The 72,089-nt window shown below is 43.3% G+C and overlaps 1 protein-coding gene across 1 annotated transcript; it reads left to right on the top strand.

Moving 5' to 3' along the window:
* Positions 1-13,784: 13,784 nt before the first annotated feature.
* On the top strand, positions 13,785-51,911 carry CD83 (CD83 molecule; the record flags this gene model as incomplete). Its single annotated transcript, XM_084260639.1, has 5 exons — positions 13,785-14,037; positions 39,710-39,840; positions 49,542-49,755; positions 49,870-49,973; positions 51,753-51,911. 5 exons carry the CDS (start codon positions 13,785-13,787, stop codon positions 51,909-51,911), a joined length of 861 nt encoding a protein of 286 aa, XP_084116765.1.
* Between the last annotated feature and the right edge of the window lie 20,178 nt (positions 51,912-72,089).

Below are 72,089 nucleotides of genomic sequence, written 5' to 3'. Positions count from 1 at the left end.
GAGCAAGGAGAGTGATGCTGGGTAGAGATACATTCACAACATTTATTCCCTGAGTTGTCAGACCACCAACTTGACAAATGGCTTGGTTCTTTTAACAGGAAATTCTATTAAGGGTAGAGGCTGTACAAGGAGTGGATGATCTTCTAGTGTTTTTTAAAGAAACAGTATTTTCTCAGGCAACAAGCAAACCAACAAGCACACCTCCTGGTCTGCAGCAGAGCTGAGAGACATGCATGATTTTGAGTAACACGCCCTCATTCTATATATATAAAGCAACATTACAGCAGAGACAAATAAAGAGAGATTATTCCAGGCTCCTACAGTCAGCTCAGCACTGACAAGATGAGGTCTGCAAATGGTGGAGTTCAGTCTGGGCACCGTATTTTCTTTTAAGTGTATATATAATCCTCATTGTTTGTGATTGATCTTGTCTCAGTTGACAACTGAGATGACATTTCAATCCCAGCTCCCTGAAGCTCAGAGGTTTACAGCCTTCTGATTAAAAAGATCCACAGAATGGAATTTTTTGCAAGTGCAAGTTTATTTAGCAGATGGTCAAAATAACCTCTATTGGGAATATGAAACTAACTTTTATGCTCTGAAAACGCTGCTCTTCTTTGTTTGGTTTGGTTTTTTTTTTTTCTTTTGTACCTGCATGGCTCAAATCCATTTTTTAAAAAGAATACTACAAAGTTAATTCTCACCTGTGAGGACACAGGTAGTTGGAAAAATGAAGACAAAAAAAGTAGTATTTAAGAGAGGAAAAAAATTATACCTGATCTTACCTCCTGTGCAGTGGAGACCATGAAACACAGTCCACCAATTCCTGCATGAAGGTGACAGAATCACAGAATAATTAATTTAAGAGACTGGAAGGAACCTCTGGAGGCCATTGGTTTCAAACCTCACTTCCTGAAAAGTCTATAAAACAATATTGCAACACTGTACCAACAGCTGAGTAAAACTTAATGTAAAATTTTACAGAATGGAAGGGTGTTTATCTCAGCCCAACCACAAGCACCAAGGCAGATGTAACCAAATAGCCTGTCCAGCATTCGTAATGGAGGTAGATTCTTTGCAATGACATGGTGGACAAGGGATGCCAGCTATCCAGTCCTCATCCTGACTTCTGTTTTTAGGCTGGCAACAACATACTTCTGCTAGACGTGCCTTTCTGTTTGCTTGCTTTTGGTGCCTAAAGACATCACTTCATCCTGTCCCACCTCTATGAGTCATCAGCATTTACTCACTGACCTACCTCCTGATGTGGGTGTCTGGAGAAGCTGCATGCAGATGTGTGATATTATCGAGATGACCTCCTAATCAACAACAACCATTCTTAAAATCCTCCCATTATTACTTTTGTGCTTCCACACCCATATAATCCCATTCACACCAATCAAGGTTCACACTGCAATTCTCAACAAAAGCAGAAACAGTTGTATTTGCTCAGGACCTTGTCCGTTTTAGTTCTGAATGTCTCCAGCAATGATGGAGACTCCACAACCCCCCTGGGCACCTGTTTCAAAGCCTAACTCACAGTGGAGAATTCAGTTACATCCCCCTCTTGGCCCTTTCACCAATTCTGAGCACAGATCCAAGGCAACCTCTCATACCACACACATTGATACCCCACACACAGAGCAACCACAGGATGATGAGGAGGGTCATCACAGCCACAAAAGGGACAGTAAGCAGAGTAAAACAAAACTGAGGTTTGACATTGACATCCACGCCCTGTGGTCAGTACAGACCACTGCTGCTCTGGAGAGTCAAAGCAACCTTAATATCCCTTTGACTTCCACAAGACCATAAGAGTATACCTGCTTGGAAATGTTGGCTACTGCTATAGGATTTATTAAATTCTCCTGAGTCTGTTTTTGGCATGATGACATTTCCCCCTTACCTATATGGATCTGCCAGCTGGCTCACAGCTTGGGGTTTAGTTATCCCTGAGGGTGGCAGTCTCCTCTCTACCTCTACCATGAGGTTAGCCATTAAAGGAGCGTCCTCTGTCTCAGAGAAGGCGCTTAACACAATTTCTGCATGCCTGTCTTCATCCTGGGGCTTCAATTCTTTCCACATTCACAGCGCTATGAACAAACGTGAAAAGAAACATTCAAGACTGGCCATTAATTCCTTTTATGGTAGTAGATAACAGTAAATGATGGATAGCAAGTGATATTCAATGGGGTTTCATCTGGCTGGCAGCCAGTAACTAGTGGGGTTCCCCAGGGTTCCATTTTAGGTCCAGTTCTTTTTAACATTTTCATAAACAACTTGGACACAGGACTAAAGGGTGTCTTAAGCAAATTTGCAGATGACACCAAATTGGGAGGAGCTGTTGACTGTGTTGACGGTAGAGAAGCCTTACAGAGGGACCTGGACACATTAGAGAGCTGGGCAATCACCAACGATATGAAGTTTAACAAAGGCAAGTGCCAGATTCTGCACCTGGGAAGGGGCAACTCTAGCTGCACATACAGACTGGGGAATGAGATGCTGGAGACCAGCCACACTGAGAGGGATTTGGGGTTCTTGGTCAACAGCAAGTTAAACATGAGCTAGCCCAGGCAGCCAGGAGGGTCAATTGTATCCTGGGGTGTATCAAGCATGGCACTGCCAGACGGAGGGGTTTATCCCGCTCCACGCTGTGCTGGTGTGGCCTCACCTCCAGTACTGGGTGCAGTTTCGGGTGCCACAGTACAAGAGGGACACAAAAGTATTCAAGAGTGCCCAGAGGAAGGCAATGAGGATGGTGAAGGGTCCGCAGGAGAAGTCTTACGAGGAGAGGCTGAAATCCCTTGGTTTGTTCAGCCTGGAGAAGAAGAGGCTGAGGGGAGACCTACGGCTTCCTGACAAGGGGGAACAAAGGGGCCAGGAGCCACCTCCTCTTTGGTGATCAGCAACAGAACCTGTGGGAACAGCATGAAGCTGTGACAGGGGAGGTTTAGGTTGGATATTATGAAGAGGTTCTTTACTGAAAGGGTGGTCAGGCACTGGAACTGGCTCCCCAGGGAAGGGGTCACAGCACCCAGCTTGGCTGAGTTCCAGAAGCATTGGGAGGACGCACTCAGTCCCATGCTTTGACTTGGCTGGCCCTGTGTGGAGCCAGGAGTTGAACTCAATGATCCCTACAGGTCCCTTCCAACTCAGGATCTTCTATGATTCTATGATCGTATGAATCATACATGAACTGCACTACCAAATAAAGATAAATTTTATACGTATATATTTTTACATGAATGGTCATATTTTCAGATAATTTTCTCTGTAGCACATTGGGGTTTTTTGATTGTTCTGATTTTCAATTGCAGGTCTAATATACAGTGCATTTTCCACAAAGGGTTACTAGAGGAGGGAGTGTGTTGCCTCACACACTGTGATTCCATGCTTCAGAATACATTGCTGTATATATTGAGGAAAATACAGATACATATGATATTTCAGGATAAAAGCTGAAATTGCAATTTTCACTTTGAAAATTAGCACTATTATCTCCTCATAAAAGAAACCACATCAGGTAGAATACTGTTGCTAGTGACTGTCATTCAACTGAAAGAGACACTGCTGCTGGAAATGCTCACTGTACTTCTTTCCACACTACACTGGTAAATTAATGTTTTAATCTACAAGTAGCATCTGTACAATAATATTTAGCTAGATATCTTTATCTGATGTTTCAAGAAAAACTTCAGGCATAGCTGTGCTCCACAACCAGTATTCTAAAGGGATATTGGACAGAGGGAGAAAGGGTAACACACACACACATAAATACAGGCATCCCCCAGCTCTAAAAGCCCATTTCAGCTAGAGGACATAAACTGTCTCTATTTAAATGCTGATTTAAGACTGAAGAAAGATTTAATGGAATTATCCGGGAGTTACTTCAATAAAAGAGAAGCTCAGTTTAAACAATTTAAAGCTGGGACACAATGCCATTATCATAACACCTCATATTAATTATTATATTTGCTCTCTCCAGCTTGTCATAATGATGGAACAATAACAATTACACAATGTGAGATATTCACCATTTAGCTAATTCATTCAGTCTAGGCAGGGGATCAAAGATGTCTTTACACTCTGCTATTCCTTAACAGTGGCCGTTTTTGGTTCAAAAATGTAACTAAGAAAAACTCTAGAACTGGTGTGACTTGTGCACATCTGTCTGCCACATCCCAGCACCTAAAAACCAGCTGCAGGAACTCAAGGGCCACAACTGCTAACCTCAGCCTTTCCAGGGCAGCTGGCACTGTGGAGAGGCAGAACAGTGCTATATTACAGAATCACAGAATTGTAGGGGTTGGAAGGGACCTCAAGACATTGAGTCCATCCCCCTGCCAAAGCAGGTTCCCTAGGACAGGTCGCACAGGTAGGCATCCAGACGGGTCTATATCACCTCAGCTCCTTTCCTGTAAGGCCTCCAGGAGATCAAGGACCATCTCTGGTGTGGCACTGGCATTCTTCGCTTGTGTGCAAGAAAAATTGAGGGGAGAAAAAAGTTTCATGGACATCTGGAGCTCTACACAGGAAGTGATCTTTGCCAGTGTCTTCACTGGAACCAGCGGGTCTAACAGAACAGATCCCCAATCCCTGCCCATTTCCTACCAACACAATTAATTCCCTGTAGTTTCCCCATTATAACTTTGCTCATCAGTGCTTGGTGCTTGCTGCCTGACACACTGCATTTCTTTCTGCAGATGGGTGAATAACCATTCACATATCTGACTAGAGTCTTTCTTTTGCTAGAAATATGCAACTGGATTTGTGTGGGGCAGCTGCTTGGTATTTGTGTGCCAATCTGAGTGGCCTAGTATGTCAGGGTGGACAAATGACGTCACTTCTGGAGCAGGCTTCACAGGAGCTCTGTGGCTGCTTAGTGCTATGAACGCTGATGAAATTGCTTTCCTAAGATTTGTTCTTTTCTCAAAACAATATGATCTTGCACTATATGGATTCAGTTTGATTATTTTTCCTACAAGTCTTTCAGACTTTGGCTGTTATCTGAGCGCTCTACATTCCTTCAGTGTATTCCCTAGAAAATTTGATCCAAACACTGCAATATCCTGGTAGTGCAAAGTTAGACATATTAACAAGCATACTGCCAGGACAGAAATTCATTCTCATCCACATGCCAGTCTAGAAATCCTACTCCTAATTCATACTTTTTCCCCCAAAGACCCATATCTTCCATCTTTCCTGCCATAAAAGAACCAAACCAAACAAAACCCCAGACAAAACCTAGCAATCCATTCCAATCCATTTCAACTAAAACTGATGCCAAATACTATTAATCTCCTCTGGAATTTTCTGACATACCCCAAATTCTGTACAGCAAAGGTTGCATTACATCTTTTCTGTCAAAGATATTGCCAACATTTTAACAACAATTAATGAATCTAATCCATCAGCTATGTGCACTACTATAACACACACACCCTTGCACACTTGAATTTTAATTTTACGCATACACAAACATCAAAGCAAATGTTGATTGAAGCCACTCCCTGCCCATTCTCCATATGTCCCAAGACCAAAAGTGCCAAGACAAGTGTAACTCTTCAAACATGATCAAAAAAGGCTCTGGGCCAGACAGAAGTAGCGGGATGACATTCACCTTACTTCTCAATACAGACAGTTATGTGCTGATCGCTGTATTTGTTTGTTTGTTTGTTTGTGTCCCAGGTGTTGTTATTATTGTTGTCCTAGCATTATTTCATGCTTCTTTTTATCAGTGCTTGGGTTAACACTGCTGCTGTGTGAGCAGCAAAATAAAACATCTAGGATAACGCTCTGAAACTCCTTTCAAAAAAATACCTGTCTTCCAATGGGTTTGGCTTTTCTGTACTTACACAGACAGGATCGTAAATGAAAAGAGGTGTGACAAAACTAAGTATAAAGACAGAACACTGCTGCTGAAAGATGTGCAGAGAGAAGCAGTAAAAAGGAGGACACATCAAATATGCAGCAGGATTGGATTACTGCTTGCTACAAGTTACTATTTTACAGTCAGTGGGTAAAGGCATGTTTTTTTGTTTTGGACACCTGCATAGAATTATGTCCACAGCTGCTCTTTACTGATCATACTGTGTGAAATTGTTTCTCTTCCCCCAGCAACAGGCAAACAAAAGGTGACAGGGATGAACTTGTTTGTACAGTAATTTACAGCACTGTATGTAGCCAATTTCCACACATCTATCTGCAATGTCAATTTACACCCCTGTTCTATCCAGCAAACATAAATATACATGTGTGGATATTTGCATAACTGAAAACATTACGTCTCTCTTGAGAGGGTGGGATAAATGTGTGCGTGTGTGTGGACTGGAGCCAGAGAAAGCTCCAGTCACAGGGTAATGACTGTTACCCTCTCAAGAGGCCTACAGGATTTCACATACAGACACACGCTGTATGAGCTATCTGTATACATGACAGTGAGTCAAGCATCAAGTATTACCGTTATTAAAACTGGAAACAAATTACAAGGCCGGCACTACTGACATTTCTTTTTATGAATAATCTTACTTCACTGAAACGTAAAAATAGGCAGACAATTTTTAACAGGGAACAAAGTTCAAAAGGCTGTTAAACTTATTCACAGCCACATCTGAATGTGAAGACTGCATGGAAAAGAACCCTGGAAAGTTTCTTTCTACGTGTTACTGTGACATGCCTTCCTCCTCCTCATCCCAAAGCCAATCAGAATTCATATTTTAATAAGACTATGTCGCTATGCATTACTGAAGCCTCATCTTTACACTGATGAACACACTGGACTTATCCTCAGTACCTAAAAACTACATTTCAGCATGAAGCAGATGCCATGGCCATGTTATAATAAATTCATTAAAAAAGCAGCTCCATCATGCATATGTTGCCAGATCCATAAGGGCAGCACACTACAGGGGAACAAGCTATCTTGAGAGATATACCAGGGGAAGGTAAGGTCTCCTCACCATTGCACTGTTTCTCCATTCCAGGGTTGTGAAGTGCTATAACTTGCCCGTCAGATGGCATAGATCAGCAAAGCACTCACATAAGATTTAATTTACTTTTAAGAGACAGATGACATAAAAGTTTTGCTAGAAACTTAGTTTATTTGGGATTTTTGTAGGATCCAACGATATGCAATATTATTACTTTGGTTTTACATCACCTGCACACCATTAATTTTCAGCTCTGCTTCACTCTAAGTTGTTTCTCTATTTTCCTATTCAAGAAAGTATCTCTCTTCAGGTCCCTACTTGAGCACATGTACAAGCATGTACATGCTTAAGTTCCACTGAACGTAGATGTATGCTTGAGTGTGATCCTACTGCCTTAAGAAGGTACCTTTTATTGTAGGATATGATTTGCAAAATACAACATGTAAAATAGAGATGTGATGCTTGAGCTTCCAGGGACTTACCTGCCAGCTGCCAAGCTGGCTTACATCTCTGGGCTCGATACATTCATCCATCCATCACCAAAAAGTGTGTGAATGACTGATAACAAAAACAGATGATTCATCGTTGGTATGTTCTCTGTTGTCTCTCTGTCCTGTCAGAGACATGGTATTTGACAATTAAAGTGTTAATATTTCAGGCTAAGAGAAACAGTATAAAGAGGGCAGTTTTCATCTTACTGGATAGATACTTGTTCCTCGTTTTTAAAAGGCAGAGAGGGACTGAAATGAAATTTTTCACTGTTACCGGATTGATTTGTTACCTAAATGAGCACATACCCATGCCTATCCTCAAGTGTAAAATACCACCTAATGACCAATGAAGAATAACGCAAGCTACCCAGTCAGAAGGCACTCTTCTCTTTTGGTCTTTTCAGACAGACCTGACTAGTAAAACCATATTTCATTTCCAATTACTCAACAATCATTATTCAAGGTGTCGACCTTGATATGAATAGCACAAACATCAAGGACTTCTCTCACAGACCTATGGGGAGGATAAGACAACTTCAGGTCAGCCATGGAGGGAACAGAAAGGAGATACACATCAGAATAAAATGCAGACAGTGCTTCCACCTAACAAGTTTTCTCAAGTGATACCAAAAAAATGAGGAATTTACAAAATAAAACAGCATTTCTCTTTAATGTTAAAGTACTTTATAGTTGCACTGTCATTATATCAGATTACAATAGAGAAAGGTATTATGAATGAACTGTGAATGAAGCATGTAGTTTAAAAATTCGCAGACATTTATCCACCCTACCAGAAGGGATCATCGAATAGGCACGTTTTAAAGGGGGCAGGGGGCCTGAGGACTAGGCTAATGAGTGTTTTCACCAGTGGACTTGAAGGAAATTTAAAATAACTCCTGATAAAATTTTATGGAATGCACAAAAATTTGGCAGAACAGTAAATAAAGAGGGTGGGATACTTTGGCAAACCAGGCTCATTCAAACAAAATGCACCTGAATACAACGACAGTCTGCATTCATCAAACTTCCCCTTGAGAATGGGGAACTATCTAATGGAAAGGAAACAATCTGATAAATCACAGAATAACAGAATAGTTTGGGTTATATGGACCTTTACAGGTCATCCAGTCCAAGCCCCCTGCAATGAGCAGGGACATAGAGAAGTCACTGCATATGAGATTGTAGCAACATGGATTTAACCATGTGGGATGGGTGAGGAGGGAAGCATCTGCTTTTTACCTCCAGATGCCATTACCACTTATGATCTGGTGAGAGTCAAACTAAGATATTTTGCACAGTTCTGATGTTCACATTTTATCAAGGATACTGAATGATTATAGACAGTTTCTCACAGAAACAGAGAGAGCAGTCACCAAAAAAAATATTCAGGAGCTGAATAAAACTCCTTCAAGTGAAGGCTTTAAAGAGCTCAATCTGTTTATCTTATCAGAGAATGAGAGGCAACATGATTAGAGGAATAAAGCATCAGGTACAGAAGTGCTCTTTGATTTACTGGACACAGTAAAATGTTTGTAATATACTGAGAGCAAAGCCAAGTACTAGACTGCTACAAAACATCAGCTTTCTGTTGAATATATGTATTACAATACAGTTTTAGTCATACAATCACACATCATTTTCTTCCACAGGAAGCTTCTTTGTGCGAGCGGGATAGTCGGCAGTTATTTAGTGAATGCTTTGTTTTATTCTCATTGTTTAATTTGTGGCCCCACAGCCTACTCATTGTACACCATTTAAACCTAGCACCAAATCCAGCACTGCTTCTCTCTTGGACTTTCATTTGGCTGTCACTTTAACAGCATAGGAGTGTAATTCAGTGAACTGAAAAAGATACAGGAAGATAAAAGCCCTCATTACACACACGTTATACAAGACTCCACCTGGTCAAAGGGTGATTCAAACACCACCCAAAATTTCTGCTTAAGGCGTTAGTAAAATTCTAGTGAAATAAGCTCTGTATCTTCAATAGGGGTAGAGCACTGGTGAGCCTTTCTGAGGGTTACTTGTAGGTATTGTTCAAAGAGCAAAAGGTCAGTATCATGTTGAGGTCTGAGTGGGTTTGTTTCCACCATGGACTACTACTGTGGAGATACCCCAGACCTTCCCATCACGTTTTAAGAGGCAAATGGCTTCTGCAGGTTCTTGGTAAACACCTGCAGGGTAGCTCCTCAGGGGTCACACCATACTTTCACATAAAGCTATTCCACAGTAGAAGCTTCAAGGTCAGATGCTTTTTCATGCAGACTCTGATCAGATCACTGCTTGTGAGTCACCAAGGGGCTGAGTATTTCCTTTCTGTTCACAGGAGCACATCTCCTGCCTGAGATTTACAGGCTGGTTATCCATCTATCATCTGAAACAGTTTTCTTTCTTTGCCATGAACTGCCTGCCAAGATGAGTTCCCCTGCCGCAGCACCACCTGCCCTGAAACTATTATGGAAAGGTTTTGGTTTCCTGACCAACACCTTTTTGCCACAGGCATGGCTGATGAAGCCTTGAAGGCTTACAAAAGGGGGCCTAAAAGAAGCACTCAGCCCCAGACCGGGCTATCCTCTGGGAGGAACCAGAGCACACAGTCTAATACTTCTATGGATTTTCCTGTCCAAGTTTCACTCCTGACTGACTCCTCATACCACTCCCAGATAGCTCTGCCCCACCATGCCTCTTGATCCCAGGGCTATGTCTCCACGACAGGCTGCACATCAAACCCCACCCTGGCCTCACTGCAGTCCCATACACCTTCAGGTTTTTTCAGGTTTCCCTATAGCTATTCTCAAGATCAGGCTGTCACATCCCTTCCTTTCTACCCGGCTGCCATTTCTCCTAAAAATTTGTGCAATTCCTAATTGGAAAGCTGAGAGATAAGACAGTCCATCCCCACACTTCCCCCAGCTTTCTGAACATTGCAGCACCATCTTTCTAGATGCTACTTTCATGACACATGAACCTGAGGCTTTCAGAGAATCACAACTTCGTTACACTTTGGATAAATTTCCTGGAAACAGTGTGAGACATCAGGCAAATCCTTAATGAATTTCAAGTCTGCTTAACACCTTGAAGATGCTAGAGCATCTCAGGCTTCCACACTGAACTAAACTTAAATTGTTGCTGTGTAATTTAAGCTTTTACTGAATCTTTGTGTAGATTTTGTCCAGAGAATTAATAAAGGCTTCTGCCTGGAGAGTTAATAAAGACTTCTACCTGTTTGGAAATTTACCAAAGTTAAGCCCTCACATGAACATACCCTCGTTTCAAAATAATGGAGCTGTAAGCCAACATCGGATCTGAAAAATTGGATTCATCTGTTAATGGTGAAGATGATAAAATGGAAAAAGGAAAGTTATGCTTGATTATGGCATTTATTATGCCTAAAATGCTGTACTGCATCATTTCTGCTGGAAAACCAAGCTGAATGAAACGATAGAGGATTGTCTTTAAAAACTTGGAGAGCTGTAGTAGGTTAAAAGCTGCACATCTACTACTTTATGTGTCTTTGCAAGTGAATTAGAAACCTAAGGTACATTTTTAGGAGGCCTGAGCTATTTGCAGCTTACTAGAGCACTCTCACACATGCAAATATTTTCTTTATACTAGAAAGTCACAATTGTCATATCTTACACTACTCTGAGGTACACATCTGCCTGTACCATATTCCTGTCAGAACAGGAATTTATATTGGATAGGAAGTGCCTCGGCACACAGCACAGGCAAAGGCCACGGGAGAATTTCCCCAGGTTTGCTCTCTGAGGATCCCTAATACTCCTTAGCAACCTTGCTGGAAGGACTGAAATCTCAACCTCTAGACAGCAGGTGATAAGTGTCCCTGTCTACTTGAAAGAGCCGCTGGCTACAGCAAGCACACATGCATCTCCAGAAAGACACTTAACAGAGAGAGTCATCAAACCTAGGATAGAGACAAACATGTTAAACTCAGCCCGATTACAAAGCAAGAGGAATACTGGTGAGCAGACTCCTGCAGTGGCCTTCTATCGCCGTACAGAGTGCACGGCTTTAGAAGATGCTTTCATGACAAGTGGAGAACGAGAACAAGCTTCTGTAAACCTAGTCTGGACTGAGGAGCATCAGAAAGGTGTGAAATGACAGTCTGAGAGACTGTGACCAGAGTGCTAGAACCGTTTAGATCATTAGACATCCTTACACATGTCAGACTATATTATGGGACATATCTGCAGTGAGCTATCTCACTCTTGCCTGGTACTGCCCCAACGACTACATTGGTTTTTGTCCCCCTCTGATAAACTTCATCAAGTGGAGTTTGCAGTTGTGCCAATGGAACAATTTCGGGACTAAAATGTCATGTGGCAGCATAACCATAAATATTTTGCCTATCCATTCAGTTTTTGTTTTGAGTTTTGATGTTTTCTCATTCTCTGCCAGGCAGCTAAGGGAATAGAAGTCCCCAGGTCTTTATTATACACAGCTGACCTCTTATTTCCTGCTAGGTGCATTCAATTTCAGATAGCCCACAGTATGGTCTTGAAATGCTATTTTCCATCATGCCAAACTAATCTGAGGTCTCAATTTTTACACATTTAATCAACTCAAGAGTTTGATTTTCAGTGTTGCTTGAAAAACAGAGGTCATTCAGAAGGTTGTAACTTTTTCAACAAAACAACTGTGGTGACACTTCTGAAAGAAGCAAAGGACAAACACTTACATAAACACTGGGCAAAACACCACAATCAACACAATGAAGAAATTTAACCTTTAAAAAAACAAAAAATCTGATTTCCACTGTAGCTATTGCTATATTTCTCATTTGGATTTTATATAGAGAAATGTTTAACCTTGATTAACCCTCACTTAAAACTTCATTTCAGTTATACATCTCTTTTAAGAGAAGCCTGTCTCCATTTTATACACTACTTGTGTTCATGATTGCTAAAGAGAGCTGCATCTTCTTTTTCCAATCTAGAAACTATTTTCACGTCATTTAGTTAAATAGTATTGGTAGCTCCGCTTTTCATATACACCTCAAACTCCTTCTAGTCAAAACTTAACCTTTGGGTTCTGATACCGCATTATGTAGAGTGTTTTAAATCTCAAATAATCTGATACTTAAATTCTTAAATTACTTAAAATTTGAATTCTTGTCCACCTACTCAGTAACTATGATAGCCACACTCTCTTCATCTCACAATTTCCCCACCCTTTTTTTTTTGTTTTTCTTGTTCACATCCAAGAAGATTCCTATCTAGGGCATCCTGCTGGCTGCATACCTGTCACAGTACAGTTCTGCCCATCAACCAGTTGATTTCTTCAATCACCCAACAATGAGCCATAATGGCTGCTCCTTAGGACCTCATCATGCAAGGTCAGCCGGTCTCTTATCGCCGGGGAGTTGCCCTGAATTTTAAACTTCTGCTGAAACACATGGCTATTCATACGGCCACTGCCCTTCAGACGTTACTCGCACAAGCCCCTACAAGCATTCCCGAAACAACCGTCCAGCTAACGACCTTCCTGTTCACCCTCTGGCGTTATTATCTGAGAGCTAAGGGTGGCTAGTCCTCGACCCCGAGATAAGGAAGCGGTTGCCACCTCTACCATCTTAGCTTAGCTCTGACTCCTAATGAGCTGAGCTGACTCGGAAAGCTACAGACTCATTTATTTCACGGAAAACCTTTCGGTACACTTAACTCCCCAAAACAAGCAGTGATTCCTTGGTTACTCTCCAACACCAGCCCTCAGTGATGCGTTATTTAAAATAAGCAGCGCATTTTGAAGCTATCATCCTAGTCAACATTACTTTAGAAAGCTGAGCAAATCAAACTTCGCGACCCCCAAATTTCCAGGGGGAGAGGAACATATTTGTAGAACAAACAACAATTTTTTATTACCAAGGGTAATCTTCATTGAGGAGGGGCAGCGCCGTCCCCGGCGGAGGAGGCAAACCAAGCCCCACCGGTTGCAGCCCAGGGCGCGGAGCCTGCCCCTACCCTTCCCCCGCCAGGAGCGTGAGCTGGGCTGGGCTGGGCTGAGCTGACCCGCCGGGCCCACCCCGCCGGGCGGCGGTTCTCCAGGAGCTCAACCGCCCCTGTGCCCCTGGCCCTGCCGAGGCAAAGTCGGAAAGGGGCCGCCTCGGGCGTACCTGCGGCACCCCTCCCCGCATCCCATCAGTTACCACAGACGCGGACAGAGGGACGGACGGGTGTCCCTCTCCCCCTCGGCCACCCGCCGCCGCCCCTCAGGCGACGCTCGCCGCACCTCAGCCGCCCCGAGTCGCGCCTCAGGCGACGCCCGCCGCCGCCTGGCCCGCGGGGGAGCTTCTCCTGCAGCAGGTCCCCGAGCCCCGCCGCCTGGCTGGGGGCGCCGGGTCCGCATGGCGATCACCCAGCCGCGGCGGGGCGCGGGCGGAGACCCCCCGGGAAGCCCCTCATTCCGTACCTGTCGCCAGGCGGGCGGGATGTCTTCGGGAGAAGGAGCCTCGTCCCCCCTCAGCCCCGGCGCGGCAGCGGGCAGCCGGCTTTGTTACTACTCGGAAGAGCCGCGGATCAGCGCCGTCGCTATAGAAACTGGCTGCGCCTCGAAGCGACACCGGCGAGTGGCGGGAGGGAGGCGGGAGCCAGGCGGAGGTGTGGGGTGAGCCGTTCATTCAGGAATATCCTGGCCTCTTCCTCCTCCTTCTCCTCCGCCTGCAGCCAGCCTCCGGCACCGCCCAACCCGACCCGGGGGTGGGAAGGCGCTTCGCCGCCTTCACCTCAACTTGCCTCACCGTGTCGGGAAGAACCCCCTCCCTCCGCCCAGGCACCTCCTGCCCCATTGCCGCCGCCTATTCAAGGAGGTTTTCCCCCCAAAACACGCACAGGGATGTACTCACACTCATTCATTCCCCTGCACGCCCGCTTCGAGAGCAGACCCCACGACCGCGGGGATCCGGGGAGCACCCGCACCAGGAAATGGCGGGGATTGGCCTGGATTCCCGCGCCTACCCCCTGGCCTTTGCAGCCCAGTTGGTCCCAGACCATTCCCACCAAAATCGCCACAAACCCAGGAGCAAACTTTTTTACCAACAGCGTTCCATTTTTTCAAGCGATTTAGCTCCACGTCTTGTGTCTGTGAAGAGCTGCTTTTGTGTGGGAATTTGCTGATGGGACCCCTTTGGATGGCAGCTCGTGGTTCCTGAAGCGAGACCCAAGGCTGTGGTGGGGGTTTTCACTGGTGCACATTTCATTTCATGCAGCGGGCCCTAAGGGATGGGGAGTACTACGGACTGTCATCCCCGGTGCTGTGCCAGTAGCAAATAAAGGGAAGCACAGGTGGTTGGAAGGAAGAGGAGGGAAAGGCTGACATGGATTAGGGTAAAGTGGCCAGGTGGGTGGGAGATACAATTGCACCCTGACACGAGTTTCAGGGTCTCCTTTATGCTATCCCAAGTCTGGAGAATGTGTTGTTTTCCTACAGCAACAGCCTGTGGTGTGTCATGGATGCCCTTCTTCATGTCCTTTCCATCTCCCTGCTTGGCATGACAAAAGCTGAGGCAGTCCATCCACTGAAGGCTCAGTGGTATCGGTTTGTTGAATCTATTCTAATTTCTCTCCCTGAAATGTTCTTATTCTCTCAGCAGTAGTAAAGTTGATGAAGCATTCTTCAGAGTGCAAGATGGATCTCTCCTTTTCTCTTTCCTTGGTTTGTATTCATGAAATTGGCCTTCCAAGTTTGCTGAACAGAAGAAACCCAAAGTGCAAGGTGCAATTCAGAGGATGCGTTATCCATTGCAGCTATTGCCACTGCTAAGCTACTGGGGATGACTATTAAGTATCAGCACTGCAAGTCACTGTGAGCTGACGAATCTGTGCCAAGAGCTGCTGGCACACCACAGAATATGCACTTTAGGAAGAGTTTGCCAAAGACAAGAAAGACCCCCCACAGGAGCTCTTCACAGAACAACATAGCGTACAGCAGAACTGCTGGCGGACCCTAACACAGCCAAATGACAATGATGGCAAAAATGAGGGAGACAGAAGTTTGAGTATGAGAGACAGGGGGTCACCATGTATTTATCTATCTGATTTGCATGCTAAATACTAATTATAGTGTTAAAAAAAAAAAAAAGAGAGAAATCCAGTCAGAGCATAGCAGAGCTGAATTCATTTTTTTTTTGTTTGTAAATAGTGAATTTGCTTGCTCTGAGGTGGCAAGAGTAACCCTAGGGAAGTGAAACATCTACCACATGCTGAATCTTATAGCATAAGAGAAATTCTGCTCATTTTTCCTGTAGACAAAGGAATACTTTCATCCTTTTAATCAAATGGAGTAGCAATATTCATAATAAATACAGTTCTTTAAAGAAACCTGAAAGCTGGAAAGCAATTCATATTCTAAAACCATTTGGAAGAGTAAGGATGCATTTTAACTTAAGGTGTATTTCAAAGAGAGAGAGTTTAGGGACAGAAATGTTGCTAGAAGAAATGGGTTATTGTTTTGACAGCAAGAAGCACAATGCTAAACGCTGTTGCTATGATGCCTATTCATTCTTCTTACAAAAGAATTTCATAGCACTTTCTCCTAGGTGGAAGCCCAGAAAGGGCTAGAAAACTGATAGGAAAGATTTATTTACTATCCAGTCTTCATTGAAACAAAGCACCTGAGTAGTGATATGATTTTGTGTGTTCCTCGGGCACCAAATCTTCACTGCGATTTTACACACAGACTTCTAAACATGTTTCTCCCCCTAAGCTGGAGGTAAAGGATAACATTTCCAGAAGGTGCAATTGAGACAGTTGGGTGGTATCTTAAAAGACTCGCAGGCAGGCACGGTTGGATGTGTCTTAGCATTGTGCATATATCAGTGTCTTGTAGATTACTTTTCCTGTTGAGGTTACAATGATATTTTACTGACAGAGATGAGACAGTTGTGCAGGTGGATCACCTCTATCTTTGGGACAGGGCCTTAGGCAGTGCACTGTTCTAGTGCTTGTAAAGTTTATTACTGGTTTTGTTGGTTGCTCAGGGTTTTTCTTGTTTGCTTGTTTGTTTTTTAAATTCTGCTTGAAATGCTTGCAATGTATTTACTTTTAACTACCTTGGTGCCCTTTGGATCTTAACTTTTGTAATAGCTTTTACAAAATGGGGCACTAACTGCACATGTGCCAAGTTGATGCTTGGGCTGTTTGTGACCGCAAACATTATTTCTATCGTTATAGTGAGGGGAGCAAAACATAAAATGTATTACACTCTTCCATTGTAGCAACAAATCGGCGTTAAATCAACATGGCATTTTGTACCATTTTAACACTAAGCTATCCTGCCTTTGTGCTTTGACATTTTGTCCCAATGTCTCCCAGTTTGGGTTAAGGACAATACTTTTAAAATCTACAACTGAAATGCCTTCTGACAACACTTTTTAAGAAACATGTACTTCCTTGGGGGAGGGTGACCAAAAAAATAAATAAAAAAGAACGTTAAAAAAAAATAATCTGTGCTGATATGACCATCGCCAGCTTCTGACTCAGCAGTGACATGTGCTTCTTTCTCAGTGGGGAGGATTTTTTCCAGTAACACAGTGTACTGAAGGAATTCATCGTGGAACAGTGAACAAGCGTTAACATTCACGTGGAACCCGGGAACAGCTTTTGATGGTGTCCGCTCTCTTTTGCCGGTTGTCCTAGGTCCAAACACCATTCATCCCACCAAGCACTTATTCCCTCAGACAATTTGTTCCCTGTAGGCCGGGCAAAGTATCCTTAGTACAGCACTGAAACATCAAATAAAGATGGAACAAAACACATTCTTAGCACAGCATATTAAAACAAAAGAGGGGGATACACTGTAATAAAATTGGAGTGAGACTATTTAATACTAATATTATCATTACTGCTATTAATTTTAGGATTGTGGTGTGGCCTTGAGGCTCCTCCAGTGGCAGGCACTGTATTCCCACAGGTCAAAAATGTAGGTAATATCTACCCTGAGTTTACCTTAGAATTAAATGTTTTTCCTGAGGGCCTGTAATGCCATTTGGGTAGTGGCAAGCTCAATGGGGCCTAGTTGAATTGCAGCCTTTTAGAGATATGTAATATAAATTTTAAATAACGTAACAATTGTAATAATAATTCTGTCAGGAGGCAGTGCAAAACCACTTTTCTGTGTCTGCAGGCTAGCAGTCCTTTTGGAAATTGGAGACTTGGGAACCTGGAAAATGAGTTGAAATGGCAATTGAAGGAAGCAATAGAACATGAATATGCCAAAATGGGGGATGAACTCCTAGGTTCTGCCTGTAGGAAGGAGAATATGCATTCTCCAGGGCTATATTTCAATTATGTTTCCTCAGACTTATCCTTTCCCCCCCACCCCTTTGGCAGAAATGTGTTTTTTACACCTTTGCTTGAGATTCCTGGATGTCCTGCAGAGATGAAGCTACAGCAGTACCAAAGGGAGCCAAGTGCCAGACAGAAGCAGGCCCTCTCCACCCAGCTCTGCCGGCTGCTGCGTCTCTGAGCTGCTTCTCACAGGTGCCTTTGGCTGGGTAGAGCCACAGCAGCAGTAGCTGCAAGTGGATGTGAGGGCTGAGGGACACAAAAAGGTTGTTGAGGGGAAAAGGGCTTAAGAAGGAGTACTGTAGTTCCCAGATCCATGGTATCTGGGGTACACACTTGGATTGTCAGCCTTTCTACAATATTTTTTTGTTGTTTTATACCATACCGGGGAGACACTGGCATAAGGAAAATCAAATATGTGTAAATATATTCAGTCTCACAGCTGATCATTAACAAAATAAGAGGTTTATAAAGGCTCCTATCCAAACTTGTGATGAGAAGGGAAAGTACCATCGCAGATTCAAAACCATCGGACTATTACTATGATCTGGTTGACTTTCAACATGACCAAGCTCTTGCCTGCCCTTCACCACATAGAGCCGTGGTGAGATATAACAGCTGCTCAAAACAAGGCAGTGAAGTAGCCTGCTGAGAAACAGGCAGTGTATGAGTTGAAGTGTGGTGCTATACCGGTATAGACATGCTTGACTGAGTTGGTAGTCTTTGTGTGGGTCTGCATAGATAGATCCCAAGTCTGCACACTTACAGGCCTCCTGTGTGGTATCCCAAGGAAACATGAGTTAAAAGGGCACGTTAAAAATATTGATCTGGAAAGGACTAAAATGATTTTCCAACATACAGAAGGCATAGCGTTATTTAATTTTGCTTACTGTAGAAGAGCCTCAGAGGTAGTGAAGCCTAGCCTAAGTAGCTGAATAAACGCCACAGTGGCCAAAGGGATTAATGCTAGGAACACATAGCTCTGGATGGCGTTTTTTGTGCTATTCACACAGCCTACTGGGATCTTAGTTGAGTTCAACTGCTTAGAAAAAAAGATCCTGGCATTAGTGTGGAACGCTCAGTGGACAGCAGTGTTGAACAAAATGCTAGTGGGAAAGAAAAAAATCAGACTGGAAACACTGCAATTCCTCCAGACCAGTTATTTGCTACATCTTGAATACTTCCTTCAGTTCTGGGAACTTGCCTGCAAAATGGATATAGCAGATATTGAGAACATCTGGAGACAAGCAATGAAAATGATTAGAGGCTGAGAAGGAAGATTTTGTATCTGGAGAAATGGAAAAGATTTGACCTGTTTAGGCACAGCATGAAGAAAGGACATGATAGAGCTTTACAAAAAAGAATGAATGGCACAAAGATGATAAATCTTACATTTCTAGTTGCCTTTTTTTTTTTAAATTTAAGAACAAGAGCTCATCCAATGGAATTATAAAGATACCAATTTGAAAGTGATGAAAGGAAATATTAGCTATTAGAGTGAAAGCACTCACTGTTGCATGAGATAAAATTAAAAGAAAGGATTAGATTGTCTAAAACATGTGTAAAGGGATTAAAACCTTTATATTGCAGTGCATAAGCTTGTCATTAAGCCAGAGAGATAGAATGAGCAAGAGGGAAAGGAGCATTAACAGAAACTCCTTTTTGGGCAAATTATTGAATTTCTTGAAACATCTTCTGAAGCGTCTCCTGCTGGTGATTAGGGGGAGAAGAAATGACAACAGATTATATTGGTTCTCACCTGCTATGTAGATTCACTTTCAGCTGATTCCTGTCTGAAAGCTGCTCAACTACAGTATTGTGCTGGAGCTAGTAACCAGCTAGATGTTTTGTAGTTAACCCAGCTCCAGGTAGGTTGAACATGTTTCTTCAAATAGATAGGAACTTACTAGGTGAAACCCAACAGAAGTTGGGTACTTTGGCAGCAGGCTATTTCTATTTTTTTAATATGTCACAACCCCCACTCAATGACTCACTTTTGAAATTTTCACCTCAAACCTTCCAGTCATTAGTGATATGAACCTCCAAAATCTTAAAGGAGATGTTAGAATTTATTTTTTTTAATAAATATTATTACTATTACTTTTAGCCATAATAAATTAGCCTAACCCATTTTACATATACATTTTTCATGTAGTAGGAATTCAGTGCAATGATATGCTAAATGTGCCTGGCAAAAAAAGTAGGGACATCATATGTCTTGCGAAAGATAATAATGTGACAAGACTACATATATCCCAAGATCTTCAGCCAACTGAAAACTACTTATACCTCTCACAGCCATTACTTATATATAAACTTGAATCATGCTTAAATTTGATAGTGAATTAAGATGCCAATACTGCAGAGCATTGCTACATCTATTACCATCTTACTTTCTTACAACCCACATCATCCAAACAAGCCCTCAGGCTGAAGCTATCTGTTCAGTACACTGGAGGTGCCATTTTTTCATGCTACATGTGCATTAAGTCAGCCTGAGATTGTTCAAGTAGGTTGACCAACCCATGCTACACTTTAACAGATACAAAATGTGCCCATCTTTTCTTGCCTCATGTTAAAAAAAAAAAACCAAACCAAACCAATTACTGGCTCACAGCTGGAGACTGTGCAGTTAATTTGGTACCAGCAATGGCTGTTTCCCCTTGCATTTCCCATCCACATCACGAAACGCGATGGTGCAGCTAAAGCAACTGCAGAACAGGATAACAATTGCATTTCAGTAGTCATTTGCCATCAACACTATCTATATAATGCTCTGTTGTTCTTTTTTTTCTTTTTAAACTGGGATGAATTTTCCATAAAAGCATTCATGAACCATTACACCTCAACCCCTTGCCCCCAGTAAGTGTAAGGGAAAAAAATACCAATCAGCTTTTCCTGGGATGTGATTCTGTGTCTAGCAATGGCGTGAAACTGGTAGAATCCACATTACGTGCTAGCATCTAAGTTTTCTTGTGGTATACTAGTTCCCAGAGGAAATGCATATTCTGTGTGATACAAAGGAGTAGGTAGGGTAATGTTAATTACATTGTGAAAAATATCAGAAACCCTAATGCTTACAGCCTGTCTAATGACAGTTTGCCTTTTAAGGTTTAAAAAATGAAACCAAGAAAACCAAACATGGCAGCTTTTAGGTTTAAAAAAATAAAACTGAGAAGCCAAAGAAAGACACCATAGCTTTTTCTGTCAACTTCCTTTTTATTTTGAATGTATTCTTTTCTTGTTCATTGGTTAACTGCACATAAAGGAGTTAATGACACATATAGTAAGAAAGCTACTGCAAGGCAGAATGATGTTGATTAAATGTTCCTGCATCACTAAGATTTGTAAGCCCCAATAGTAATTTCAGTATCTGAATCAATGATTTATTGTTAATTAGTTATTACTGCCCTAAAACTAGTTTTGCAGTATAATAAACTCTTATGCTAAATGTTGCTTGCCCTGTGGGAAAGTAATCCTTGCAGCAAAAGTCAATTGAAGAAACAAAGTGGTAAGTGAAGGCAAAACAAAATTTTGGAAGAAAGTTCCATGATTTGAAGTGAATTTGAGGACAAGGGAAGAGTTTCAGAAAGGTAGATGTTGGTTAGGAAAGTAAAATAAGGCTTTGAAGTATTATTTATCTATGAAAGAAGTCCACTGGTGCGGTCTATATTTAATTTGGAGGCTTCCTTTACTATACTGCATCATTTCAATATTTACCTGAAATCTACAACATAAAATCTAGTTTTATTTATCTGCTAAGGATCTTTTAGGTCTTCCCTCTCCAATTCTACAGTTTGTGGAGACAGTACAGGGTATATCCACTATGGAGACGTCTTAGTTTCCAACTCATCTGTAATACCTAGGGTTGTACTTAGAATTGTAAATCACAGTGGAGACTTGTAATATAGAAGGAAGTATAGCATAGCTGATTGAAAGTGAATCCCGTGTGAACAGCCAGATACTTCTTTCTGGAGTTTGTGCCATTGCCACCAGCAGCTGTTTGGTGCTCTGCCAAATAAAATTTGGGTAACCCTGGCAGAAGAGCAAGGGCCCCTAAAAAATTAATAGCTATATTGACAAACAAAACTTAATTTGAAAAGGATACAGATCTTGAGTATAAACAAGTAACGTAATGACTTTCCGAATTCATGGAATCTGCATTTATGGGACATGTGAACATTTGGTTTTGGTTTGAATGTTGCATTGTTTCACTTGTTGATTGTCTGGAACTGCTGGTAGTACTGTAGCAAATGACATTTTAGATTGCACCCAAGCAGTGACAAACTCTTCTACTGCGAACTCATGTAGAAAATAAGATGCTTTAATCTGTCTCAACTTATCTGAGGAAAAAAAACAACCCATAACATCCCAAAACAAATAATAGAATATTCTGAAAACTATTTTTATTGCATGATGCCCCATCTTAAAACATCATTTAGCATCTGACTTGTCATTTACGTTTTTCATGTTTTGATGGCTGGTTGAACAGACAAGGTTATTTTTTGCAACTTCATGGCACTTTAGGCTTAGGTGTGATGCGGTAGCTTTTGATTACTGGACTGATTCAGAAGTTTCAGGGAACATTTTCATCATCAGCAGGAAAAACCTCTTTGATGTGAATGAAAACCTGGGGTGGAGGGATGTGCAAAGGGAGTCAAAGGATAGTATAGACCCTCACAGAGTTTTACACTGCGGAGTTAAAGAACAAGTGATTCAGCAGTCCCTACCACTTGACGTCTCACTGCCTGCAGTCACACTGATTTTGGCCATGTCAACACAGCATAAGAGTATTGGTGAGCTTCTCACATATGTCCTACCCAGCTGTACCTAGAAACCCAGTGGGCTATCAGTGAGCAATGCATTTCCCCTCATTCACAGTAGGGACAGACTAGCATTTGCAATACACTTGTTTGATCCACTTGATCAACTCTTGTTGATCAAAGAGCTAGCTGATGGCAGATGAACATGTTAGTCTCAATATATTATGCATTTTGGCCCTATAACCTGGTTGCATTCAAAACACTGCAGGACATCTTGAAAGGAAAGAACAGAAATTAATAAGAAATAGGAGAAGGGATAAAAACCAGAAGGGATACACAGAGCTTCTGGCATGGAGAAAATGTAGATTTCTTGTCTAATGTCCCACAGTGCAACACAGATCTGGCATGGCGAAAGCTTAAGCAACATGTGAAAGGTTCAGCAGTGGCATTGGTGTGGAGAGGGGACAAACAGGTAGCTGACTGAGTGAAAGAAACAGTGTGTGGGTAAGATTTTGGGAAATATGTGGGACATGGCATCAAAATACCACCTCTAAGGAGTGTGAGAAGAATCTACTCTGGTGTGTGTGTGAGGGAACAGAATACCTCAAATAGGATGCAAAAAGAAAATTATGAGCACGCAGGGCACATGAGGGAAAGGAAGGCTACTGGCATCTGAAAGCAGAGGTGACACGTGGGAGACCTGTGGGGAGATGAACAGATGTGAGAAGCCTTGTCTACCTCAGACACCACTAGGAGAATGAGTTGTGAAAAGAGCCACAGTGGTTGTAGTGAGAGCGGCACTTTTCGCATTTGAGGGGTACCGCAGATTAGTATGAGGCCAGAGTTATGATAGAATCATAGAATTGTCTTGGTTGTAAGGGACCCTTTGGATCATCAGGTCCAACCATCACCCTAACCTTCCATCCAGTACTAAACCATGTCCCTCAGCACCACATCTAATGATCTTTTAAATACCTCCAGGGACGGATACCCCACCACTTCCCCGGGCAGCCTGTTCCAATGCCTAACAACCCTCTCTGTGAAGTTTTTTCCTAATATCCAATCTAAACCTCCCCTGGCATGACTTAATGCCATTTCCTCTTGTCCTATCACCGGTCACTAGGGAAAAAAGGATAATTGACTGAGTTATAATACCTGATAATATTTCACTGAAAGTTTCCTTGAGCTGTGGGAGAAACAAGTTAAGAAGGATTCCATTGTCCAAACTGAATCTTCGGTGCTGTTACACTAAACTCTCATGCTTCAGCTCTTGGGATAGTATCTGTGTCTTTGAGGAAGGGTTCTACGACCTTGTTTGGTAGGGGAATACAACTGAAAACAGCATTATTTTACACAAGTGTGCCTTTTAAACACAAGTAAACTTGTAAAACAATATATCATGATATATATTTAGAGAATATGTCCTAGCTATAACCCATTCTTCCAACTTTTGCCACCATGTCCCCACTTTTGGAAAAGTGAGGAGTAAAGCTATCGTTTGATTGGAAGGAATAAATACTAATAAAAGAACATTACACAAAGTAGCTTGACATTTAAAGAGTTAGTGAAGTCTGGTTTTCCTTTTCAAAGAACTCTCATCCCAGGTAGGCTTATGCATTCCTATCTATTGCCCATATGCTAAATATGGTGTTGTCTGCATGGTATTTGCCCAAATAACAAAAAAGACATGCAAGTTTCCATCACAGCTCTATTATCTTACATTAGAGGAGAAATGGTATTTATCTGGAGTGCTAAAATATTAAATCTGCTAAGTACTTTTGCATATTATTAGTTTTATGAAGACAATCAAGTCACTGGATAGATATAACAAAGTGAGCTTCCATTTAAATGAAGGTTTTTAAACAAAGTAGGAATATGTCCTGAATAATTTGTAGGTATTTATTGAAAATATCAGTCTACTGGGTTTACAGAAAGTTACAAAATGGTGATTCAGAATACTGTAAATCTGCAAACTGGATTCAATATCATTTAAAGGGAAATTCCACACTTAGGTAAGAAAGGAAAAACTTGCTTTCATGTGATACATTTTCACATTTTAAAGGACAGATCTCCTCTTTGAAAGCAGCTTAGATGTTTAAATACTGGAAGTAGCCCCAGAGGAGATTAATTGATAACATGCAGATGAATGGGTCAATTGTACAAAAGAGCTGATTTAATCACAGGGTTTCACATCTTTGTCACTTCCACAGAGCAATAAAGAAGTTTATCATACCCTGTAGATGCCATCAGACACTTTGGCCTTGCTACAAACATGATGTCATCACCCTTGAAAGATTTCCTGTGTTCATTATTAGTAGATAGCATGGTTACAATGACAGTTCTTTGCTGCAACAGGTAATCAAAACCAGTATTTTTTCCCTCTGCTTTCTCTCTATGCTTATGAGCAAATCAATAACAGATTTAAAGATTTAACACATCAGTGGAGCTAACAGTAAAACTGACTTTTGAAAAAAATGCCAAAGCACTGCAATTCATCATACTTGTACACATTTTTATATCATGCAAATGTTTGCTTATCTGCTGCATGTCCAGGAAGCTGGACTTGTAGGGAAGAGGACATTACACCTCTCTTGGCAGATAATACAGTGTTTCACACAGAAGATGTGGCAAGCATCTCGCAGGTATCTGTGTGGCTGTTGTTTTGGAAGTGGCATTTCAAGACAATCCTTGGTGAAGGCTACAAAACCTGCCATTATACATACCCATCTGTGCCCTTTTACGGGCGGCATTACAAATCAGGGTTATACGCATGCTTCCCAGATTGCCCAATCCAGGCAGGATAACCTAAAGCGAGCAGCTTGCTGATGTTCCTCTGCACACCTGCAGTGTTGGGCCTACAAAATGAAATGTGGAGTCAAGACACACGATGAAGAGCAGGCCCTCTATTACAATGAAAACTAACAGAATCTGGAAATGTTTCTAGCAACCTGCAGCCGGTGCGAGCAACTAGAAATTTTTCTAGAAGCAGCACTGAAAATACTATTTTTTATTCTTTTTTTTTTTTTTTTTGGTTTGTTTTCCTCCACGTAATCAGCATTAAAGAGTCTTTGCCTGCCTAACCTCTGGGAAGGCTGCGTAGCGTGTTGTTGCCACCTAGAGTCAGTTCATCAAAACAGGAATTCTGCACGCCTTTTTTTTTCCTCTCTGCTCAAAGGAATCCTCCAACATATCCCAACATCTTGTCACTTAGCAACACTTCTTCTCACTAGAAACCCCCCCCCCCCCCCCCCCGTCAAAACCAAAAGCGTGTTTCCAACGAGTTAACTACCACTTCCCAAGTGCAAGGCAGTCACACCCATCAGTCACCTTTACTTTTGATGGTGGAAGCACAGGTCTGGCCTCTTTGATTAATCCAACTCAGGAGTGGCAAGTGCATGTGGCTGCTGAGGCACTTGTTGGTGAGTAGTTTGGATCTAGGGCTGCCATCCCATATTTATTTTTTCCTCTTCAAACCACACAGCTCAGATATCATCCCTTTTGGTCACATGGAGATTTGGGTTACACGGCACATAGGGCCAGGAGGGAAATGAAATATGAAAATTAATGGAAAATAAAATCCCAGTAGAGATTCAACAAGGGGTGCAGATTGACAACTCTTCTTTTGTGTGGGCAGAGCAATAAAACACTACACTGGGCAATCAACCACCTGAAACACATTCAGTTTATCCACTTTTTTTTTTTTTTATACCCAGAGTAACAGAAAACCAGAAACTGAACAGAAGTTAGACCAAGATCTCAACATTTTTTTCTCACTGCTCAATCTTGCATCAATTTTTAATTAAAAAATTTAGAAATTATTTATATTCAAGTATCATCTTGGGGAATTCTAAAGCAACTACAGCTAGTGTAATCTTTAGAAAAGAAAGGAAAAAATAATAAATCACTGTAATACTCATTCTGAAATCAACCATTCTTAGAGGAAGAGAATAAAGGAGAGTAAAGGAGATTAAGAGATACTTGGGCCCCTTTTCACTGATTGCCTGGTCCCTCTCACCTCCCACCTCTACCAGATAAACAGCTTTTTCACAGTGAGGGCGACAGAGCACTGGAATAGGCTGCCCAGGGAGGTGGTGGAGTCTCCTTCTCTGGAGATATTCAAGACCTGTCTGGACACCTACCTGTGCAATATGAGCTAGGGAGCTGCTTTGGCAGGGGGGTTGGACCCGATGATCTCTCGAGGTTCCTTCCAACCCCTATGATTCTATGATTCTGTGAGTATAACACTATCTTTTGTAATCTGTTACTGCCTGATGAGTCGTTTCACAGAGATAATTTACTTGATTCAAAACCTTAAAAAGGTAAAATATCAGGACAAGTAAGTAACAAGGGTGAAATGGTGCTTGAAAAAGTTAGGAAGTCATCTCAGGAGAAATTCAGATCTTATAAATAGAGAGCTGTAATATTTTCCCCACCCATTTAGAAACTGTAGCTGAAAGGAGAAAACCAGAAGCTTCTGAAAAATATCGGTTCCCTCAATTTCTTCAGTCTGAATATGCTATTCAGAGTAGATTTCGAATTCTGCTAGAATAGATTTCCCTCTAACATCACTTGGTTTTGACATCTATCCTTCAGAGCCATCAAGAATATTTTATAATATAAACATTCTGCTTGGACTGTCAGTAGGATATGTCTCAGTCTCAATGTCATTTGTAGCTACATACTGAAATGTTTATGGCGTTTTACAATTCATATAATTCTGCTTTTTCACGGAGGAGGTTTTGGGGAGGTTACTATTTTGTTGGCCGCTTTAGATAGACAGCAGACAAATGCTCCTTTCTCTCCTGGAACCATAGCTAGGCTTCCCATGTCTCGTTATTCCCCAACTTAATTTAAGAAAATCACTCAAACTGACCAGCTGCAGTTACTCTCTCTATGGATGAAGAGCAATAAAAAGCTCCTCCTGAAGAAAACTATTATTCTCTCCCTTTATTTCCTCCCAAACTGCATAGTTCCTTTCTGAAAACGAGCAAACTAGGTTTTTGAGCTTAAGCTACACTTCACAGAATATTCTGTAAGAAGAGATCATCACAAACAAATGACGCATCCAGTGTTTGACTGCGTTGCTTTGACATTTTGAACACCCATGCAACACTGATTTCTCTTCTGCTTTTGAAATACATAGAGTAAAGGGTAATACTCCGACCAATTCAGAGGGTGAGGACGGAACACAGCAAGCTTTCCAGTAATTCCTCCTATCCGCGGTGACAGATTGCAGCTTTTATTTAACCAGCCTGTTCTTACTACTCTCTTTAGGGGCAATATGGTGAGTTTTGAAGAGATTATTTTTCCCTGACATAATTGGCACAACTCTCTGAGGTAACCAGGCCTCTGCTGGAAGAAACAGAGTGCTTGCCCTGGGCATTTTAAAGCCAATGGCAGTGAGATTAGTTAAATGAGATGCTTTACAGTAAGAGTATAGTGGCCCACAGGTATGGCAAAGCCATTTCAGACTTTAATTGGAAAGAAGCTTATGTCTTGCAAGGAGCATACTTCTCAGAAGGGCAGAACTGTAGGCACGGCTGGTAGTGGAAACCACTCAACTTGTAGTTCTGCAGTGAAAGCTGCCAGACCAATTTTCTGAAAGACTTGGAATTTTCCAAATTAAATAACACTGTAACTAGAAAACCAGATGCTACCCTCTGCAGGCCACCAAACCAAAAAATTTCAAAACATGTATTTCAGCAGTTTGTAAAAGTTTAAATAGAACTAAACAAAAATTAATTTCTTTACAGGCTGCTTTATAAGCACTCATTACCAAAATGGGGAAAGCATGGAGCAGTTTGTTGTTGGCTGGCTTGCTGAGAAACATTGACCTTTGGCTCAGGTGTGCTCTCTAGAGTGTGTTTAATCTGCCTCGTAGGAAACATTCAAGCAGCATCTGTTCTTTTTCAAAAATACACGAACAAGCAAACCAAACCTCAAATCAATATAAAATGTAGATCTCATTATACTTTAAGTAGTCCTAAGGAAAAAATTACTCACAAATGTTTATATCTAAAGCTTGAATTTCTCTGAGAAACGAACACATAAAGCAATAAGGCTTTCTAGCATCAGTACAGTCAGCAACCTCTGTTGCTTCAAGTTTCCAAGTACAAGAAGGGAAAAGCTGATATGGGAAGTGGACAGAGTTAGGGACTAACCTATAAACTGGGAGGGGGAGGGGGTGGGGAGAAAGATAAGTGCAGTTTTGAAAAATCTGGAATCAAGCGCGCAAAGCAAAACCTGCACTCTATGAAAAATGTTTGTGTAAACCCTCCTGCCAAGTCCTGACCACCTCCAAGAATCACTCTTTCCAAGAGAAGACTCTCAAGGATTGGAATCTAAGCAATGGCCACTTCTTTCTGAGCTCCTTTAGCTTCTCAGGCTGTTAGGGAGGCAGACTTGTGTAGAAATGAAATGTAGTCCTCATACTAGAAGCTATCTGCTGGATATTAACAGGATTTACAAATCTGTGTTGCTACAAGCTTGAGTACTTTCTTAATATAATAATGTTTTGTGTCTCTGTCAACATCCGTACAACCATCTAGCTATTTCTAATAAGTTTTGAATCCATTGGGCAATTTAAACTAAGATTAATAGATGAAGAGTGGCTTCAGAAATATTCAATTCCTACTAGTTTTGTGGAAATAAGTAGCTAAGGAGGGGAAAAATAGTGCATTAATGCTCCCTGTGGAAGGGAAGAGGTAGAAGCTCACCCTTTATTAAATGGTTGATTATCTAACTGAGCAGGAGCCATTAGTTGTGATACTCATGAGACTACTTGCCATTTATTAACAGCTCCTCCTAGCATGTGTGCAGGGATTGCTGCAGTGCTAAGCAACACCTCCAGAAGCAGTGCAAAGCTGGCATCAAGTGCCAGGCTGGCATCTTCTTATATCCGTAGCTGTAACTTGCACTGCGGTTATGAGAGCACATGACCAAGACAACAGTAATTAATTTTGGTTACAGTGGATTAAGCTTAATTTTGGTATTCATTTTCCAGAGTGGACTTTTTCTTAATATGAGCAGAGATGATCAAAAGTGTTAGTTTTGGTCAATGACATTGGCATGGGCCCTGAGGGCGCCACCAACCCTGCCTGTTCCTGCCCAGCTATGCTGTGGCTCCCCGCACCCTGCCCAGGGCCCAGTTTTAACCTCCCCTGTGCTCCACCCTCACCCTGCCCAGGACCCAGGACTCCATTTCAGCCCCCCAGGGCTCTCAATCACTGCCTCAGAAATGCCACAGCAGGGCTGGTCCCCAGCTTCCTACAGCCCTGTCCTGCCTGGCCACGGGCCACATCCTGGCCCATCCCCATCCCCATGGAGGTGCTGGATGAATGGGGCCAGACTGCCCTGCCACCCTGGGATTTCCCCCTGGCTCTCACTGCACTCTGACAGCTATGATATAAAACTGCCGGTGCTCTCTGAACCATGTCAAGGGATTACATCCTGCCTCTGCTATTCAATCTGGCACTCGGTTCCCTAGAGGAAAGATAACAGACTAAAAGAACAAACCTACAGAGATTTTGTAAATCTCCAGTGCCTTCTGCAAGCTAGGGCAACAATGGTTTGTGAAAAGCAGAGAAAAAGAGGTCTAAAGGCAAGCAAATTGGCTAAAGCAGTATCAAAGCTCTCCTGATGCTCTCTTGGCAGCTCCTGATGCTTGTCAGGTTAGGCTGTGGTGTCTCAGGATGTTTCTGGCCTTAGCTGGTCACCTATGCAACTGAACTTGATAGGGATGAAGAAGGAGATCCCTTAGTCACCAAAGTCTACATCCTAGTGAACTGAACTAGCCACAGTCACCTCAGTGTATGCCAATATCTCAGTCTGGTGTCTATGGTATGGGTGCTATTTCTGGCCAGCAAGTGATGGGTCAATAACTCATGGCAATGGGTGGTCAAGAGTAGTTTCTTATAAGTCACCTTATCATGAACCCCCAAGAGCTTGAGAGTCACAGCCCTCGGGACATAGGTCATTTTAGTATCTTCAGATATTTGTCACTCCTTCCTCTTTTAAAAGGCCACCAAGTTGTCTCTACCCACACTGCTGTCTAGTTCCATTACACTTAGAAGAGCTATATTTGTCACAGCTCTAGCGAAAACTTTCTATTTTTCATTTCTCCATTTCTCAGTGCTCATCCTCCCACCATGCGTCACCTGCTTCCTCAGCCTCCCCCTCAAGACACAGCGGTTCCCCTTTCTGTTATGTGCATCAGCATGGTTACTAAAGGTTTTGTTGACGACAGCTGGGCTGAAGGAATGAGGGAGGGATGTGGGACCTGAGGTCTGGGATAACCTGCTATCCTATTGTTTTGAAGAAAGTAGTTCCCAGGGACTTTATAGGCACTCAGATGAGCACGCTTCCTTGTCTAGTTATCCTGGTGCCTCATCTCCAGACAAGCTGGACTGTCGGGGAAGGCAGCGGGCCTGCCAGCAACCTGACTCTCCTCACAGAAGACACAGGCCTTGACAATATCCTCATGTTCCTGTGAGACAGGAAAGTTACTCATGCTGAAAGGTTTTTGGTTATCACATTCACAAAACACAGTGGCCTTGAAGACAGGGGTACAGACTGCCCTAAACCAAGAAGGAGTTGTGGGAAGGTCTTTGGGAGTAAGTGAACATGTCATGAACCATCCATAATAAATGGTCGGCACAGCAGGTCTGCAGATAGTTTTAGACATCAAAGGTAAACTGACAATGTTTGGCTATAAGGTATGCTTATCAGAACCTGTTATAATTACTAACCAAACAGCTTGGTGTGAACAGTGTGTGTAACCAATTAGCAAGTTTTTAGCTTGCCATGTTTGCAGTAACAAATGTATATAATCTGTGTGATTTCTCTCAATAAATGGCTTCACCTTAATTCATATCGGATTGCGTGTTGCCCATTGCCAATCTCTGCACTGGACTCCATCCTAGACTACCTCCTGTGAAGCTGCTCCTCTAGAGATGACTACGCACCTGGTACCTGGTGTTTCACAGCCCTTGTTGAGTGTTGATGCTCTGCATTTTGCTGTTGCCTCCTAGGCCTTGTTGTCTTCCATGAGTGTGGAGCTCTCAGGTGGTAGATATTTGTTTTGAAACCTAAAGGAGAGTGAAGGACCAACTGTCAGTATATAGAAGAAATGTAACCAAAAGGACTGAATGTATTTCAACCCCAGCCCTGCTTTCAGTATAAGGTCTCTTGTTTCCAAGTCACAATTCCTGCCTCCTCTGGAATGCCTCTACTCAGAGCAGTTGAACTGAAATGCTTGTAAAATGGCCTTCCAACCTAAATGAAGTGAAGATGCAAAGCATACCTTAGGGCAAAGCAGGGTATGTAGTTAACAGCTACATATCTCAGAATTCCTTGTATGAGTGCTTTTTGTTCTCACCTTCCCCAATCTGGGTGTGCCTGACAAGGAATAAGAGAGAACCTAGAGACTTACAGCAGGTCCAAATCATGGTGCTGGGTGGTATAAAAGGAGATTGCCAGAGGGGGAATTTGCCTGGCTCCTTGTTTTAGGTACCTGTATAGCTCTTCCTGGGGGTATCTGTGCCTGGAGCTGGGGAGGAAGCCCGTCAGACCCCTACTAATCATAAGCACACTAAAGCAGCAGCTGGGTATTTAAATAGTGAGCAGGCAAGGAGTCCTCAGCGTGCTCCACTGAGTGCTATAAATCATTATTTACTCAACTCACAGGTAAAGACTATGCATACCCAGTACCATTAGCCTGACATCCTAGTCCCTGGGGCCCCAGCACCTAAATTAGAAGATTTCAGGATAACTGAGAGTTACTTTAGTATCACCACTGAGCAATCCTACCTCCAGGCTTGTATAGCTGTAGAGGTAGGTGGAGGCTTTGTGATACCAGAAAGGACTGTGTGGTGATAAGGCTGCTGGATGCAGTATCTGCTTGCCGGGTGGTGTGGAATATCTGGGCAGGCTCTAAAGGAAGGCTTGAAGAAGCCTTTGGACACAGTGTATGGACAGATGACCTCAGGAAGGAAGGAGAGGGCTGATGGAGACAAAATGCACGCACAGTCAGATGGTAGGCTGGAAGCCAGCAGCCCCACAGTAGCTTCAGCTGGAATGCCTCCAACACCACAAGCAGGGCTGAACTGGGAGAAACAGGGAAATTCTCAAGGAGTGGCCAGGAAATGGTTGGAGACGAAGGATTCGAACTTGTTAGGAAATGAGCAAACTTTCAGAATGTTTGTAGTCGGATACAGGTAAACTAAAATTAAACCAGTGACAGCACTTAAGAGGGTGTTGAGAGATTTTTTTTTTTAAATTGAAGGGAGAAGCTGACAAGTGCTAAAACGTGATTCAGGGTGGCACATATTCAGAGGAGGAAGTCAGGAAAGCTTTATCCTCCAGTGAATAACAATAATTTAGTGAAGCTTAAATAGAAAGAAGGAAGAATATTCAAACAAAAAGAAACCTGCAGTATGGGGGGTGGTTGTGGGGGAAAGCTTCTTTATGAAGGTACAAATGTAACAAACAAGATGGGAAAGCAAAAATGCTTGACTTTAAACATGTATAGTCTCATAATACATGTATCAGAAATTTGACAAGAAGAAGATAATTGATCAGATGCCTGATCAAAGCACAAACAATTAAAAAAATGTGACAGAGGATGCAACAGCAGTAGAGGCGGTAACATATTAGAGAAAGCTTTGTGCTGAATCAAATTAGCAAATTAATTGTATTTAAAAATCGGCACAGAATGGACATAACCTGACATTCCTGGCCTAAGTCAGTAGCATGCTATATCACAGGGTTTGATTAAGTACCTGTTATCTATTACACACTGAAGAAGATCAGAATTGCTGATAGGGCAAGAAGTGCAACAGCAACAGGAGATACCAATTTTCCCCATGCATATTGGGCAAATGTCACATCAGGGACTGATGCTACAGAGAAGGAAGATAGTGTTGCTGCATGAAAGAGCCTACAAAAGCCCTGATAATGTGCAAAATCTTTTTAAAAATGCCCTTGCTCATGGGGTTCTTCATAACAGTGACCATACTTAGACTCAGCATTCTTGCCCAGGCAACAAAAGCCAAAAACCCCAGCTAGGATGGAATTACATAGGAATGAGGAACCTTGTTAAAAAGAAACTAAAATGGATGCCTGAAGGCTAAAATTTAAAAGTAACATGTAAGAGAACATTTGCTCTAAGCGTCTGTGTATGGACAAAGACTTTGGAAAGACCAAAAGGGAAGTTGACATGGCTAACAGCAGGATAAAGGAATTTATTAGAAGCAGAAGAAAATAGAAGTTATGTCCAAGAATGGAAAATAGAAAAGATCATAAACTTTGGCAAGCTAAATGAAAACCACAACAAGGTCAGCCATATAGAAACCCAGCAATAATTTCCAAAGACATAAAGGTCCATCAGTAATGGCTCTGAGAAAAAATAAGGCACCCTGGGACAAGAGAAAGAGTCATCTATTAAAAAGGGAGGATAAATGGCCAGGGTTCACATTTGAGGGAGGTCTCCAGTCATGTTTGAGGGGGGTTTGTTCCTGGGCTCCTGCTGTTTAAACTGTTTATAAATGAATGGGAAAAGAGGACATATGGTGAGAAAGCAAGCTGGTGAAGGCACAAAGTTATTACACGTAGTAGGGGTGAGATGCCTTAACTCTTTTCAGGCTAGACAAGGGTTCTGTTGAAGCGTCAGTGTATGTCTGTGCTGGTCTTACCCTCTGAATGACCTGGGGGAAGCCAAATGACTGAGGGGAACAACAAAGGAGAGAAAAGAGAAAGGTCAGAATCAAAGTATCAGAAATGCATAGACAGGGAACCAGAGGAGGATGCAAGGCATGCCACCCTGAAGACGTATGAGGAGCCAGTGGACAGTGCCCATTGGTGCCATGCTGGGAGAGAGAAAAGAAAAAGGAATAGATGTAGGCTCCGCAGTCACCAGGACTCCGTCAGCAGGCTTCCTCTTTCTGCTGCTGGGGATGGTGGGGGAAGTTGATCAGGAAGTCCCATGACTCAGTGGGACCTCAGATGGTGAATGTATAAAAAAACCCACCCTACAACAAGAGGTCTTGGAGGCACTGGGGCAGGGGGGGAGGCTGTAGCATGACAGAGTTGGTCTGTGTGCATGGTCAGGCCCCCGGATGGCATGCAATGGTCAGGGCATGCTGTGAGACCTCCTGTTAGCACCCCTGTATGCCTGCTCCAAAGAGGATTTCCTGACCTATGTTCGTTGGCAGTCCATGGGGTCAGCTAGGAGTACAAGATGACCTACTAGTACCCTTCATTCTCCCACAACGTAAGAGGTTTCATATCATGTGCATCTAAGGAGGATGTACAGCCAGAGAAAATGGAAGAGAGCACTAGGAAGTGCAAGCATTTCCACAGCACGATTTGTGGACAGTCCAGCTAAACATTTGATGTCTACTAAAACAGTGCCTGGCTGAACATGGTAAGGAGATGCAAGGTCCAAGAGGGAACTCTGGAAGGATGGGACTATGTTGGGACTACTGTTACGGAATTCAGTGGAGACAGGTGGCAATACTCTGTTCCTTACCTTCTGAAGAAGGCAGCATGGACAACCCCACATGGAGGGTGAGCAATGGAGGGGCCACCAAAATCTACAAGCCATGGTCTAAGATGTCCCTAGTCCTGGCAATGCTAGCACTATCCAGAACATAGATGACAAAAGAAGAACTAGGGACAGTTAAAGTGAGATTTCAAAGTGCACCTCCAGCAGACACTGCAGTTTGAGTGCAGCACCTTGGCCTGCTTGGTGACCTGATAGCTCACTGTTGGAGACAAGATACCAGGCTAGATGGAGCTTTATACAGCCTTATTCTACTTCTATAGGAGCAATGTATAAACACAGGATAAGTTCTTGCTCCCATTTGCTTAAGGGCAATTCCTAAACTACTGGGCCAACGGTTTCTAAAGAGGCTTCTGATTTTGGTCACCTCCACTTTGGGTCACGTTTCAGTTTCTGTGTGAGTTTGCCTGATGACTGCTTTGACAGACAGGGCTGGCACAACTCAAACAGCTCATTCCGAAGTCCAGGCATTTCAGAGGAGCGTCTGTTTGTGTATAATTAGTTGGATGTTATTTATTAAGCTGGCAGCAGGAGACAGGCTGTAGCACAAAGCTCTGTGCTGCCTAGCAGGTCACACTTGCAGTGTTTTGGTTTCTCAGTAGTGCGGGGTTGCCACTGTTTAAACAGCAAAGTCAGACCCTGACCCAACATCTGCTGCGAAGGAGCGAAGAAGAGAGCTTTGCCCTTAAACTTCCCTGAGTTTACTTTGTGAGTAGTCTACGTACCTCTCATTAGCTGCAATCTGGAAGCTCTCAGTTGCTTTTAATTGTTGGTGTGGTGAGCATCAAGACCCTAGCATGACAGGAAAGTAAACGCTGTGACTGCAGCTCTGCTGGGCCCCTCAAAACACACAGCTACACCGTATTTGTGGCTGTGGATTCTTCTGTTACTGTTCCTTCAGTTGACAGTGCCACATTACACACAGTATATTATTTTAAAAATGTTTGTCTAATAAAACATGAAACAAAAGCTTTCCTGGCTTTGTCAGTTGAACCAAAGCAGACAGTTTTTATTGCTGCAAAGGAAATTAATAATAATAAACCAATAAACAACCAACCCCCCCTTCACCAGTGGCTTCACAATGGACATGAGCCACGTGGACGAACCTTGCTCAAACCAGGAACCTAAACACAGTGTAACAATGGCTATTTGATATCACATCCCATACAGAAAAATCTGTGTCCTGCCACAAATGCTCTGTCTTAACCTTTGATTCTTCATTGTGGAGAGCTCTGGAGTCCTTGCAGAGCCCCAAATTGTTTGGGGTTTTTTTTAAGCTCTCTGGTCCCTGATAAGCATGGGTAGTCAGGGACAAATACATGAAATAAGAAGGATTCTGATATACCCTTCTGCATCCAACACACAGCAATTTAAAAAAAAAAAAAAAGTTCCACTACCAAAGAGCTCATGGAGCCAATACCTATCTGGTTCAAGCAAAAAGGATACAATTCCATGAACAGCATTCTCAAGGCTCTATCCACACAGAAAAAATACACAGTTTTGACTTTTTCACCTTATCCCATGAATCCATCCCACATCCTCGTGCTTCTAGCCTCATTTCCCACAGAGGATGAAATTTCTGTGATCATGCCATCTGGCTGTCTATCAGCCAGTATGTTCTGAACCTGCTTTCTATCAAACTGTCAGGGGGATCGGGGCTCAAAGAGAATTAAGTGCCTATGAAATTTATGAAAATCAGCATGTGGGTCGAAGTCAGAGACTCAAAACGAGTGCCCTTGCTAAGGGAAAGGTAGGCAGAACGCAGCCGTTTTAAATGCTGCTTGCTAATGTCAGTCATCACGTGCGTGGCTCTGGACTCACCAGAGCAGATGGTGCTTCTTGCTCAGCGAGACTGAGGGCTTACAGTCGGTGAAGCGAGCGGTACAGGAGATGGAAGGAGAGGAAGAGGACACACCTGTAGGAAAGCTGGTCTCACTGGGTCTGCGTTTAATGATCAGCTTCCACTTACTCACAGAGCCGTGCCGCTCCTCTGGTTTCTGAGGGCCTTGCAAGGATGTGGATCTGTTTCTCGTGGAGAGAGCTGACAGGCAATCACTGCATCTTCACTCCCACATTTGAACATGTCCCGCTGAGCTCCCATTGCTTCCACTGCTCAGGACTGGAGTAAAACTCAAGGCAACTTAAAGGGCTTTGAAGACAATAGGTTCTCTTTGAAACCATATAGAGGATATTAAAAGTTAGGATGGAAAGTACAGCCTGGTTCAAAGTTTCCCTAAAGAAAAAATCCCAACCAGGGAAAGTTTAGAAGCAAAATTATTTCATCTCCCCCCAGCAAAGGGAGTTTTTTTGCTTTTCATTTCTTGTTCTCTTCACATACTGTGCTGTAGAACAGCAGCTGAGTTTAAGTAATTCTGGAGAAAAAGAACTGTTTTGTTTGAAGCTCTGCCTCTCCTGGAGGAAGGGGCAGAGGAGAAGTGTATTTTTAAGAATCCTAACTCCTGTATTTTAACTAACTGAGGAAGAATGCTGTTTAACATCACCTTGGCAAGTGTGTGTGGCAGGCATGTTTCCCAAATTAAAGTGAAGCCTGACCCTTTACACTTACCTTCAGCACGCTTCTGCATGGGCAAAGGTGAGACCTCAGCCTCAGGCATGCTGCAGCCCCTCCACGTAACATCTGGCCAGGCCGTTTTGGGGAAGGTTGCTGTGGGTTGACCCCCCAAGCAGGAGCAGGAGCTTACTGTGGTTTGCTCACTGGGGGTTTCCCCACAATGAAAAGGCAGGTAGAGAAGGTTTTTACCTCTGGATTGGTTCATGAAGGGTAAATATATTGCTCCACAGGACTCAGAGGAAGAGGCACTTGGGTGAAAGCTGAGTGCCCTTCTTGGAGGTGGGCTTGACGGGTGACTGACTCATAGGGGCAGGAGAGCCATCATTTTAGTGAAGAACAGATGTGAAAATATATTAACTGGAGCCCTCTTCTCTCCAAGATTTCCTTCAGCAAGTCCCTTTCACTTCTGTCTTCTCAAGGACTCAATTTTTTCACACAGGAGAAATAACTGAGAGTTCAGAATTTGCTCTCCCTCTAGAGAGATCCACTGGGATTAACATTTTACTTGTGCCTATCTTCTAAGTAATGGGTTGAGATCCTTGAAACTGGAGAACACAAGGAGGAAAAAAAAAATAAATCAAGCTTAGAGCATGTTGTATTTACTATGTTGGTCAATGAAGAAAGAAGCAAAAAGCTTTAAAAATAAGTAGGCTATCTTAACAGTGAGGTCCCCAGTGAAATTACTGTCTGACTTTCCTCACAGAACAGATTGGGGTTTCTGAAAGTGTTACCCACCCACGGCGCTTACTTGTCTGAGTTGGGCTTTTGCATGCAGAGGGCTTGTCAAACAGACTTCTCCTTACAAAGCTCTCTAGAAGCGATTTGACTTTAAGGTGCCAGCCTGATGTGGCTTCCAGGACCCTGGTTTTCAAAAGGGGCTGACCATACACTGTTCACCCATCAAAGCTCAGAAAAACTCATCCTGCATGGCTTCTCTCCATCATGATCTCAGTAGCCTAAAGACAGCAGCCAGAACTGTTTTCCAAAAATAACACGTCAGCAGCTTTGAGTTTCATGATTTGTAAGCGCTTCTGTGATCAACTTCAGACTTCCTCAAAAATTCTCCAGGGGGAAACGACTCTTACAGATCACAAGAAAAGGATTTTTTTTTTCTTTTTCAGCTTAGAGGGGATGTCCAAACGATTCCTCTTTTGGGAGCTGCCTTGGTTATTTTTACCTGAGGAAATTTTCCAGCGTAAAATTCGGTGGAATTATGTCACTCCAGCTGTCCCATGCTCATCCTGAAAGTTACAAAATACACTAAAAGGAGCTACTGCTTCTACACAGGAACGCCTAGATGGGGGGAGTTCCTTGCCTAATGCTACAGAAATACAGTCTGGGTTACTCAGCTGTGTTGTGAATTTTTACTTAGCCCTTAGACCCAAGTCACAGCATCCTTGTGGCATTGGACCTAAGGATTTAAATGTAGTTTCAGAAATGCTGCTGCATACAGCCAGTCTTCACACAGACACTGTTCTGTCAGAGCTGCAGAGGTTGAGAGGGGATTTCGGGAGGCTGACAAACCCTCCCCCCTGCTGTTTTGTCACTCAGGAGAGATGGACGTGCTTTTAGTGCTTATTCTGATACCCTTCACACCAAATCACATGATCAACCTTATTTCTGTTGGCATCAACACAGAACCGGAGGGGGGGGGGGGGGGAAAGACACCCGGAAGACCAAAAGGTAGGCGAGATGCTACCAGCACAAGCGGTTGCAGAAATGGGAGTGACCTAACGGACTGAATGGGAGGAGCTGGGTCCTACACGTAGGGATTTTCCCCATGACGCCAGCTTCAAGATAAGCCATCTGGGGGATTTCCCAGGCTGCCTCCAGAAATATCACTCTATGAGCAGTAGCAGTTTCACTCTGCTCTCACAATCCATCCTGTGAAGAGGCACGCTGCTATCGCTCTGGGATCTGAAGTGGCAAAAGCCATGCCTTTCTTACTCCTGCTTATCATCCTGTGCAGTGGTAAGTGGGTAGCTTGGCATTTTCCTTAGTTTTTAACATTTTTTTGGTGGGAGTACGTTGTGAGATGGCAGGAAGGATTCCTGAGGCAATCTCTTTTAAAGGCGACCTACCTGTGCTTTGCAGTTTTGTCCTTGACCCATGGGGCTTCTCTGGTGATCCCAGATGTTGCTGTGAGATGTGCTGAAGAAGTGCTGCTGCCCTGTAAGGTTCTTCGGGACTCCTCGATCACCTACCAGACAGCAACTTGGTATAAAGTAAGGATAAAAAATGTAAATCTTAAGTTACTTGAGCAGTCTGCTTTGCTTTCCTACCTGATGCTGGCTTCTCTTGTACAAAATGGCTTATTGGATGAAGAGACGTCGGCACAACAGAGATAAGGCAGCAATGAAAGCATTTGAGCTGATCACAGAGAACAGGCATTCTCCCTGTCACTGTGATCCCTGAATTGCTCTTGGCCTGCTTTTCTATGTAACTACTGCTGGCTTCCAGGGATCAGAAATCAGATGATGCCACACCTAGAGCCTGACAAATACTACTCCAAAGAGGAGTCCTTCCAGGATTTTTCTTCAGAGGGAGAAAAAAAAAAAGTATTTAAACCTTGCAACATCAATGATGTTGTCCCTTGCTTAATCTCCTCCCAAACAGAAGCTGTTTGTTTTTTTTTTTCTTTGAAATAGAAGAACTAAACAAGTACTTGCTATTCTTTAGGAAGATTCGGCTTGTGAGGGTAAGCATAAGGGCAGGGCACGAAGGTGGCAGACAGAGGGCTAGAAATTCTGAGTTATCTCTTTGCAGTCATTGGAGTAAAAGTCACATGTTGACTGCCCTTGTTCAGAATTCCCATCTCCAAAGCAGAAGAGCCTTGCTGACCAGCATTTTGTGGGAGGGGCTTCAAGGATCAATCGGCTAGTGAGCATAGAATTTCTGCTCAACACTTTCAAGATGGAATTTCTCATACAAAGAGGGTTAGAGTTGCCCAGCAGTTGAAGAAGTGGCTGTTCATTTGCTGTATGATATCATTTATTTGTATCACAGTGCATAGTTTCAGCTTATGGCGTGAGTAAAAAAGGGAAGATTTTGTTCTCCCTGGTTCCTCACTCCCAGCCATACACTTCTACTGCTTACCAGGCGTCAGTCCTGGGGGTCTTCTGACTGTCCTGCTAAGTCAACTCACGGCTGCCTGCTGTAATCAGAGAAAATCCATCTGCGAATAAAGATTTTGTGGGTTACAGAGCTGAATTACTTACCCGTGTGACAGGAGAGCAGTAGAAGGGAAGGGGAAAGCTCCCTTTTTCAGTGGGTGAGAGCTGTTGATTTATCTCTTCCAGAACATAAGGCCACAGCCTTGGCCTCCCCAGCAGTTTGGTCAGATCGTTTTAAAATTATGCTCTTCAGTAAGCAAAAAAAAAGCCCGTTATTAGATAGGATTTCTGCGGTTAAAACTTGCAATGCATCTGAGTCAGGGCTGGTACAACAATGAGTATCTGACTACTCATGAGGTGACAACCGCAGCCCAAAGGGGCCTAACTCTCAAAGAGCTGTTTCAAACATCTGAACGTGTCAGTGGGAGCTGGGGTAGAGGTTTTGCTTTCTGCTTCAAAAGCTGGAGAAGAACTGGTGTTTTCCAAACAGATATATGCTAATTCTTTAAGGCCCCATTTTTCGCCATGTAGGCAGGGCAAGGCAGGGAGCTCATTGCAGGCAAACCATACAGCCCAGTGGACCTGAAGGAGTTGAGCAGAAGTGGCAAGGGGTGTGTGTGGCAGGAATAAACAGGCAGGTTGACTGAACCCCTGAAAGTTCTCCCCCAAACCAGAGTGGGAAGTCAACAAAACCAGCTTCGGCAGGCTGAGGTGTGGGAGGCCTCCAGAAGCACATCTTTCAGAGTTCAGTGGCAGCTGGGGGCGGCAGGCAGTAAACACGAGCCAAAGGCCATTGCCTTGATGAAAGAGGATAAGAAAACACTGCAGACCAAATTCTGTGTTGTCTTGTAGCTCTTTAACAGGCCCGTGTGGGCACAATTGCTCATGCAGGGGAGGGGGATATTTGAGGATGTCTTTTCTGTGTGCCCCTTCCTTGGTAGCCCTCGTGAGCACAGCTTCCCATTGCAGCATCCAGGCTGTTACAGCCCAGCCACTGCCACTCCCCCGCTCTGTCCCACCAAGGTCTTCTCTCTCTTCCTGCTTCATCCCTTTCGCTCAGGAAAAGGCTGCTCTTTAAGGACTCAGAATGATAGGACCTCATCCTTTTTTTTTTCCTCTCTGCTGGCACTGTTAAAACTACAAGTAGTAACAAAATCCAGCAATCTTCAACTCCTGCCACCATCCTCAGGGGCTGATGGTACCATCTATGGTACAGTAGTCTTCTGGCTACTCCCCCCAGGAGAGGGGTGACAAGTGAGGACTTGCAGTTAATGCAGCTCCTGATGATGCCGGTCCAAGCTGTAGTCACAGTTATGTTAGGAAAAGCACAGCACCAAAACTAAAAAGCCTGATTCTCAGAGGGAAAAAATTAATTTAGGCTCAGTGTTCTTCTACTTGTGGGGCTAGCTAAACTGGCAGCAGCTTGAAGCTCTCCTCTCTGCTACTGTCCCCTCCCAGCACCACAGAAGGAGGGTGGGGGAATGGCAGAGCTACCCAACGCAGAGAATTAACCTGTTATTTAAAAAGCAACTACTGAAGGATTAATCAATAAACACCACGTATACCCCCAATGGGCTAATTAAAAGGTAATTCCAACAAATGGTATGAAATTTCAGACTGTAAAGTTCAAGCAGCTGTTAGGCTAAATCTTTTGTATGAGGTCACTTTGAACTATGCAGTAAATGCAAGCAATTAACCTTTGCTTCTGCTGCTTTAAAAAAATTATGGCGACAGAGTTACGGTGCCGCACGTGTAGCTGTCTGTGCAGGTTCCCCTGCTTACTGCTGGCACCTCTGCACGCTCTCACAAGTTAAAGGACTACTTTTAAATAGCTTGCTACAACCTGTTTAAAAAAGAAAGATGCTATTTATAGTACTTGCTTTTTAAGTTTCGTATGGATTAACTCAAATGAGTTAATATTCTGGGGTCAAGATCCAACTGGAGGTAAAAAGGAAGGGTTGCATCCAGCAGCTCTTTCCCTAATGTCTCGTACTACAGAAAGATGTGCACATGTTTAACCTGTGCCTTGGAGCTAATTAGGTTATTTGCCCGTAGTTCTGTGCAGAATCAGGACAGGAGGCAGTCAGTTCAGCCAAAATGATTTTTACTTAGAAATACTTGAAGTAGGCAGGCCTAGCAGACTGGGGAGAAGGTAGTCCACCAAGTCCTCTTCCAGCCCCTCCCCCCCCCCCCCAGTGCAGCTCTCATCCCACTTGCTGGGTGGCCATGGAAAAATTATAGAGTTCATGATTGTGATACCCTTTAAGCGTGCCCCATTTTAGGACTGCTGGTCAACCCACACATCATAAATCCGTGTATGATCAGCGTGGAAGTTTGCCAGATGAAAGCCAGGTAACCTTTGCATCAGCATCCAGGCACAATCAGGAGCTGTATATGGAAATACCAATTTGGATCTCTATGACCTACCTATGAAATGAGAATCTGGCTAGTGAAACTTTACCTTACCTTTCTGCCTCATAGGGCTATTGAAAACTGAACAGTTTCTCTGTGTAGCACATTGAAAATGAGAACCACTTCATAAAGCCACATAATTATCACTCTATATCCAGTTTGAAAACCAAACTTCAAACACACACAAATGAAGTCCTGGTGAATATTTCACTATTTTGTTCATGTGACAGCCAGAACAGTCTTAACCTAAACCAAGTCTTGAAGAAGAGGAATGTAGGCTATACTTCAGTGGAGAGAGGTCTGTTAACTTTATAACAGTTCCCTGAAAAATATAAAAATTGGGGCAGAATTAGAGGTGGAAGTCATATTACAAAATAAGAATAAACCTTACAGACATTTAATATTAATGGTACCTTGCTTCAAAGGAAATTACTTTTGCTAAATGTGCATAGCTATTATCGATTAGTGTAAGTAGCACAGTTGCTAAATTATTCCAGTCTAATTTCTAGCATGCCCAAAGAGATGGAGTCAAATGCTCCTCAGGCATCTATTCAGCTCCAAGTAGCTCCAACGCATTGATGATTTAAACAGGAAGGGAGAAGCGGAAATTGTTTCATGACCAAACTGATTCTTTAGCCTGACATGAGCTAGTGCTGGATGCCCTTAGCTAGAAAAATCACCCCATAACAGAGGCTGAGTCAGAGGGCTTTTCCAGCTGACTCACATTTGGTTCCTTTGCTATTGTTTTGGGGATGAGCTTTGTTATAGGTTAATAGTTTAATACACCTATTAAGTGATTTCAGTGCAGTTGTGATTCATCATACTCTGGCTATTGGGCATTGCCAGACTTCTAGATATTTTGCTTCAGAAAACAAATACCTTTTGGCTTTATATAGATTTTGGATCTCTTTAGCAGTCAGAAATTTCAACGATGCCATTATTCCTGGTATAATTTTAAACAAAACCACTTTTACAATTATCCCACCCTCAGAAAAAAAATAAGTCAACGTTAATACATTCCACCTTTAATCTGACATCAGTTTTGGAGCTAAACCATTTTGTTTAATAAAAAGTCCTTTATGGTAAGAGTGGATTATATTGGCACTTTGATTTACCTGTGAGCCAACACACGGCCTTAGTGTGAGGAAAGTTTGATGAGAAAAGGTATTTAATGAGAGCAGAGAACACGAGTTAACAACTGCTTGCTCTCACATGTACAGGATAAAATTAAGTTTTAATTGATTAGTTGGGTGGTAAGTACTACAGCATGGGTGAATTGCCTTTGTTTAATGGCATGTAATACTTCAGCAGTTTTCAGAACTGCAGCTCAAAGCCAGACAGCTAGGATTGAGAAAAGCGTTCCTCCTCTTTCTTCCACCTTGTTTTTAGTTCTCTGAAAAAGAAATATTTGGCGAAGAGCACTTAAATTTTAGAGGCCTAATTATTCTACTTATTTCTTGTAATTCATCCAGTCAGGGAACAGAAATGTATCAGCTCAGTGGTAATTTCAATCAAACCTATCTCATTTTAATATCTACTGTATCACCATCACTGTTCTTGCCAAAAAGCTTCAGGCTAGGAGAAACTTAACAGGAATCAGTCAATTGACTAGAGAATACCTGTGAGAAAATCACAGCCTCTTTAGACCAAGTGTTTCCAAGCTTTTGGGAACTAGAATAGCTTTCAATTAAGCTCACTAAAAAAGGCAACTAGAACTGGTTGCTTAGGGCTGTGTCCAGTCCGGTTTTGAATATCTGCAAGGATGGAGACTCCCCACCTCCTCTGGGCAGCCTGTTCCGGTGTTCAACAACACCCATAGTAAAAAAAAAAAAAAAAAAAAAAAAAAGTTAAAAGGTTTCTATTCTGCTTAAATGGAATTTCCTGAATTTCAGTTTGTGTCTATTGCCTCTTGATGTCACAGAGAAGTCTGGCTTCAGCTTCTTTACTGCCCATGGCAATCAGTAAGATGCCCCTCAGCCTTGTCTCCTCCTGGCTGAACAGTCCCAGCTCTCCCAGCCTCTCCTCACACATCAGTCAGATGCTTCAAATCTTTAATCATCTTTGTGGACCTTTGCCAGACTCCCTCCAGTATGTCCACGTCTCTCCTGTGCTGGGGAGCAACAGACCCAGCATTCCGGGTGTCTCACCAGGGCTGAGCAGAATCACCTCCCTCCACCTGCTCAAGTCCTTCTGCCTACTGCAGCCCAGGAGGCTGTTGGCTTTCTTTGCCACAGGGGCTCATCTCTGGCTCATGGTCAACTTGGTATCCACCTGGATACCAGGGCCTTCCCAGAAGGTTATCCCCAGCCTGTTCTGGTGCCTGCGGTTATTCATCCCCAGGCACAGAACTTGGTACTTCCATTCTCTGAACTTCATGAAGTTCCTGTCATCCCGTGTCCCCAGCCTGTTGAGGTCCCTCTGGATGGCAGCATGACCCTTTGCATATCAGCATGACCCTCTGCATATCAGCCACTTATCCCAATGCTGCATCATATGCAAACTTGCTGAGCACGTGCTCTGTCCCAGTCATCAATGAAAGTGTCGGATGGTACCATCCTCGGGGGCAACATTTCCTCTCATGGAGGTGACAGAAAACAGACGTACCTCTCAGCTGATTTCTGAAAAAGCCTGTCAGGGACTTTGCTGCTGGCCAGTCCCTACGTGACGATAAGCATAAATTCACATTTCTTTTGTTGTTTAATTTTCTTAACGGGTAGTTTTATGCAAGTAGGTGGAGTGATGCTGCCAGCCTGCAGGTCCCCATTTCCCAGCAAAATTCTTGCTTCAGTGACCCCCAGCAGCCAGCACGGCAATGAGACACCTTTTATGCAAAGACTCAGTAGTATTTCTACTAGTGTACCCCTGCTTGAGTCACAGTTTACCTCCTGGGTTTTGGTAAAGCCATTAAGAGCAAACATGGGAGCAGGAAAAGATCACCTCCCTTTTCTCCTCCCTTTAGAGGTAGGGATCAGGGGGGAGCCTGTGTGCTGCAGCTTGCATGCCAGTGAGGTGGAAGAGAAATTAAACGCAAACAAACTGAACATGGGTGGAAAATACTTTGCTGATGATGAAGGAAGAGGATGGTCTCTACACAAGTGAGTTGCTGCCACCAACAGTGCTCACTTCCATCCCTGTAAGCTTGTGTGGAATTAATTAGGTAAAACCCCTAGCACTTACCTTGGGCTGTGCTATCACCTGGAGGAGAGTTGGCATGAATTAGCACTGGATTATCATAGGAGCCTGAGCTGCGAAATGACCCATCTGGTGAGAGTCTGCCAGGTAATTCACAGGAGGTGGCAAACAAAGTGGCATTTTAGTAATTTTAGTTAAGTTGGGGGGGAAGTGTTGCGGGGTGGGGAGAGAGGTTAGCTGGAATAGAGCAAGAAACAGAATGATGACCTTACTGAACATCTTGTGGTCTCCCTTTTACACGTCTCGGATATGGGGACACATACTGCAAGTTTTTCTCGTGTGTTTCCTCCCTATTTAGAGAATTTTAAAAGGGAGGCATTGATTTGTCTTTTTTTTTTTTTTTAAAGAAAAAGTATTTTAACAGGAGGTAAGATTGCAGTGGGAAAAGGCTTGGTTCAGGCGTCAGGGAACGGGTCTCTGCCCCCGAGCGGGGATGGACACGCTGCGCGTAGAGGCTGGAAAGATGCCACCAGATGTCCCTGTAGCCTAAAAGATGCAGGGAGGCTGCCGGGCACACCAGCACCTCCACGGGCTGCCTCGCCTGCCTCAGCAAGGGGGAGATCTCGCGGAGGGAGAGAGGCACGCAAAACCTGACACGAACCCACACGTGTGGCCCGCTCCGCCTTCTCCCCAGATGCAAAGGTTCGCGACCAGGCCTAAATCGCGACCGGGGGTCTCCCCGAGCGAGATTGCGCCCGGGTTAAGCTACAGAATAACTTCTCCTTCTGTTTTGGGGGAAGGCCCCATTGGTGCTGCTTCTCGGGCAGTGCTCTGCCTCACGGGGAGCAGGGCCGCGCAGGGCCGCGCAGGGCGAGGTCCTGCTTGTTTGCAGGCCCACCCTCACTGTACCTGCAAAGACAGCTGAGCACATCCAGCAGCTCTGGAGGCAACAATCGATCCTGTCCCTCAGCGTCTCTACAGCATAAGGAAGTTAAAACATTTTCCAGAACTCTCAGTGGGAATCAGTGCATGGTCAGGCATAGGGTACCTGGGCTTAACGTGCTCCTCATATTAGCAGTAGTGATTATGATTGCCTACAGAAAGATCAAAAAGTGTTTTCTGATCCCCAGGTCTCAGTCACAAGAATTACAGAACCATTTACCACCAGAGACAGCAATTATTTATGCTACCAGTATATATAGAGACAGGAAAAACCCCACCTAATTTTCTGCGTTTAGCTCAGCCCTCCAATCTGCATTTTAGGGCAAAGCAAAGGGCAGCCAGGCTGATTCTCTTTATTGCCCTGTGGGCAGTTTTAAATTTCACCGAGGAAGGGGGGTGGTAAGGGAATGGAGAGTGGCAAAAATTAGATCTGAGGGAGGTCAACTCTATCCACTTAACTGCTATTGACCCACTTGTAACCAGAGCTGAGCCCAGGCTGGCTATTGGAATTCCTCTGTCCACAGCTCCGACAATGCGTAGGGCATGAAAATATCTGAATCCCTGAGGCACAGCGAAGTCTCTGCAGCCTGAAAACCACCACAGATACTGCTTGTCTCGTCACTGCTTAGGGCTGAGAGCGCAGTAAGAAAGGGAAGCTGGGGTAAATTTGCTGGGAGATTAAGAGGAAGAAAGCGCTTTCTTCCCTCTTGCTGGGTAACGTATGGAAAGCCCCAGGGAATTACTCCTCTGTGTTTCAGTTGATGCACTAAAAAACCCCCAGACCTTTCTGAGAAAGGGTCTTTGCAGTTATGAAAATTTCGTGCTTTAGTCTGATTCCCCGGTTCCTGAAGGGTTCCCCAGCCTGCAGCCTGTTCTACACCATTTTAGGGCTGCAAAAGTAGCAAAGTGTAATGGAGCACGGGGCCCAGATTTCCCTCCAGACTCCCAAGTACACTTTCCTCGTGAAAACACATGAAAGGGAAACCAGATACTCCTAGGCTCAGTATGAGAAAATTGCGTTAATCTTAATAACTTACAGTGTAACAGTTATACCCTGATGCAGTAGCTGTGCCGATAGAAAATAAGCACCAACTCACAGCCCAGAAATGTGTCTATTAAAATAAAATGATAATAATAATAATAATAAAAAAGCCTTGGCTTATGTTAGGTATAGGTTTGGCTGAAAAGCTGAGCCTTGGACTGTACAAGCTGGCTCTGGCTCCGCTGGTCCACAGAAAGCCTGAATTAATTAATCGGGAAACCTTCACGGAGGGCGTGCTGCCTCGAATCCCAGGGAGCAACGTCGATGAATAAGAATGGACACGGGCTAATTCAAACCCTTCTCCCACCTTTCAAATCAAGTTAGCGATTTCTCTTTTCTTTGAGGTTCCCAGCCAATTGTCATTTTCAGTGCATCCTATCGCCCTGCAGTACAAACTGTTCTGGGAATATACTTCATTCCTCCAGCAGCCTCTCAGCAATGCCAAGGAATGTAGCTCTTCTGGTTACAATTAAGAAATTCAACATACAAATGCTCCCCAAGTGCACCAGAACCTGCCTGTGACCTTCACGCAACTGGATCTGAAGGAGTTGAAATAATTTTTTGTTCTTTGGAAGGAAGGGAGGTGGAGGGAAACCCCCACTCCTCCAGAGAAGTACCATGGTTTCAGGGGTCAGCTGCACAGAAACTGGCACAGGGAAGCACAGTTTCCAGGGCTGCATTCCCACAAGGAGCTCCGGGCTGCAGGGCTGCTGGGAGGATGCCAGCCGGCACTGGCAGAGCTGGCACACTGCAGTGTGTGCCTGCTGGGTGGGCAGGTTTAATTCCTAGCAGTGCACAATGGCAAGTCTGCCTGTTGGGACAAGCAGAGGTAGCAATGGAGCATACCTGCCTGCTGCACCGCTCTCCTGGGGACCTCTGGTCCCAAGAGCCACTGCTGAGCAGCTGGGTAGGGCTGCCTCAGCTCCATCCCCGTGGAACGTGTCTCTTTCCAGTTGACCTCTGTTGGGGCCTCCACACAGACACTTTGAAAGCAAGCTCTACGGCTGCCTTTCATCATGTTGCATGGGTGAGGCAGATTAAGAAGCTACTACAGAATAACTCTATAGTATCTAGTTAGAAATATAGTGTCTACTTAGGATTAAAAAAAAAACAAAACCAAAAACTTTTTGATTGTGAGCATGAATGTATTAGAGTTTAAAAGGTTCCCCCCGACGTCTCTTCAGTCCCTGCATTTTCAGCCATCAGTCTGCTTTAAAAGTTTCTCTCCCTTAAAATTCAGGATGACACTGTTGCCCAAGACAAGAAATACATTTGTGTTTTCCAGATGGCTCGAGATGGCGAAGGGATAGCGTGGAAAGTCCTTGATGTAGCATCTCAGTATCCGGAAGAACTTGGGTGGTCCCTGGAACTCTCCAATGACACCTTTTCACTGAGGATCAAAAACACGACCAGCCGAAACAGCGGGACGTACAAGTGCACTCTGGGGGAACAGAGTGGAGAACGGAACCTGAGCAGCACCGTCACGTTACAAGTGACAGGTACAGTAGAGACTTCGGACTGTCCCATGCTCCATGGGGCATTTCAGGAAGGCAGCGGCTTAAAGTTATTTTACACGTACCAGAACAACATTAACATGTTGCTTTACATTTTAGGTTGCCCTGGAATAGAAGATGAAAAATTGAAAAAATACAAAGCTGAGCTTTTCATGCTGACCTGCCTTGGGATTTTTTACTTGCTGCTCATCTTTTTTACCTGTGTAAGTAGTTCCCTTTCTAAGGAGCTAACCAAAACTCCCCCCTCCCTGTTTCCTCTGCTAGCACCACCTAACACAGCTGGTCAGAAGTTGGCATTCATGCTTGATTTATGATCAAGTCCTTTAAACACACGGTATTTTCAAAGCCAGAGGAAACTCCAGGTGCCTGAGGAACACGAGATGGAGTCCTAAAGAGATAAAACATTTCACTGCACCCTGATCTAACCGAATCAGACTGCACCTCACTGTGCATTTCTGCTTCCAGTTACCCTGAGTACAAGCTACTCTTCAGTTTCTGGGCACATCAACAGCGCTCTGGTTTCATACTTGGGAACAGCATTTTCCCAAGAAGGAGGCACGGCCCCTGGGGTCCTTTCCCCACCTGTGGCATCCCTTTGTCTAGCGGCACAGTGGACAAGTTCAAGTCCACTGATTCTTTTGCCTCTGTTTCCATACCTGTAAATCTGTAACAGCCCCATTTCAGATGGGCATTTTTGTGAAGCTCCATCTTGGTAAACGGACATTTTGAGATCCTTGGAAGATACCCTCCTCAGGGTTTTATCTCTACTCTCAATGCCAGCAGATAGTTCTGGGGAAGGCAGGGAGAGGAAGTACTTGGGAAGCTCAGTTCACAAAAGCAAATGTACGCTTTGCGGTAGTGGTGAAGTCACCACCTCGTGCAGAAAAACCAGGCAGCCTGTGTCTCCTGGCTTAAAGGCAGCACGAGCCTCGGGACTGAGTGCAGTGCAATGCCGGCTGCATTTCTAATTAAAAACAAAACAAAACCCACCCCAGCACTTCAGGAGGTCAAATTTAACTTTTGCTGCCTATTTCATATTTGCCTTCTTGTTTTGCTCCTCAGCAGATGAATCATAACTGTTGATTGGAGAATATCTAATTAGCTGCAGCTAAATGTAGCTTTTCATATATCTTCAGGGAGCAATTAAATTTATGCCTGTCTCTTTTTTCGATTGACAATCCTGCCAGTAATTTGTGCCATTCAGACTAAAGTTTGACAAGATAAATCTTGTAGGAATTTGTTCGGATGCAAGTATGAAAGCAAGGACATCACTCAGAAGAGACAGATGCCCCTGTTATGCTCAGTGTCCTAAAAGAATTTCAGATCTCTACAGAAAATTCTCCTTACAATACATTTTAAAAAGGTCCCAGTTTTAATTGTGTAGTTAAAGAAACGCAGAGCCTGTAGCAAAGATAACCACCCTGGCAGAATTATGCGTATCTTACTCTTGGGTGAGGTCCAGTCTCAGGTATCACCCAGCTTTCATCAAAATTTAATATTGCCCTCATCTCACAAGTGAGCTTTGTTATTTAAAATGCCTGTTAAGTTCTTACAGGTTGCCTTGTCCTCTCCTTTACTGGAGATTGTGTCTTATCTGTACGAAACTAAACAGCAACATTGCATTGAAGACTTGGTTGGCAGGACAGGGGCTGCTTTACTCTGGCAACTTGACAAAAATATTTTGGGCACTGTCCTGTTTTGAAGGCAGGTAGAAGCACACGTGCAAGAGTTTGATGCAAGGCCTGTTCATATGAAAGCTTGAATTAACTACAAGTTTCTTCTCGTGACCTAGACTTTGGTCCTATAAAGCTCCTTGACTTGGCAACACCAGTTTTAATCTGTACTGGGTGCTTCTGCTGACAAACAAAGGAAAAAGACGTAATGAGCTGTGGTTAGCAAGGAGAAAAAGCAAAACTTTCAAACTCAAAAAAAAAGAAAAATTCTTCTCAGTTTTAAGCTTTCCTTTCTGTTTTCTCTTTTAGACATGTCTAAGAAAAGAAAGTATGTCTTCCAATTATCAGAAAACCAGACCAGATATGAAACACATGCTCACCCTCATCAACGTACACAAAGTGACACCCTTCCAGGATTTAAACAGCAACAACACTTCCAAAGCAAAGCTTACTTCAAGCTCTGTCTAAGTTGACGTTGACAGCACGGTGGGCTCATCAGAAGACACGATGGCCAAGTGGCATGGAGAAGGGATAAATGCTACTGCGTGGCCTCATCAGAACAGCCCCAAAGTATCGGCAACCTGTCGGTGACCTGCTTGTGCCAGACAAGCCTTTGAAAAGCACTCATGCACTACAGTAACTCGTGGGAGTTAGGCGACTAAGAAACACCACTGCAGCTATACAACACTGTTACAGTACTGTTTGGAAGCTGGCATCAGCTTTATTTTGCTCTGCTGTGCAGCCCTCTTGTTCTGAGCAAGAGCACGCCTGTGACGCAGAGGCCAGGTTACAGGGAGGCCATGCCAGCACAAAGCTGAGGGATTAAGCTCTTCACTGAACTAATAGCTCTCATCTTTCAAAAGCAAACACAATAGGTGCTGCGGTACGGAAAGATAAGCGTGTGGGGCTGCCTCTGCTCAGTACTCTGAGCCCGCTCTGGATGGGGTTCCTTTACTGCAAACGGGATGTAATTTGCTGCACAATCTTTAAGTAAGCTGCAGAGGTAACTTCATGCTCTCAGCCTGGGTGAATCAAATCAAGATTTGTTTTTAAACCTGAGAGTGACAGATGGGCTCAAATATAAGAAAGGAGAAAATATTCTTGAAATTTTCCCGGACCAAGAGGAACTTTCTATCACTGTGAGATAAGTGGGGGTACAAGTGCCCCTGCCCCTCCCCAACCAGCCCCTTTTATGGGGAAGTGGTGTCAGGCGGTGCAGAAAACAGCCTGGGCTGACTCAACTCATCTGAGCTAACTCAGTTTACCTGGGCTGGCTGCTTGGGGAGGTTGACTCTGGACAGGCCAGAACCAGGACATGGGGCAATCCATTATTTCCTGAAGATACATCAATGGGAATCCATGGGAAGCGTCAATGGGACTGTTAGCCTTAAAGCAATGAAGGTAAGAATGAACCAGCCTGTGGTATATGAAGGACATGTAAAGATGTCTTATTTTGTGATTTATAAGAAGCCAAATGTATGCAACACCCTTGTCAGTCAAGTGACATAAGTGATGACCAAAGCCATGGCTTGGAAGAAATCAATACATCCCAAAGATACAGATGGTTAAGTCAGCTGTGAGATACAGGAATGGAAGACAAGGCATGAGGACCTGCTTTTGGTGCTGACATTGTGTAGAATATGCTAAACAAGGACACGAGGACATGAGAAATGCTGAACTCAGGCACACAGTATAAGGGAGAGAAGGCTTGTCCTCTTGGACCAAAGAAACCAAGAAAGATTCCGGAGTCTGACATCAACGAGCCTCCCTTGTCAGGCTGCTGGTGGAGAAGGGGAAGAGAGGGGAGTCTGGAAGGACTGTGGGCATTTACACCACAGTGTGAGAATGTGCAAGCACTTAAGAACGTAATCTTAAAAAAAAAGAAAATACCTTCAAGAGATAAGCCACAACATTAGAATTTTAAATGCTGCTTGGATTTCCAGGCTGTGACAAAGATGCTCTTTCCTGTAATCCTTTGACTAATTTTGAAGCACTGATGGGAGGAAAGCACTGTGCATCACTGAGTAGTGCCTCTGTGAGCTGGGTAGATGTGTCTGTTGATAGAGTCAAAGGGGTTCCTAACCAGAGGAACAGTTACAAGGGATATGCAATTTATGTATAGCATGGTAAATTAATGCAACATTTGCTTTTTTATAATCAATTTCTACATGTAAGCCTGTGTAACATACTTGAAATAAAAATAAAGAGGAAGCCTACCATTTGTTTTTGTGGGCCACATATGGCAACTAAACCCAGCAATACTCCGTATCAATCGCATTTTATTTTACAACCAACATAATTACATCAAATAATGTAGATGCCTGATCCAGCCTCTTCTGTGGGAGAGGGCACGTATGTGTGTAAAATTGATTAAGCAATGGATAATTTTATGCATTTCTAAGGAGCTCAGATAATTTAAATTGTTTTCCTCAAAATTTCACTTTATGTACAAAGTACATTCTAAAGCACCTGTTCCCTGCTGACAGACAAATCATTAAGGAAAATACAAGGGCATTTGAGCCTGCCCGTGGTCACCTTTAAACACAGCACACCATTGCAGGCAACCTGTCCATATAGGCAGCAATAATACAAACTAAAGGTGCATAGAAAATAACCAGCCTAAGGTACATCATGTTTTCCCCATTTGATCAGAAAGGCTTAATACCTGACAGTCTTGGGTTTTGTTGGGCTTTTTAAAAATTACTAATTTTTTTAGAGTGGACAAAAGGAAGGAAGGGAAAATTCCCTTGAAATGGATTGCTAATTAATCAGCAGCAAAAGCCGAAATTAACAATTGTTTCTTCAGGTGTACAAATAGGATCAGATAGGACAGAGTGGAGAGAAAAAAAAAAGGGGGTCGTTATGTAAAGACCTATGCCCATTATTTTTCCCCCAAACCTGTCTACAATACAGAATGTTGGGCCCAATGCAAGAACACTGGGAGTCAAATTTCAGGCTTAGAAATTTCAGGCTGGTTGATTCTGGGGATTAGCTGTCAGCCCAGCTGTGAGGTAGAAGTTTTCAAGGCCACTTAAATGCATTAAGGAGTTTAGAAGGAGTAATCAGCGAGAAAGCCTTGTGCCAAGATGCTTGACCAAATCACAGAGCCAGAGAGAAACAAGCAACATCCTAGAGCGATGAAGGTTCCTGCATGTAGGGGGCATGAAAGACGTGAAGAAACTGTTGTGGTGTTGTAGAACAAAACCAACATTAGCTGGAAATATTACAAACGAGAACCAGACCACCGATGGATAAAAGCTGATGTGTTACAGCAACTTCAGCACTATCAGGGAAGAAAAAAAAAATAATAAAGTATGACACGTTTGCTGAGAATTTTACAGCATGAGCTAGGCATTTTTCAACATAGCATCTCAGAAGAGACAGTCCTTTCCTGGCAATATGGACCTATTTATATTTCAAAAGCCACTGCCTCGGCCAGCCCGGCACGCAGGCGATGAGCACACGCACGTTCCTTAGACTCTAAGGCTTCAGTATTAAAGGGAACGTGTTGTGGATGGCACAGTCAAGAGGCTGTTCTGCTTATACAGATTAATTGCTTTGTTGGACTGGAAGTTTTGTTGTATTTTCTACCACTCATTTATGCCTTTAGTTTTGTAAGATAGAGTCTAAAACCACACATGTTCTAGAACCATTCTTTGTAATACTTAAAATACTTTTTAGAATCAGGAATTCAGTTAATCCCAATAAATCCATAAGGTGGGAAATATCATAAGCTTTTATTTATAAAATGAAGACAAGACACCTGGAAATCAGTAAGCTCCTGAAGAGGCCTGTGTCAGAATCAGGAAGAGATCCGACATTTCCTGACTCTCCTCCAGCTGCCTTAACCACTGGAGCTTCCTCTCTAATATTTCTTGTAGGTTTTTATAAAACTTTTTCATGTTTTTTTCCCCCCTCCCCCCTGTAACCCGCATTTTTCTATTGTTTTGTCCAAGGGTGACCCATCTGCATTCAAAGATAACAATAAACATTATACATTAAATTACTCATATAGAGCGAGTTTGTATGCCTGTGATTAAGGAACACACAGAAAAACACACCACACCACACAGGGAAATTACCCCAAAGAGTAACTGCAACAGTCATACACTGGAGCTAAATGAATATCCAAAATGGCAAGGAGGGAAACCTGTTATGTCCTTTAGAGGATGCTGAGCATATGAATTACAGCGCTTATCGAAGCCTGATTTTTGTGGCTAGCACATACACAGCAGATAACCCAGGTCAACAGTGACCTTGACAGCATCACAACACTAATGTTTCCTGCAAAAGCTGAACGGTTTTCAACCTATTTCTCCCAAGCAGGACCTACAAGCATGCTTGCATGCAACAGCACAGACCAAAGCAATCCTAGGCACGGGGCTGTGAGTGATACCAACAGCACGTGGCTCTTTGGGCATGCCGAATGCCTTCCTGCCTCCTTTCTTCTGCCCTTCATGGGCCCATTCCAGAGAGCACAGAGCACACTTCCCTGGTGCACGTGTTCCTTTTCTTCCTCATCTCAGCGCAGGGCTGAGCGGCCACGCAGCGCAGAAGGGATGTGGTTCCAAGTCCACTGAGCAACTGCAAGGATTTAGTGACCTTCTCAACTAATACATCGGTCCCTTGGGACCCACAATTGATTTCCCTCATCTCTGTACGTGAAGACAACACTTCTACACAATGTTACAGCTATATAGCTAAAGGTAAGTCAGAAACTGTTTCCCCACACCTCTCAAGTAAATACCAGCAAAACATTAATTCTCAGTCATTTGTAGAACAAACTGCTGTGGAGATTAAAGAGTTACAGATAAACAGAATATCAGTTTTATTTTTTTTTCAGTTGATGGTCTGTTCTCTCTTAATTTTGCTGCCAAGACCAGTGCTTGCAGTACTCTGCTTTTCGCTGACTACAGCTGATACTACTTCTGCATAAAGCTGTGAGCAGAGTGCCATTAACTCTCCAGAGCAGTGACATAAATCCTGAAAAATCCACCAAGGGAATGGGTGGTGGCAAGACCGACACGGGTCGCTGCAAGGAGTGGTGGGTCCTTCAAAGGCTTCATCTTATGTCCAAGCTGTAAGAGTCTTCCCACCCTTTGATGGGTAAAGCTTGCTACATCCCCGTGGCTGCGTTACAACTGCATCTGTTGTGCCGCAAACGGACAGCCGGGGCTGATTTTATGTGTTTGCTCTGTTAAGAGAGGGATGTCACAGCCAGTATTAAAAAAAAAAACAAAACCAAAAAACAAACCACCCCCTCAGAAAACAAAAAAAAAAACCCTCCACCACAAACCAACCCCATGGACAGAGAGAAGGCAAGGGGTAACAACTAAGAGAAGAGACAGGTCCTAAGGGAAACACTGCTTGCCCAGGGTCAGCACAAACACGGGCTTTGTTTTCTGCAGAATCTTCCAGTTGTTGCTGTGAAGGGAGCAAGAACGTTCTCTGGGGGTCGGGTTGGATTGTTTTTAAAAAAGTGTGCTTCAGTTTCCCGTGTATAAAAGGGAGCAAATGAGTTCAAACGCTGTCTCACGTGAGAGGCGGGGAAACGACGGTATTTACAACTTGTTGGCCCCATGGAGCTGAAAGGAACGTTTTACCCAAGTTGTCCTTTGGGGGAGAGAACAGGAGCCTTGAATTGCTGGACATTAATTTTAAGGGGAAAAGGCCTTGCTGACAAGAGAAACTGGATTAATAAGAATTGTTAAGAAGAAAAACACAGGAATCTCTGTGAATGCTGGTGTCTAGACCAAGCACCTGTAACACAAATGTGTGACAGTTCCCACCCACTCCCTCTTGCTATTTTCATCCCATCTGAATTCCAGCTCTGCCAATTCACTCTCACATCTGTTCTCAGACTTGGTATCAACACTGATTTAATCACATTCCTTCCATCTACTGAGCTGGAAGTGTAGGGTTATGTAGGAGCCAGGAGAAGTTAACCCCTTCCCTTTGTGAGGGCCAGCTAGCATGGCTCTCTTGCTACGTGCCTGCTGGTGTTCAGGTGGGCAGCAAAACTGATGGGGCTGGGTCACCTCCCCAGACAGAGAGCATGCCAAGTACATCACTGCCAAAATAACCTTGCAGTTGCATATTGAGCATGACAGGTCTGGAAGGCCAGCAGCACCTGGGGCTCTGAACAGGACTGGAAGGCCAGCAGATCAAATAGCTCCCCCTACTCAGCCCAGCATTCCTAAGACCACAGCTACATACTTTGTCCAGTTCTGGGCCCCCAAAACTGCCCCACAGCAGTCCAGGCTGGGGTACTAGCCCTGGGAGGAGAGTCTGAGACACTAGGGCTTGTTCAACCTGGAGAACAGGTGTATTCAGGGAGACCTGTGCATATGAGGAGGCTATAAAAAAGCCAGAGCTAGACTCTCCACAGTGATGCATGGTGGAAAGATGAAAGGCAGTGACCATAAGTTTAAATGAGTAGTTCAGACAGGAATATAGTTTTCCCTGTGTGGAAAGCCAAGCCATGGAACACATTCATAGAGGCTGTGGACTCTTCACCCTTAAGAGTTTTGTAAAGCCTAACTAGACAAAGCCCTAAGCAGCTTGGTCTGATCCCATAGCCCACCCTGCTTTGAGCAGTAGTTTGGACTAGAGACCTCCTGAGTTCTCTTCCCACCTCAATTAGCCTATGAATCTACACTCTTTATGGTCAGAGAACAATTATTTATCACCACTCAAGATGTTCATCACAGTATGAATGGACCACTCCAAGAGATCTGCCCTCTGCCAGTAATGACCAAAGTTCTCACAGAAGTTTTGTGGACTAAGGTATGAAAAGTAGCTGTAAGATGGAAGAAAAACTACGGGCAAGTTGTGCTTTAGAAATGGACAACTAGTCCCTGTCTGTTGGTTAAAGTCTAATAAAAACGCAGGGTTTTGGCTGGGGTTATTTTGTTGGTATTTTTTAAAAAACCTTGATTTTTAACTGCACCTATTCACTCAATGACATACAGGGCACTATCTAAGACCTTTCCTTGTGTTCTGGCTTTTCTCAATATAAAACACTTCTGCTGGTGGCCCTTGCAGAAATGCAGACTCCAGCACATCTCACGCTTGAATTTTGGAAGTGTGCATGATACGTGCATTTAGTAAAGACAATTTCTGTCTGCATCCCATCCCTGCTTCTACAAACTATCTGACAACAATGGGCAAGTGACTATACACTCGCACATCAGCTCATCATCTGCTGATCCATGTGGCACTCAGCCACGCTGGGTTTTACTTGCAGATCAAAATAAATAAATAAAAATCTCTGAACCTGTGGCACAGCGTGGCAAAAGTGCAAGCAACATCCCTCACACGGGGCTGCTCTATGCAACTCTTGTCCTTGCAGCCATCAGGGCTTGTGGGGCAGTTCAGCAAGAAGGTCACAGCTGACAGAGCTGGAGCCAAAATGCTTTCCTGGCTGGGGAAGGCACATCGCTCCCATCCTTCGGCTTGCAGCTGCACCCTTAACTTACTAAAATCTGTGATTCCCAGATCAGATGCTTCAAGACACTGGTCCCAAGGATACGTCCTTCAGCTAAACCCCTGGATTTTCCTTTCTCAGGAGCCAAGATATTCAGGAACTCCTTATCACTGTTTTACTTTCTAGGGACAGTAGCAGGAAGCATAGTTTAAGGACTGCGGGATCCCCCTATATTATGATAAGTGCCCAGGATAAACAGATGCTCAGATAGTGACTTTTTGGAGGCTGCTTGGTGCCCAAGCAGAAATGAGAGATTTGCATACTACAGCAGCACTATAGAGCAGTATCTACACGCAAATCAGGTTTCCAGGCCCTCTGTCCTACTTACTATACAAATACAGTCAAGTGGATTAAGATCCAGGCAATTGTGACTGGCTCACTGCTCTCTTCTTAAGGACGACTAGTTAAAGTGCTCCTTCCCTTGGAAAAAAAAGAAACCTACTTCCTCTCACCCCCACCCCGCATCAGTTAAAGAAAGAGAAGCGACACTTCTGCGATATTTACTATGGTTCCTGAACAACCAAATTTGGCAAAGTTCACAATGACCCTAGAGTAAGAGATTCTCCCCTCTGTGCCTCCTGTCACCTAAGCAGGTGTCAAATCTCCTGGGTTTGTCTTCTCGCAGCTTCTTTCCATTTCACTCCATCTTAACAGCTGTAAGTGTCTCTGGTAAATTGTGCTAGTACATTTCCATTAACATCAGCAAAAGAGGAAAAAAAAATGTCAACTCTGCTGACAACAACTGTCGGTGTATGAAGATTAATCTTTATATAGCACGCAGAACACGGATCTGTTCTACGTCTTCCAGTACAGCCCGTACTTTGTTTCTACTCCTTCCCAACAATAGCTTTCATGCAAAAAAAGCAGAGATTAAAATAAAAAAAAAATCACTGTATTTTAGCATTAATATGTTGACACTGCTATTCTTCCAGGCTTCACGATTTACGCTGCAGTTGGCAAACTATTTCTCTTTCTATTAGCGGCAGAAGAGACAAGTGGAGTTACTCGCCCCAGGTTCCTAGGAAAGGCAAAATGAAGCTTTGCTCCTCTTTGAAGAAATACTCACAGGTTTAGCTCATTTACAGCTTGTAGCATAGAAGGAGTTAAAGCATTTAGCCACGTTAAATAGCAACACGGAACCGAATGCATGGGAGGACTACCCTCGTGGCATAAACACGATGGCCTGACAAGTGTTAAAGCTTTGTGTATGGTAGATTAGGGCTTTGAAAAACATCTCAGTTGGGAGCAATTTTGGAAAATTTTGAAGCATGAATTACTGACTCTCTCCTCCCCCTACTCCAAAGTGGTCTTTGAAGGTCACATTGTGGAGGGGAAAAAAAAGTGTCAACACTTGACATACTCGATCCATCCATAAACATAAATATGCCTGAACTGCAGTTGGATTTTTACTTTACTAAAGAGCATGTGGAAGCAATTACCTGAATGTAAATGTGATAAAGAATGGATGAAATGCAAACCAAATGATGCTTTATTACTTAATATAAAGAGACTGCTCTGCAAGATCAAAGTTGTGCAGCACACAATGTAATGGGTATCACTGGAGAGACAGGCTTCAGAGATTTGTTTAGAACATGGCTGCATTTTGATGAAATGCTAAGTAGATGAAATTGGGCTACATTTAAAAAGTTTCCCAGAGCCTGACCTGTGATCTTCAATAACATCTTTTCTCTCCTCCCACCTTCTCGCGCTCTGTGCTGTTCCCAGTTACTGTGAGTGTGGCAACGAGAAACTTCCCTAGTCTCATCGTGGCAGGGGACAACAACAACTCCTCTGTCCCAAGGTGACAAGGAATTGTCACCAGTGACACCCCCTGTGGACACCGGAGAGGGAAAGACCTTCTTAGTATATTTGCATCACACCCCTTGCACTGGGGCCTCTGTGTGCTCCAGCCATCACTACCCTGCCCAGTTGCTACCTCAGCACATATTTGTCCTTTGACTTAATGAAAATCAGGAAAGGCAGGAATAAAAGAACTGAAGCATAGGAGAAACCTCAAGAGTAATTTTCAAGCATTTTCATACCACAAGGCATTTAATAAAATACAATTCCCATCAGGAGACTGCTTTGTCCTCCACCCCATTCTCCAATGTTAGTTTTACTCCTCTATCACGTTAAAAGTGATTAATATTTTTAAGAACCTACATGCAACAGGCAAGGAGAAGGTATGTTAGGAAGATGGGCCAGAGGTTTCTGCAAAACTCTGTCATAACATCTGAGATTGTCCTCTTGGCCTTGCCTTCCCTACCATAGTCCCCCCTGCACAGGAGCTGCCGCCTCTTGCTTTTGCCCAGCTGTTGTTTCTGATCATGTAGATTGGGCCATCATCTTTGTCAGAAGCCTGTAGAGTATCTAGCACAATGATTGATAGTGCTGGGTCCAGCCATAACATAAATCAATGAGCAATAAAGTTAAGTATCCAAGTCATGCGTGGAGAAAGCGACCTGACATTGGATTGTAAGCATTAATTAAAAAAAAAAAAGAAAAGTGCATTTAACTGGGAATGTTGGCTCATGAGTTATTGAAAGGATGAAAAAAAAAATAATGCAACTTAGAAAGAACACGCACAGAATTAATGCTGCTTATCTCCCACAGCATTAGCTCTTTAAAAGAAAACATATATGTTAAACTCCCAAAGAGGCTATTTTCTTGTTTTTCAATTATAAGTAATAACAGGGATCATTTTGTGAATGAGTCTGATGCTTATGCTTGAAATAAAACCCAGAGTGCTGTACCTCATCTATACTTATTTAACATTCTCATAAAAAAATAAAAAGGAGCAACCACCAGCCAGAACAAAATCATGATAGAATCAGACATTTTCCCTTCTCATCACTGAAGAATTGTTAAGTATTAATATTGAAAACTCATTGCCATGCATTATTTTTACAGTGGACACAGTGTTCAAAAGCAGCTTAGGGGACAAACATAAGACACACTTGGCACCTCAGAGAACACAGAGTTTACAGTTGCTTTGATCACACAAACACTAATTCTTTCATTTTAGAGGGGTCATTCACAGAAATAAATATTAAAATGACACCAAGCACTTGCTCTGTCAGATCATAATTAGATGCCAACATGACACGCTTGCAAGACAAAAGAAAGATGGAAGAAGGTAACAACTGAGTACCGCTCACCTGAGCAAGCTATGAACTCATTCTGATGCTGTAGCACCTTTTCTGGGGCCCCTTCTTCTCCTCTCCAGCTTGCTTGGAACCAGAGACCCAGAAAGAGGCAGGAACAACAAAATGAGGGCCAGGATAGGAGTTAAATTGCCAGCCCAAACAGTGCAATTTAGAGCAATGTCAATTTGGCAAAATCCACCATCAGCTGAGGGATTCCCTTTCTTACAGCAGCAATTCAGCTTGCAAAAAGGACCTTAAATTCATGTTTAATCATTCCTTTCCACCATTATCCATACCACCCCCCTTCCTGCCCCCAATTTAATTCCAAACCAAACAAATGAAAGATTTGAGGCTGCTCCCATGCTAATAGCTGAGTAACTCATCATTCGTTGCAACAGGAATGGGTTCGGGGCCAACATCTCCCACTCGAGACCGATGCTGGGCTGGCAGCTCCTTGTTAGCTCATTAGCTTCATTACCTGTGGGTAACGGTCAAGTCAGAATAATTTGCTGTTATGTGGGTCGTATGCTTTGGAGCTCGTTTCGTGCCCTACAGAGCATCAGCACATCGTTTCACTGACTCCTCTGTTTTAAAAATAAAGCCTGCTACTGCTGGTGTGCAGGCTCGCTCGGGGAGACAGGCCATGTTCCAAACATCCCACACGGCCACTCTTGTGCGAGCCTGGCCCTGTCTGCCCCTCACCCCAGAGCATTGTAAAAGTGCATCATCACCCCTAAGTATTATTGTATTTACTTGGGGGATTTTCCTTAAGATTTAGGGTTCTTTTCTGGCTTAATACTCGGGCTCTGAGGGGTTTTGTTCCTTTTCCAGGGTTGAGGTGGCAGTGATTTTTGTGAACAGATAAGGGATTAGCTGTGGGAACTGGGACTTTGGTTTAGGGTGCCGGTTGCAAGCTCAGTGAGTTTGTACCAGTGGATACCGAAGGGCAGGGCACATCTGCCACTGAACAGGCCCAAATAAACCGAGCCCATTTGGTCACGCGCTCCCCTCATATTCTCACTGGTGTAAATGTGCCTTCCCGCAGGATTCGTTCACAGCTTCAAATCCATAAAGCCAGAGCCTGCTCCCTGCATGCAGCGCCATGCAGCAGCCTTGACTTCACACAGATGTAGCCGTGAGCAGAGTCTGTCTCCAACCTCTGAATTTCTCAAGAAAATAAAGGGTTTAATTAGGAAGATAAGAAGCTGAAAAGCTCCTTATGACCGGAGCTGGAAGACTCTACATTTGCAAAATGCACCTCACCATTCTGAGTACGTATGTCTTAGCTGCCGGAATTATCGACCTGAGAGACAGGTTCCAGGAGTTTGTTAATTAGAATCACAGAATTACAGAATGATTTGGGTTCGAAGGGACATTAAACATCATCAAGTTGCATCCCCCCTGCCATGGGCAGGGACACCTCTCACTAGATCAGGCTGCTCAAGGCCACGTCCAACCTGGGCATGGACACCTCCAGGGAGGGGTCAGCCACCACTTCCCTGGGCAACCTGTTCCAAGGAAATCCTTGTGCCTATTGTGTCCACCAAAAGAATGGTCTGGGTGGCCTCGCTGATACTAGCTTTTAGTTACTGAGCCTGGATGCAAGAGGGTGCTGGTGGGGAGGGACCAGGACTGGGCACTGCTCAGGAGACAGGATTTGGAGCATCAGGTTGCTGAGGCAGCTGGAGAAGGCGCTCTACCATCCTCTGACATGGGATGCTATTTTCTGCCCTTAACACAACCGCCATCCCTGGCAAGTGCAGTCAAGTCAAATATTAGACCCACTTCTGTAACCAACTGCTTGTCAGCCCACCATGTGCCAAGAGGAGCTGCGGTATCTGTCCTCCACAGCTGTGGAAATGCAATTGTATTGCGGAGAGGCAATCTTTAGTGACTTGGAAATTCACCATTTCCTTTCCTTTTAAAAGTATTTTCAGGATTTCCTTTTTTTTTTTTCCCCCTTTTTTTTTTTTTTTCCCCTGGGTGACAAAAGCTTTCTTTAAAATAAAATAAACCAAAACAAAACAGGTTCATCTCCAAGGAGATGTAAGAAGCAGCTCTGGGGAAAACTAACGCAGTCTCAGCTAACAGTATGAATATGTGACTGAAGGCTGCGATGGCACATATGCTGTCTCTACCGTGTGCAGTGTGGCCAGGGGGTACCCCAGGCTCCAGAACAGCTCCAGGTATCTTTTTGGGCCACCTCACTGTTCTCACCTGCTTTGTATGGCCATGCCACAGCTTCAAAAGCCGGACTTCGTCCTCTTTTAAACTTGACCTCCGCTGCCTAATTGCGTGAGGACGTAGCCCCGTGTCTGCAACATCACAGCCATTTCCATGATGAATTGGATTTGTCAGTCTCTGGGCTGTGGTCTTATAATGTGCTATATTATTAAGTTTCTTTGCCTTAAGTTGCCAGCTAATGGAATAACCTTTTTTGTCTTTATTAGAAAGAGTCCCCAGCTTTATTAAGTTACATAATTTACAACCGATAGCGTAATCAATAAAACATCAACAAACACGTAACCTTAGACAAACCTCACATATTGATTTCTTTAAACATTCTCACAGAGCCTGCCTTTGGCCGAAAAAAACCCCATTCAGTCCCAGTGGCAACCCCCAAAAAAACCACTTAACGTATTAAGGTGTGGGTGCTGGAGGGCAAGTTGAATTGGCTTCCTTGGAAATAAAGTTGGGTCTCCACTGGCCTCTGTGGATCAACCTCAGAATAGGAATTTTTTTTGCTTTTTGGAGGGGAACTCTGATTTTTCCTTTTGTGCCTCATCTTTACAAAGCAAAGTAGTTACCACACAGTTAAAAATCAGCATAAATAATCTCTTAGCACGGACAAAAAATGGATACTGCAGAACCTGTACTAGCTGGCGATGGCTAACCCTGGGGCTTCCCAGGTGAACTGTAACTAGCTGTGGCAGTACTGAGCTTGACCTAGGCCTGTATCTGCATCAGGTAGGAAGTTGCTTTTAACATTGGGCAAGCAATTCACTTTTCTAACACAACACCTCATGTAAATATATTTTCCAACCGTAAAAAAAATCTTCTGATGTCTCTTGAGTGCGGTTTAGTGGATGATACCGATATACCTGCAGTTATGCTTTTGATGCAATCAGGAGAGCTAGTGTTTTATTACCCCTGTCTCTATTTTCAAGACTGTAGGAAAAAAACCCCAAGCCCTCAACCCATCAGACACTGTCTGCCAGGGAATCTATGTGCATTATCGCACGACAGAATTGCACTAATGATAATTTCACAGGTAATTTAGAACTACGCTGGAGGAAGTAGCAGAAAAAGCATAGCAAGGAACATTCCCACACAAGCCAGGATGTGGAGCAGACATGCATCTGCTCCATCTTCAGTTTCAGTGATTTGGTGAAGGCATATACATAATTTCTGGAACAATTAAGTGCTTAATCTTTTTGTAACCCATATCCTCGAGCGGTACATTTATGTAAGAAAATTTTATGGATTTTGCTTTTCTTTAAAACCAGAATCATCTATTCATTTTTGCAGGACTTTGAAAGGTTTCCTTTTCAAAAAGGATGCAGGCGAGATGGAGGAATAAAGCTTCCCATCAAATGTTGGGGACTAGTGTGCAGTGTTCCCACGTCCCCTTTGGAGACTTTATCATTTAACAGCCACAACTCCCCTTTATTAGATCACTCTAAAACAAGTGCCTGGAGGGACTCAGAAATGAATTGAATTTTGTAGATTTAAATGATTGTGTGGGACCTTTTTGGTTTAATATATACCCTGGAGAGGTTTGCTACCAGAACTTGGGAACTTTATAATAAGAATAATTCCTTAGCTAGAGATCTTTATCTTGTTACATTAATGATTCACTGGGGGGTTATACTGGAAAATGAAGGGAAATTTTTAAAAAGGCTATTAGATCAAATGTTCTTATGGAGACACATTCGGAGATGGTCAACAAAGATTTATAGGCCGGCAAGATGGGGAGTTTACCGCCTTTGTGCGGTACGTACAGGGCAGCCAGCCGGTGCAGAGTGAGGTCCTCTCTGCGCTGTTGCTCAGTGCTGTCTCCAGCTCACTGTCAGCATGCAACGAAGAAAGGCTTTTCAGGCTGACTCCCACCTGTGCTTTGCAAAATACGTGTGTAGCAGGGGAATTCATGTAACAGAGGTTGTAACAACCTCAGCTCCAACAATATGGCTCAAACCCTGCATCCAGGCCTGTTTTTTTACATCTCTGCCTTTATCCCAGAGGTTTCACAGTGCTATTGCTCAGCTCCAGTGTGGCCACATCAGTCTCAGCACGTACTATTTATGGCACCCACAGTTCCTGCTAGATTTGGTGACCATTCAAGATCTCTAAATAGCAACCGTGTGGTCTCCAAGGATTTGCCTTTCAGAGAATGAAGATTCTGCTCGTACTTTGCCCATACAAAACACTTAACGTGTTTCTGCCATTTATAGTTGCCACTGTAAAGGGTTTTGTCAAGCCCGGCTCCTGTATCACATGGTTTTACCTGTGATCATGACCCACCAGTTTTTAATGATAATATTAGGGAATTGAAGGATCAAATACAATCCCCACGACTGAAGCTAAGCATCCAAAAATAACAAGGCAATTAGTGACACGCAGAGAGGCATTTCAGGCCTGAGGAGGGTGAGTCTTTTTTTTTTTTCTTTTTTTAATCCAGCTAAGATGAATTCCTATTGACAGTCAACAGAAATGGAAGTTGAACAGCCCTGTAGCCTTTGAAAATCCAAGTAAATATGGAAAGAAATGGGGAACGCAGGAACATGCACTTGCACTTTGCTATCGAGTCTTCAACGGGATCTGAGAAGAAATTGTTGGTAATGGATATGTTTATTGCCATAGCCAGTGCCTGCATGTTAACCATGACAGCAATGGAAAAGAAAGCGTGTCTATGATGGGTGAAAGGTCATTCCCTTGGCCACTTCCTCTCTCCTGTGCGCAAAGGTCCAGAGATATCTGTAGAGCTGGATTTAAGAGCCCCAGGGACACTTGTGGAGAAGAGTTCAAGGCTAAACTCCACTGCAAGAGATACGTGAAGAAAACCTATAGTGGTGCTCTGTAGCTCAGTGGAAGCTGAGGAATTCCCATACCTCTTGGGATCAAATCTCCCGAGAATGATTTTGGGATAACCCTGGACACAGAGGCCTCCATGCTTAAGGTTTTTATGAAGGCAGAATGACAGTGTTGTGAAGAGTGTAATACGCACTTTACTAGGTATAGATCTGGGAAAAAATGTCAAAGGAAGTGAATTTAAATTCCTCTAAATGCAATTAGAGGTGACAAGATTTCTCATGGTGAGAGACTGCGTTCAGGCAAAAGCTAAAAGTTCCCATCCAGTTCATAAAGCCTTGGGTAGCTATTGGTAATATGAATTAAATTAATCAAAATGGGTAAAAGCTAATGATCCTCTTGGGAACAAAATCAGCTCCTTAATGAAAGAAACGGAGTTCAGAAATTGTAATAGAATATTAGCAGATGTGCCCTTTGGAAATTATAAATTTGCAAAAGCCCCTTATGTAGATATTAGTTTGAGTCGAATTATCACTAAATCTGACCCTGGAGATGTGATGTGAATACTCACACTGCGATCTGTTCAGGAGGACCTGGCATCCTCTGTCAGCAGCTCTGCTGGGCTGGGCTGGATTGGGTGCCACAGAGCGCTTTCCCAAGTTTGTAACAAGGCACAACAGGACTGAAAACTTCTACTTGTAATCTGCTAAGTTCTTGCTAAGGAGTCCCACGGCCTCCTGTGGCCTCTGGGTTGGTGAGAATAATTATCCTACGGGAGACATTTTTAGGAAGACTCTCATTTCATTAGGAGAAGTGGTCCTTGTTCTTGTGGCCATCACAGGCAATGGATGTTGTGTTCCTGATGTGGGTCACTGCCTTGAAACCAAAGCATGAAGGACAGTTTATCAGTGTGGATCCGCGTGTAGAGAGGAGCAAGAGACTCATCAGAGATCCAAGACATGTCAAAGTCACAGAAAGCAAACAAAATCTCAGAAAACAAACAAACAAAAACATGATGAATTGCTCGTGTTGAGACTACAAAGAATTTATTACATGTTTTTATGGCTCTTTCCAGCCAAGAACTTTTCTCAGCCATTTATGGAAAACATAAAAGCCACTGGGAGTTAAATAGGATAAAAACTAGATTTAAATCATCCTTGCACATGCTGCTCACATCAGCATACAGCTGTTTTTCAGCATTTGGAGTCCTTGAAACTTTTAAGCCATTTAGAACAGCATGTGATCCGTATGAAAAATAGCGCAGGCTTTCTTTTTATAAAAAGAAATCACGCTCCAGGGTGCTGGATGTAGGGACTCCAGAAGCCAAGAAAGATGTTTGAAGTGCTTATTGGCATTCCAGGACCCAGAAAACTCTTCCTGCCTCACGCTATCTCATAGCAATGCTGATGCCTCCATCCTGGGAACAAAATGAGGAAGACATTCCCCCTGATGCAGATGGCTAATGTACAGCACAAAGCATGCTTGAGTCCCCGATGTGAGGACGTAATGTGCATAGTTTAGGGAATGAGATCCCCCTTTTAGTTTTGTATTTATAGCACAAGCAGTGGCACTGTAAGCTCCCTTATAATGTCCTGCCAAAGTTGATTCAACTCTGCTTGGAGTTTGCATGCTCCACTCAATAATCCACTAACCGTAAAAGGATCCTCAACAGGGGAAAATCCAAAGCCCCAGGGACAGTAAAGCCTCTCCCCATCCCAGAAGTTAACAACTCCCAATTTGCAGAAATAAAAAGGCAAGCCAAAAAAAACCACCCTCAAAACATTAGAAAAGGAGAGGGGGAAAAGACAGGCCCAAAACGCACCGTGAGCAGTTCCCAGAGAAGAAATATGTTGTATCCTCAAAAACTGTGAATGACTGGGAGAAAGAGGGGCAGAATAGAGAGCAGAGGGGCTGGGACAGTGCTTGAGGTCACGCAATGTTAGCGTCAGACGCAGAAGTGTCTAATTCTCTGGGGCTCTGTCTGGAAGGGCTTTGCAGAGGTGGATGGAGATGCAGCCGCTTTTCAGATAGGCAAACCGAAAGAGAAAGAAAATAGAGTAACTTTGCCCAAATTTTAAGGACAAAGAGCCCTGTTTCTTAAAGGTCTTTCTGGTTTCAAAAGTTGACTTTATTCCGAATTGCAACGAAACGCCCAAAGTCTGAAATTCGCAGCAAAAGGGAGTTAAAAAAACACCTCAATGTATTTCAAGTTGATTGGCAGGTTTTGTTGTAATGGAAACTGAAACATTCTGTTTTGACTTTGACTTTTTAATGTTAATATTATGTTGTGGAAAAAAAAATCTAATACAAAGCTGGAAAAAAATTCAAGGCAGAAAGTAGTTTCAAATTAAAAAAAACAGAATGGGATGCTTCAACACTACCCTGTCAGTACTTTTCCTACTGATTTTCTTCCAGGAGTATGCTGAAAGCCATCCTCTTTGCAAAGTATTTTGATTTCTGATGGCAGTATAGATCTTTTGCAATCTTTATGACTAACCGTGCCAAGAACAAAACTCTGACAACGCGCTTCACCATCTAAGGACACATTTTAAATGTAAGAATACTTTCAGACTAGAAGAACCATTTGTACCATCAGCAAAGACACTTTTTTCCATGGGGTATTGAAACTGCCATACTGAGCCTGACATTAAATTAATTTGGGCCTACATGCCTTAGTCACTGTTAGTCCTGAGTTGCCTAAGCTGTTTTTGAACCTGGTTTTAGTTGACATCTGCAATGTTCAGCAGCAAAGAGTCACAAAGTTTGAGAGTTTATAGATATTAGGTGGAAAAATCGCTTTTGTTCATTTCAGCCTTGCTGCTTCATACTTTTCATTGGGTACATCAAGTGTCTCGTACTGACAGAAATAATGTATCATCATTCCCCGTTTGCCCACTTCACATCACTGTCAAATTTGTAGACTTCTTTGATAATTTGCCCTCAAAAGTTGTCTCATATTTCATTATCCTGAGAAATTTTACCTTTTCTGCAGAATTTGTCACTTTGTGACACACAGATACACAGAGCAAGGGCCAGAACTTTGCTTCCCAGTAACTTCCCTCCCTGCCATGTCCCTTGCCCTGTGGACTCCATTCCTTTCTTAAAATCTGTGGCAAGAGATCATGTCAAAACTTAATGTTGTGAAACATTGTTTGTTACTTACCAGCTGGATCACCTTTATTCAGGTAGTTGCTAGTTTCTCCAAGTCTCTCACTCTCTGACATGTTTTAAAGGTAAGGCATTGCAAACTCTGTGCAGTTCTTCCCCACCAACATGCATGTATTTTTGTGTCTGTGAACTCTGTTTATGAGTGTTCATACAAGTTTGACTTGTCTTTGATGGAGGTTTACTGACCTGTAGTTCCCAGTGATGCCTACAGACCTGTGACACATTTGCCACGTGATTCTGTGTGTGTGGGGGGGGGAATGATAGGTTACATGCCACAATTAGTTGTGGGGTAATTTCATACTGGAATTCCATTATCGCTCTTCAGTGACCTCTGCCTTGTTCTTGTGTGATTTGTTCAGCAATTCCTTCTACTGACACTTCTGTTTTCAACAGTTCCTCAGGCTCCTCAGCATCAAATACAGTTCTGGTGTGACACCCTGTCTCACAGGTAGTGAATAGCAGGACTAATAATGGATTTCCTCTTTCCATAACGACCCTGCCTCTCCTGAATACCCCTTTCTGCTTCTTGATCATCTGCTGGTTTCATTTTTTTCCTGTATCAAAGGTGGTTGTGTTTGTTAACGCTGATTTGGCTGCCATTATCATCACTGGCACCTTTTATGCTCTTGGCGAAGATCTCCTGCAAATCTTTTTGTCCCGATTCATTTAGCTTTACATTTAGCATTTAGCATGCAAGATTTTCTCTCTTCTACCTTTAAATGCTTATGCTATTTCTAATAGTTTTCTGCTACTAACAACCAGAGAGGTTTTCTGAAGGGTTGTTCGTGTGTTTAGCATGGCATCTGCAGTCTTCTTGCTGTCTTCTGACAGCAAGACATGACGTGCCCCTTCTATTTTTCTGTCCATGGGTATGTTCAGTATTAAAACACATTCGATGACAAATAAAGAAACTTGCTGTTGATATTTATAATAGGGTTATTTTGTGACTAGTGCCACCTGAGGAGTATAAAATGTTAATAGCTATTGGATCAGTTTAATTTCTCTGTCAGTTGTTGACATTTTTATTTCACCACTGTAAGCTGAGAGAGAATAAACGCAATAAATCCCTGATAAAACACACTTCGGTCTCCTAGTCTGATGACTTATCCTCAAACCTGTAACACTTTTTAGCCATCTAACTTGCTTTTCCTAGTTCAGAAATCACAAAATCTAGGTTATTTTTCTAGCTTTCTTACAGATTTCCATCATCAAGCAATCCTACGTATCCAGTGAGAATGGCATCACTTCCTTGCTTCCGAGACATAGCTAGTGTGAGGACATGTACGGTAACATGAGCCACAGAGATATCAGCTCAGTGCATGCTATGTGTGAGAAAGCTTTTCATTTCCCCCTCCACATCACGTGATACTTACTTGCTTTGGAGGTTTCCAAACCTCAGCCCCTTTATCTACTTATTTTGTGAAAATGGAGTCTACTTGCAGAGATGTAAGCCCTGATGCCTGTAAGAATGCATTCATACCTGCTGCTAAGGATTGCCTACTGTTCACTGTGTTTGGGAAGAGAAATAATTTTTGTTGAAATGAACAAACTTGCCCTGGAGCCCAGCGAAACATTGGAGACAAGTTCATACATAACAGGAGGGGCTGAGACTCCTGCAGTTGGAGGTTTTATGATTCCTATGAACTGCCCCGGGGTGGGAATTGGAGAGTTCGTGAGCCTGGACTGAATGGGAGAACAATGTTTCCCCAGCTGTGAAGCATGGGTAGGGGGGGACCACAGCTGAGAAGCACCCAGCCAATTCCAGAAGAACTCACAGGGCGGGTGCACCAGCAGAGCTCAAAAGCAGCCTATAGACAA

Source organism: Gallinula chloropus, assembly GCF_964237585.1.
Source record: "Gallinula chloropus genome assembly, chromosome: 2".
NCBI classification, from domain to species: Eukaryota; Metazoa; Chordata; class Aves; order Gruiformes; family Rallidae; genus Gallinula; species Gallinula chloropus.
Note: the sequence above shows the minus strand (reverse complement) of the source record. Positions and strands in the feature narration are given on the sequence as shown.